Source organism: Microchirus variegatus (genome assembly GCF_963457635.1).
Source record: "Microchirus variegatus genome assembly, chromosome: 20".
Lineage (NCBI taxonomy): Eukaryota > Metazoa > Chordata > Actinopteri > Pleuronectiformes > Soleidae > Microchirus > Microchirus variegatus.
Window position 1 is genome coordinate 3,536,473 of NC_139821.1, and position 72,089 is coordinate 3,608,561.

The window sequence follows — 72,089 nt, forward strand, 5'->3', positions numbered from 1 at the left end:
TCTCAAAATAACGTGATAGTTTCTCGTTATAACAAAATACTTTCTCATTATAACGCGATAGTTTCTTGTTATAACTTAATAGTTTCTCTAAATAACGAGATTGTTTCTCAAATAACGTGATAGTTTCTCGTTATAACGTGATAGTTTCTTGTTGCAACGCAACAGTTTCTCCCGTGGGCAAGGTTTGTGCGTCAATAAAGAAAACAACCATGACGTAAGTTTCTGTATCAACAGGAAATAAAACATTTTTTTTGTATTTATTGATCATTTGTGTGTATATGAAGTTATATAACAACAGTCAGAAAACTCCACAGAGCGAATCACTACACAAAGTGAAAAACGGAAAGAACTGTCAAAACACCTCGTCGAAAAAAACAAAAGAAAAGAAAGAAGAAGAAGAAGAAGAAGAAAGGTATACACAGCAAATATAACTGTCAGCGCGGCTCGACCCCTCGGGCAAAACCCGGAGCGAGCGATATGGCGATAAGGAAAAAACACCCCAAACAGTTTCTACGAGAATTATCACAGAGAGAGAAAAAGTTTTCCACGCACAAAATACTCAAGCAGGCAGTTGATATACACAAAGGCAACTAGGATCTTTCTACAGCATCAGATTCTAATACTTTACACAGCTTTGTTTCTGTAAAGGTCAGTGTTGGCTTCGTTTGTGTTTGCCGGCGTCACTGCGGAGAGAATCGGTAAAGTTCCTCGTCACGCGGAGAGTTTTGATAGGAAATCGGGGGGATGATTTAAGGATTTTTTTTTCTTTAAAGGTTTGTTTTCTACGAACTCTGGTAGGAAATTGTAATAAAAAGGAGCATTGCTCTGCAGTGCAGGTCATGGCTTTTCGCTTCGTGGGTGAGTCCCACAAAACCTCCCAAACTGTTGGGTGATGCAATGCTGCCCGTTACTCAATTCCCCCGCATACAACCTGGTTTGATCAGTACAATAATGTTTATTTTTTTTTAGATCTGAAGCTGTACTGGAATTCATGAAAAACGTCAAAATAAAATGCTCCCTCTAGTGGAGAGGGAGTGGGAATGCAGCTGTATTGGAATGCTATCAGACGGCGGGGGGAGTTAGAGAAGTTATAAAAGTAATAATAATAATAATAATAATAATAATTTGAAAAAATACAAAACAAACAGAAACAGAAAGTGCAAAAGTACATCTAATCTCACGGTTAAAGTAATCTACACCAACACACAGTCCATACTGTACATTCAGAGTTTTCATCGCAAATATAAAACAGGGTTTGTTTGTTTTCGACAGGGCAGTTCATTTAAATCAAATTGGACAAGAAAAACAAAAAAAACATGAGGAGAGAATGATGGGAAATGACATTTAGGATATGACTGATACTTAGATATAGAGAGAGATAGATATGCGGCTGAATAATCCTATTCATGTCACTTCATATTTAATCTAGATATACATCTCTGACACGATTATGTAAATATGTACATGGCCTTTTTTCTTTGTAATAAGGTGGGGGGGGGGATTATTTGAGTGCAGAAGAATGTGGTTTGGTATTTTAAACGGATAACTCCCTGAAACGTCTGGTGCTGCAACTGTGAGCAAAAAGAAAACAACAACAACAACAACAAAAAACTGGGAGGGAAACGTACGCAGAGTTTCGACGGGCGTCAAGCTCCGAATTATAGACAAACCCGGCAAAGAAGCCGGAGTGAGTGAGTGAGACGCCATTGCTGCTGTGGCGACTTCGAGTTTTACCTGTTACACAGCGCCCTCCCATGGTCACTTTTGACCCAGAAAGCCGCTAGCAGCGCCCGCCTGCCTGCCACCGCAGTAACGATGCAGCTAGATGGCGATACACACACACACACACACACAAATCGCCCGTGGCCGGATTCGTCTACATGAGCTGAATCTACGTGTGCTGTGTCCTAACCATGTCTCTGGACGGTCCGCGGACTTGATGGCCAACGGGTTTTCTTTGTTTTTAAGAAACGGAGTCGTTTACCCGATTGCGATTTACAAATAGGGAAGCGAAAACGAAACCATCTTGTTCGTTAGCTTCTCTTATGTAATTACGGAAGCGTATTGCTGCCACACATACTGCAAAAAATGGAGTGCTAAGTATTACGTTATTTCGAGATGTTTTCTCGGTATAACGAGAAAAACTGTCAAATTATTTCGAGATAAGATGTTTTGACATTATGACGAGAAGATAGTTTTGAAATAACGTGATAGTTTCTAACAAAAAAAAATCTTATCTCGAAATAACGTGATATTTTCTTGTTGTAACGTAATAGTTTCTCGAAATAACGTGCTAGTTTCTCGAAAAAACGTGATAGTTTCTAACAAAAAAAATCTTATCTCGAAATAACGTGATATTTTCTTGTTGCAACGTAATATTTTCTCGAAATAACGTGATAGTTTCTAGTTATAACGAGAAAACAATATCTTGAAATAATGTGATAGTTTCTTGTTATAACAATAGTTTCTCGAAATAACGTGATAGTTTCTCGAAATAACGTGATAGTTTCTCGTTCTAATAAAAAACAATCTTATCTCGAAATAACGTGATAGTTTCTCTCTATAACGCAATAGTTTCGCGTTATAACGAGAAAACAATCTTATCTCTAAATAACGTGATAGTTTCTCGTTATATCGTAGTAGTTTCTCGAAATAACGAGATAGTTTCTCGTTCTAACAAAACACAATCTTATCTCGAAATAACGCGATAGTTTCCCGTTATAACGAGAAAACAACGTATTTTTTTGTATGTGTGGCAGCGATACGCTTCCATATGTAATACCTAACATCATAGAATTTTATATTCTATCTGTGGAAATAAAATAAAAACGTTAAACAAAATAAGCTATGCACGTTTTCGGTTTCTTCCATTGGCCGTCAAGTACACAGACCCTGGAAAGGAAAGGAATTCTTAAAAAGGAAACATCTCTTGGGACTGGAATGACCCTCTAACGGTCAGAATCTGGACAACGTCACCCATTTGAACACAACGGGATGAACACACAAATATTGCACAGTGCTCAACAAAACGCTGTGTGAAGCGAGCCGCTAACGCTCAGGATTAAAATATCGTTCCACCGCTTTCATTTTTTTTCCAAATTTTAACCGCATCTGCGCAGACGACGCATCGCTCTCTCTGGTCTCTCTGCGTGTAGAAGGGAAAATGGCGTTAAACGCTACGACATCACTACAGAACAAACCTACTGTAAAGTCTACATCTCTACGCACACACACACACACACACGCACGCACACAAACGCACACACACACGGCAGTCACAGTGATACACAAAGCAGTCCTCAGAGACTCCTATGGAATGACACGTAGCTTTTTTTTTTCTTCATAATAGTGCTATCAACTACACAAGAACATTGAAAAACATTTAGAAAGTCCTCCTGAAGCTTAGCATCGAGTATACGCAAGAGGTTCCTCCGAGATAAGAGACTTCAATGGTTTTTCATGGATTACAAACTTATTCCCGTTCCTGATTTGGACCCGTAGTAAAGGACACGATGGACTAAAATCGCCTACACAGACCATTAACTTTTACGGTTGGTTTTTTATTCCACGTTTCTCTTGGTGTCGCCGTGCAAAACTACAGGTAAAACAAACAACGGCTATTGTTGCTGGCTGATTTGTCGTCACTGGTTTTCCGCTTAATAATCAATCGATCGGTCGGTCACGCGGGAGGATTTCTGGCCCCGCCCCCCCCCCCTGTGGAATTAGGCTTTTGTCGATATTTTGACGTTTGTGGAAGCAACTCTTTACAAAAATGATTATTCTTTTGGGTTTTTTTTGCGCGATTCTGACCATGGGCGGGCCTTAGGAAGCTGCCTGCTGATTGGCCGCTGATGTTTGGAGCGACAGCTCAACGGTCCATAGTAGTAATGGATAATGTGGCGTTTTCTCACGTCGTTCAATCAAAAACGCATTGTGGCGCAAAATGCAGCGCACAACGCATTGCGGCACACAATGTGGCGCAAAATGCGGCGCACAACGCATTGCGGCGGAAAATGCGGCGCACAACTCATTGTGGTGCACAATGTGGCACACAACGCATTGCGGCACACAACGTGGCGCAAAATGCGGCGCACAACGCATTGCTGCGAAAAATGCGCCGCACAACGCATTGCGGCGAAAAATGCGGCGCACAACGCATTGCGGCGAAAGATGCGGCGCACAACGCAATGGGGGCGCACAATACATTGCGCCAAATTCTGTTTGTGGACACATTATGTTCGTCAGAGCAAACAAAATTCCGATCATTGCAAACAAAAAACAATTAAATCCAATATTATTGAACGATTAAATTCATATTTCGTTTGCAATTTGTATATTTAGATTCTGTGATTCATTTTTGTTTGCTTCTTAAAAAGTGTCGTTTGATAATATTGACACAAATCTAATTCCATAGCCCCCCCCTGCAGGTGTCCTGAAATATACCCAACCAACGATCGTCGAAAAAAATAAATAAATAAATAAATAAATAATTCTTACGAGGTTAACAAGCGAGTTCCTCGAAGACGTCCAGTGCAAAACAGCAGCCACATAGAAGGTTAAAACTGGCAGTGAAACATGGCTCGCTCTAATGTCACTGTGAGAAGGCAACACAAAAGCAAAGACTGCGATTGGACGGCACCACTGCAGCCAAAGACATTGTTCCCGATAAACCAAAGCTACGACCACGAGCTCGCGTGGGCGGGAGAGCGTCCGCGACGCCTCCCTGAAAATGGCAGTGTTTAAGAAAGTCGCTCCGTCAACTTAACGCAAAGTCTAAACGATTCGTCTTCCCTCTCCTCCACCTCTCCTCTGACTGAAGGCAAGGGGGTAGTGTCAGTAAAGAGCGCCCCCTGGTGTCAGTAAATTTCCCCACCACCCCCCCGTCCCCGTCCCCAGCCTTTAGGAAAGATCGTAAAAAAAATCATGCAGGTCACTAAAAATAGTCATTAGACGTTGAGATTTGCTCTAAAAAATAGTATTTTCTTTAAAAGTCTCCTTCTGGCCTGAACGCGATATTTCCCTACGACATTAACGTAAACAAAAATATCATTAAATTAGCTTAAGGACACAATGGCTACAACTTGGTGCTTGTTTTTTTGTTTGTTTGTTTTTTTTTTAAATCCACACGGGGGCCACAAGTTTGATTTTTTTTGGGAAAAAAGCTAAATAAATAAAAAAACACAAACCCGTCGTGAATGATTTAAAACGTGGGCGTGTTTTCAGCGGAGATCGTGTGCATCGAGCTGAACTTTTACCTAAGTACAAAAAGTCATAAGAAATCATGTGCTTGTATTATTTCCAGCAGCATAATTGTAGTTTTTTTTATCCCACAGAACCATAGTAGTTAATGGCCTCGTACGTACGTACGTATATATGCGTGAGTTGTGTATCATTAATTGTCGTTTTTCTGTCGTGATCCTCGACATCGTCCTTTTTTTCCTCACTAGCAGGTCAGAATTTTTTTTTATCTCGTCCCATCTGGAATGCAATAAGGTAATAAGGTAGAATTATTATTTTTTTTAAATCCTGGGATATATATATATATATATATATATAATATTGGCTTTCCTCTATATCTGCATTTACAGAATTTAAAATAGAACATCTTATTAAAAACATCGAGATATACACAGATTAAGAAACGGGTAACAACATACAAACACGTAAACTAGAAATCATTTTTGTCTGCATACGTGATATATATACAACTGTGTGGTACAATAAATTCTTTCAGTCATGCGCTATCTATACAGATCATATTGCTTAAAAGAAGGGGCGGGGCATTTGGTCGGGGGGGGGGGCGGGGTCGATGTGGTGACGGAGAACGGACGGCGGAATCAAACTGGAACAAGAAACGCGTTAAAAAACACAAAAGTCGGAGAGAGCGGGTGACAGTCACAGGGCGTTTCAACAGCTGTGCGAAATCAGGAGGCGGGGCTAAACAGGAGGAAGGGGGAGGGGCTTACGTGGATGGACCCATATATCACTGAGGTATTTACACGTAACTGGCTAAAGAGTACTACAAGGCAGGCGCTTGAAAGTGGCCCCCGCCCCCGCCGTCTATTTCTTGGTGGAGAGCTGAGCGTCCACCTCCTCCTCGGGCTTCAGCACGTGCCACTGGGCGATGGGTCTCCGCGGGTTAGCTAGCATGTCGGACCAGTGGCGCAGCTCCGTCCCCGAGCTGTTGAGGCCCACGAAGACTTTGCCGATGGCGTCGTTCTTGCCGATCTTGTCGTAGTCCAGGACGGTGATGACGATTTGCACTTTCTGTGGACGAAGGGAGGGGACGTGGAAGTTAAGCGATGTCGTAAAAGCAGCTAACTTTGACGCCATGATTTATTTTGATTTTATGGCTGAGGTGTTGTCAAAAAAATTCCCTTTTTTCCAACTTTCAATATCTGGCAGTTATTCAACCGTTGACGTCACAAACACGTGATTGTTAGCGGTTGTTCTGCGGAAGTTCCTGAGGGGCTAAAGACAAGGGTACGGGCGCAATTAAATCTATATTTCTCTGAATTGTCTAGTTATGGTAATGAGAACAAAGCCAAAGCTAAAGCCAATCAAATATCAATATAATTTGAAAAAAATTTCATATAGATCAGGGGTCTAAAAGCTTATAAATATATCAAAATATTCCATCATCAAATTTGCAATTTCAATATTGGTGACTAGTATTTCACAGTATTTAAAAATAAGTGTTTATAAGTGTTTTGACAGGAAATGAGGTAACTTCACAATAAATAAACATATGCACAATTAAATAAATCCTTCAGGATTATGTTGATTTTAAGTTAAGTTTAAGGTCTGAATCAAAACCTCTCAATTAAAACAATTATTTATTTGTTTTGCTTTAATCTTCAATCCTGGTTTTCTTATTATTTATTACCTTAGAAGTAAAATAAATCAATATCTATTGAATATATTCCAAATCCGGATTAAAACCAGTGAGATTGTGAAGCTCGACAATGAAAATGTAAAGATTATCGACAGAAATCGTGTCACGTTTGTGAATCTGCTGCAGATTTTAACAAAGTAAGGAGAAAAAAAAAGGTAAAATCAGCCTCAAAAATAGATTAATAAATCAAGTGTGTTTATTTTCCCATATAAAAGCAGAGCGAGGTGATATTGTGCGAGTAATTAATCTGTAATTGAAAAAGAAAAAGTCTTCTTCAGCCAGAGGCTTAACGACCTGAGTGTTTAAAGAGTCCATTAGTTTTAACATTGACAAAATAATAAATAAAACCTCTTGGAGGAGAATCATTTGTGTTTGACGTGACCTTTAAACGTGGTTTTTAAAGAGCGGCATTTTCTCAACGTCGTTCGATCACAGGTTCACGACTCGATCACTCTTCAAGTCTTCAGCTCTCGGTGATGAGATTAAAAGAAGAGAGAACGTGCTCTAATGTGCAGCTCTAAATAAACCTACGTTCGTCATGAGATCAACACACTTTGTGGACCCAAACCCGTAAAACCCACAGTTTGTGTATTTTTAAAAAAAATAATAATAATTCAAAGAATTATGATTTTAGCTACTGAATAAAAGACTCATCTTATAAAATATGCATCGACAACAGTCCACATCATCATGTTTAGAACATTTCTGACTGCAAACTAAATATTAAAACTCTCCTGCACCAAACCCCATAGAGAAAATCAGCGTTTTTAGCTCAAGGGGACACGGGATCTGTGTGATGTGACGTAAAAATCGCTGTTTTTCTCTATGGAGTTTGGTGCAGGGCAATAAAAGTGGTTTACGGAGAGACTTTTCCCAGTTGGAAAAGGTGGAGAATGCATCGTAAACATATTGTAGATTGAAGCAGGAGTAGATTTTTATGAAAAGGGCCTTTTGGTTAAACCTGATTTCTTTGTTTTATTGCACGGCCAAAAACTCACAAAAACCCTCAACTATCCTTGAAGATGTTTTACAGGACACAGGTAATAAACAAAGTGGATTGAATGACACGCATTTTCAAGCCCGAGTCTCATTTAAGCTCAAGTGCCTTTTTATTATTACACCGTTACGATGAAAAGCCTCTAAAATGATTATTTGGTCATCGAGCGCCCACTCATCAGTCGTTTTAAACAGTTTGTCTCCCGCGGTGAAAGCACCTGAAGAAAATCTAATTAATTACCCGGTAACAGTATTTGAGGGCGTTATAAATGAAAATGAAAATAAATAATAATAATAAGAAGAAAATCCTACCTGGATTTGTTCGAATGGGACCTCAAAGCTGAAGGACTCGTTGTAGTAAGGGTTCAGAGTGTTCTTCTTGATTGTCGTCTTCTTCTTCTTCAGCCTCTTGCCGTTCTGCATCAGGTGGATCTTTGCGTACGGATCTGCACACACGAGAATCAAGAAAAGGGTTTAAGAAAACCGGAAGAAAACACTTTTAGTAACAGCCAAAGTTTCTTTAAACTTCAGCTAACAGGTTATATTAAGACTTCTTATTTCAGTTTCAACATGATGACTTCATTCATTTCTAAAAAAATACACTTTATTTAAAGGTTTTTAGACCTTTGTTTCCACTTTTAAGGGTTTATAGAAGCTAAATGATTGTGGTCACTTGATGGCAGCATATACTTACACATATATAGTATATGTGTATAATACCTTTCTATTTGGATTGGAAAAAGAAAATGTTGAACCTAAAATGAGTTCAAATTAGCTTTAATTTAAGGTGTCACCAAAGTAATCTAGTACGTTTGTCAACCATTTTCTTTTTGAATACAGGAATTGTGATATATCTGCGATATCAGAGGGAATTTTTACATCACTATTCTCATTTTAATTCATAAAAACACATTTAAAAATGATGTCACTGTGTTATTTATGCAAGATCTGTGAGAAACAACAAGAATTAATTGTTCCCTATAGTCCAAAATGAAAGACAAACAATATAAATCTCTTTATTCTGTGACATAATCTACTGTGAATATGGAAAAATGTCGATTATAGCAGTTTTTAAACACTAAAGAAACAACCTCAGGGGTTAATTAATACCTTTAACTAAATAATTATGCCGTGGAGTTGTATATCTATCCATCACAGAGACGGAAAACAATCTTCACAGAATCCAGATGAAGCTTTATCTGGGTTTCTCAGTTGATCTCATGACACCAGGTGACATTTTTTAAATATAATTTACCTACATTGCGCGAGTAAAGCGAGAGCAGGTTAGCGTCCGACTAAAAACACAAAGAATGGTCCATGCAAATCTAAAAAAAAAAAAAAAAAAAGTCGATTTGCTTGTTTTCAGATGAAGGACGCACATGAAGAGGCAGAACGACAACAAAAGCGACAACAAGCTAACGCTGCCGTTTCACACGTACATTAAACGACCCGGGGGAAGCAAGCGTTTCCTCATTTGGGCCCAAACTGAAACGTATTCATCTTCGTTATAAAGTGACACAACACACACACACTCGTGTTTGGCGCCTCCTCTCAGCAGGAGAGTGATAATGGACACCCCCTCCATTAGCTGCCTGCTACCTTTTCACTCATCTCTCTGTCATTTACTTATTCTGCTGCTTTTTTCTCTCTGTATTCACGTCAGTCTGCACCCGCAAAAATAAAGATGACGAGTTTGTTCAGCGTTTGCCAGAAATCCTGTGATGTTTGTTTGTTTTTTTAATCATATAAGACTTAAAGGTCCAGTGTGTAACGCTGCGTTCACGCCGAAAAGCGATTTGTTGTGTCGCCACAAACGTGTGGTTGTGCGAGTTTCACCATTGTCACGCAAAAAGTAGCGCTGGAAGCGGCTCTCGTCCATACGGAGCTCCCGAATTTCAACTTCGAGTTAGCGTAATTATGCAACGGTTTGTGCTAAAGGACAAATTCCAATGGTTTCTGAAATTTGAGAACCTGCACTTCAAAGGCAAATTCGTAAAAGTTGCAAAATATGATGTGACATTGTAATTAAACGCGTCGCGAGATTGTAACAGTCCACTCCCGTTTGGCTGGTTTGTCCAAGATGGCCGCCTCCATAAAGCAAGGCCCTTGTCTGAAACACATATAAAAGATTAGTTTTTAAGGCTATGAAGAGCAAACTATTTTTTATTTTAAAGTAGGACATCACACACACTCTTAGTAATTGGGCTTCTACAAACACAAAGAACCACTGACAGCTCTTTTAACGTGTAAAATCACCACACTGAATGTTCAAATTGTGGCCCAATTTGTTTAAAAAGTCCAAATTCTCAAGCAGCTCATCTGTGATTTTAGACAGAAATATAAGAGAAACACATAAAAAAAAAACAGGCGTTTCCTTTCTCGCTGAAAGTGAAAATTGTCTCTGGAAGATTTGATGAAAAAAAAAAAAAACACTTTGGCATTTTCAACAAAACAGAATTAGAACAATCTTTTTTTTTTCACCTCCTGCCACTCTTTCAAACTGAACAAGAGTGCAATTCACGACATCTCACCAGAAACGAGGTGCAAATTAAGATTCACCACCAAATACCAGTAGGTATTTTGAGGAGTGGACTTGTGGAGTGGAGTACTTTCTCATCTTTGTTCACTCAAACTAAAATGGCTGGCATTCTGGTCAGCGAGTATCTATTGTCAAGTTCTTTTTTTTTTTTTTTTTTAAGTCTATAGATACAAACTCGAGTACGCAGTCAATTTTGTGGCCTTAAAGTAACACAAAAATAGTCCATTTAACACAAATTCTGATGAGGATCAAAGTTAATCAAATGGATAATTTCCTGAATTTCAAAAATTCATGAAAATTATTCCTAAAGAGGTTTGCAATTATTTTCAACTGATCCTAGTTCACGGCGATGCCGACTATTATGAAGGTAAATTTCAAGTCATTCCGAGATACTTTTTGTTTTTGAGAAGAAAGTCAGCTCACTGTCAAAGTGTATCAGGGAAAATGATCATTTCCTGATTTTCAAAAATTCATTAAAAATATTCCTTAAGAGGTTTGCAAATATTTTCAACTGATCCTAGTTCAGGGCGATGCCGACTATTACGATGGTAAATTTCAAGTCATTCTGAGATACTTTTTGTTTTTGAGAAGAAAGTCAGCTCACAGTCAAAGTGTATCAGGGCAAATGGATCATTTCCTGATTTTCAAAAATTCATGAAAAATATTCCTTAAGAGGTTTGCAAATATTTTCAACTGATCCTAGTTCAGGGCGATGCCGACTATTATGATGGTAAATTTCAAGTCATTCTGAGATACTTTTTGTTTTTGAGAAGAAAGTCAGCTCACAGTCAAAGTGTATCAGGGAAAATGATCATTTCCTGATTTTCAAAAATTCATGAAAAATATTCCTTAAGAGGTTTGCAAATATTTTCAACTGATCCTAGTTCAGGGCGATGCCGACTATTACGATGGTAAATTTCAAGTAATTCTGAGATACTTTTTGTTTTTGAGAAGAAAGTCAGCTCACTTTCAAAGTGCATCAGGGAAAATTGATCATTTTGTGATTTTGAAAAATTCATGAAAATTATTCCTTAAGCGGTTTGCAAATATTTTTAATGGATCCTTGTTCAGGGTAATGCCGACTATTATGATGGTAAATTTCAAGTCATTCCGAGATACTTTTTGTTTTTGAGAAGAAACTCAGGTCACTGTCAAAGTGAATCAGGGAAAATGATAATTTCCTGATTTTCAAAAATTCATTAAAAATATTCCTAAAGAGGTTTGCAATTATTTTTAACTGATTCTAGTTCAGGGTGATGCCGACTATTACGATGGTAAATTTCAAGTCATTCTGAGATACTTTTTGTTTTTGAGAAGAAAGTCAGCTCACTGTCAAAGTGTATCAGGGCAAATGGATCATTTCCTGATTTTCAAAAATTCATGAAAAATATTCCTTAAGAGGTTTGCAATTATTTTCAACTGATCCTAGTTCACGGCGATGCCGACTATTATGAAGGTAAATTTCAAGTCATTCCGAGATACTTTTTGTTTTTGAGAAGAAAGTCAGCTCACTGTCAAAGTGTATCAGTGAAAATGATCATTTCCTGATTTTCAAAAATTCATTAAAAATATTCCTTAAGAGGTTTGCAAATATTTTCAACTGATCCTAGTTCAGGGCGATGCCGACTATTACGATGGTAAATTTCAAGTCATTCTGAGATACTTTTTGTTTTTGAGAAGAAAGTCAGCTCACAGTCAAAGTGTATCAGGGCAAATGGATCATTTCCTGATTTTCAAAAATTCATGAAAAATATTCCTTAAGAGGTTTGCAAATATTTTCAACTGATCCTAGTTCAGGGCGATGCCGACTATTACGATGGTAAATTTCAAGTAATTCTGAGATACTTTTTGTTTTTGAGAAGAAAGTCAGCTCACTGTCAAAGTGTATCAGGGAAAATGATCATTTCCTGATTTTCAAAAATTCATGAAAAATATTCCTTAAGAGGTTTGCAAATATTTTCAACTGATCCTAGTTCAGGGCGATGCCGACTATTACGATGGTAAATTTCAAGTAATTCTGAGATACTTTTTGTTTTTGAGAAGAAAGTCAGCTCACTTTCAAAGTGCATCAGGGAAAATTGATCATTTTGTGATTTTGAAAAATTCATGAAAATTATTCCTTAAGCGGTTTGCAAATATTTTTAATGGATCCTTGTTCAGGGCAATGCCGACTATTATGATGGTAAATTTCAAGTCATTCCGAGATACTTTTTGTTTTTGAGAAGAAACTCAGGTCACTGTCAAAGTGAATCAGGGAAAATGATAATTTCCTGATTTTCAAAAATTCATTAAAAATATTCCTAAAGAGGTTTGCAATTATTTTTAACTGATTCTAGTTCAGGGCGATGCCGACTATTACGATGGTAAATTTCAAGTCATTCTGAGATACTTTTTGTTTTTGAGAAGAAAGTCAGCTCACAGTCAAAGTGTATCAGGGCAAATGGATCATTTCCTGATTTTCAAAAATTCATGAAAAATATTCCTTAAGAGGTTTGCAAATATTTTCAACTGATCCTAGTTCAGGGCGATGCCGACTATTACGATGGTAAATTTCAAGTCATTCTGAGATACTTTTTGTTTTTGAGAAGAAAGTCAGCTCACTTTCAAAGTGCATCAGGGAAAATTGATCATTTTGTGATTTTGAAAAATTCATGAAAATTATTCCTTAAGCGGTTTGCAAATATTTTCAACAGATCCTTGTTCAGGGCGATGCCGACTATTACGATGGTAAATTTCAAGTCATTCTGAGATACTTTTTGTTTTTGAGAAGAAAGTCAGCTCACAGTCAAAGTGTATCAGGGCAAATGGATCATTTCCTGATTTTCAAAAATTCATTAAAAATATTCCTTAAGAGGTTTGCAAATATTTTCAACAGATCCTTGTTCAGGGCGATGCCGACTATTACGATGGTAAATTTCAAGTCATTCTGAGATACTTTTTGTTTTTGAGAAGAAAGTCAGCTCACAGTCAAAGTGTATCAGGGCAAATGGATCATTTCCTGATTTTCAAAAATTCATGAAAAATATTCCTTAAGAGGTTTGCAAATATTTTCAACTGATCCGAGTTCAGGGCGATGCCGACTATTACGATGGTAAATTTCAAGTCATTCTGAGATACTTTTTGTTTTTGAGAAGAATGTCAGCTCACTGTCAAAGTGCATCAGGGCAAACGGACCATTTGCTGAATTTCAAAAATTCATTAAAATTATTCCTTAAGAGGTTTGCAAATATTTTAAACGGATCCTAGTTCAGGGCGATGCCGACTATTATGATGGTACATTTCAAGTAATTCCGAGATACTTTTTGTTTTTGAGAAGAAAGTCAGCTCACTGTCAAAGTGTATCAGGGCAAACGGACCATTTCGTGATTTTAAAAAATTCATTCAAATTATTCCTTAAGAGGATGTTTACAAAGCCTCATTTAGACTGGATTTATTTCACCTAACTTCTGTTATTAATGCGGTCAAAATCAATGCTAATAATGTTAGCCAGTGTACAGCCTGTTAAATGTCTGCTAATATTGTTAGCAAGTTACGCTTTAAATCAGAACATTTAATAATCACCAAAACTTTATGAAACAATATTAAAGCCTCTCACACTGTTAAACGCGCCTGAATAATCACAGCAGCTGAATGAGAATCTGTGAGATAACCTCTTTCTCTGGCTTTAAAAAAAAACAACAAAAAAAACACCTGTGGCGCCACATCACTGCCATCCAGACGCTCTTATCTTTCTGGGCAGCAGACGACAGTTGAGCATTATTGAGTTTCTGGAGGCTCGTTGTACCTCATATCCGGCCCATTTTACCGTCTCATCCCAGACGGATGTAATCTCTCCCTTTTTATGGATGAACGGCGAGCGGCGGGCGCTTCCTCACAAGGCCGTGTCCTCGCGTCTGAGTCCTGAATCCTGGTTCCGTGGTTTTTATGAGGCCACACTGTGTGGACGCACACGCTGGTGGATAAGTGATGAGCACTTCAATCAGCTGTGCAGTTAAGTGGAGCGACTAAAGCGCTCTAATTTTTTACAGTGGTTACTCAAGAGTTTGAGTGGTAACCTGGGAGGGAAAATGGCCATCAGTGACTCATTTTGAATTAATATAATATTTTATTATACTTTATGGACAGTGTATGGAGCTAAAAAAGCGGATTTTTCTTGACAAATGTCCGTTTCCTGCTTTACGAACAGTGAGATTAAGCGTTTTTGGCTGATTTTAGCCACCTAACAAAAAGCCTAACCTTCTAAAATGTACTTCTTCTACTTCTGGGGGACGTTACCGGCGGTTAACGGCCCAGTTTACATGCCGTGACACTGGAGTCCAGGCACCGTTTACCAGTTAGCTCCGTTAGCTCCTTTAGCGCCGGTTGGCGCGCCTACATACGAACTGTCGCGGTCTGTTTATTAAGCGAAAAGAGCGACGCTACAAATAACCAGCGTACCTGTGTACTGCGTATGTGTGCCTCTGTTTTTTGAAAGTTTAGCGTTACGTTAGAGCAGGGGTCACCAACCTTTTTGAGATGAGAGCTACCTTAAGGGTAAAAAATAATATGGAGGGCTACCACGTTAACATTTTTTTGTTTGTTTACCATTTAAATGATTAATATTATGCATTCAACTGCATACACATTCATTCCAGTGCTTACTCCTAGCGATTACCAGTTTTTATAAACAATATCAAAGATATTTTACTAAGCGATCATACGGATACATGCAAGTGAGGTGAAGTGAAGTGAGCCCGCGGGCACCGCATTGGCTGCCTGCGGGCTACCAGGTGCCCGCGGGCACCACGTTGGTGACCCCTGCGTTAGAGACTCATTTTAACAATCGGCTAACAGCCTAGCGCACGTCTTGTTTCCGGTCAATCGTCATGGAAACGGGTCATGCGTTAACGTGCGTTAGCGTCGACTGCCGTTAACGAGTTAACGTGCCTAGCGCTACTTATAAACCAACGTTTCGACAACCGCGCAGTCTCTCACACCAAAGTCCACGGGAAAATCAGCGATTTTAGCTGCTTAGGACACGGGACACTGCTCCTTTTTTAGCAAGTTTGAGTCACTGAGGTCCATCCAAACAAAAAGATTTTGGCACAGAAGTAATAAAATAACACTTACAAACTTACTGATATAGGTTTTAGTGGGTCAGATATTAGTGGGTCAACAGTGCGTTTCTGCGATGTAAAATCACTGATTTTCTCAATGGGGTTTGGCGCAGCAGTCGGAAAAAAAGGCTGTTTTTCAGTGAGAAAAAGTGGCAGAAGAGATTTTGAACTAAACGAGTCTCCGGTTGTGAGGGTGAAGGCAGAGTTGTGTCAAACCAGCGCCGATACAAGCCCGGGTTAAATATAGCCCGGTTGTCATTTCAGCTCCACTCGCGTCAATTTGGATTTGCCATGGTGGGTGCACCCAGTGGTGACTGTCGCTTTAGTTTTACACACTCGACTCTCACACACACACACACAAACGTGTTGACAGTGAAGTCTCACATTATCCCACGTGAACGTTAGATGATTGCGGTCTGAGAATGCTAATTATGTGGAAGGTTTCGGAAATCCTTCTTCCAATCCGTTCTTATTTGCTTTTAGCATTTATTATATAAAGCACAAATCGGGACAAACTAATCTAACCTGTTTATCATTTTAACGATTCCCTCAAAGCTCGTCGCTTTACAGACTCGGGGGGAAAGGAATAAAACAAATAACCCCCCGGCCCAGCAAACAGCAGCGAGCGAGGATTGATGGTGAGCTGGAGAATCAGGTCGAGTCAGTGTGGCTCCATTACGGCCGCCGACACACAGCCTGTGTGCTTTAATAACCTCCCTCAGTGTGGGTCATTACCTGGCTCTGTGCCGCAGCCTCGCAGCCTTCTGGGACTTCTTCGGCGGCACAAAGAGGGGCGGGACAACAACGACGACAAAAAAAAAAAAAAAACGCTACCTCGATAAGCCATTTAGCCTTTGACACACTTTAGAGTCTGACTCACATCATCACATACTGTACGGGGGGGAAAAAGCAGAGGATTCACTACGGTGGAAATACAGGAGACATGTTTAACCACCGCTGCACAACATTAAATGATTCATCTGTGGGGAGAGATGTTCACTGGAGGCTCTCAAACTGCAATGCATTAGCATAAATATCTCTTTTCGCACTTGATCATCAACGACAAAAAACATCAAATTTGGAAGATCGCTCTGTGTTTAAGATAAGGTAAGATATGATAAAATAAGCTAAATTAAGTTTAGCTAAGATGAGCTAAAATAAGCTAAGCTAAGATGAGTTAACAAAACCTAAAATAAGTTGGGCTAAACTGAGTAAAAAATAAGCTGTGATAAGTTAAGATGAGCTTAAATGAGCTAAATTAATTTTAGCTAAAATGAGCTAAAATAATCTAAGCTAAGATGAGTTAACACAAGCTCAGTTAAGTTGGGCTAAACTGAGTAAAAAATAAGCTGTGATAAGTCAAGATGAGCTTAAATGAGCCAAGACAAGCTAAAATAAAACAAGATATGCTAAGATAAGATGAGGTAAAATAAGCGAAGAGGAGCTAACATCGATAAGATAACAAAAAAAAGTTAAGTTAAGCTGAGATAAGATTAGATGAGCTAAGATACGATAAGATGGGGTAAAATAAGCTAAGCTGAGCAAACATAGGCTCAGTTAAGATGAGTGAAAATAAGCTGTGAAAAGTGAGATGATCTTAAATAAGATAAGATAAGGCAAGATGAGTTAAGATAAGATGAGCTAACAGACTTAGATAAGATAATATAAAAGGGCTACGTTAAACTAAATTAAGTTGAGCTAAATTAAGCTGAGAAAAGACAAGCTAAGTTAAGATGACGTATTAAATAAGCTAAGATGAGCTAAAATAAGCTAATATGACCTATAAAATAAGCAAAGATGAGCTAAAATAAGCTAAGATGAGCTAAAATAAGCTAAGATGAGCTATAAAATAAGCTAAGATGAGCTATAAAATAAGCTAAGATAAGCTAAAATAAGCTAAGATGAGCTAAAATGAGCTAAAATAAGCTAAGATAAGCTAAAATAAGATAAGATGAGCTAAAATAAGCTAAGATGACCTATAAAATAGGTTAAGATGAGCTATAAAATAAGCTAAGATAAGCTAAAATAAGCTAAGATGAGCTAAAATAAGCTAAGATAAGCTAAAATAAGATAAGATGAGCTAAAGTAAGCTAAGATGACCTATAAAATAAGCTAAGATGAGCTAAAATGAGCTAAAATAAGCTAAGATAAGCTAAAATAAGCTAAAATGACCTATAAAATAAGCTAAGATAAGCTAAAATAAGATAAGATAAGCTACGTTAGAGTAGCTAATTAATAAGCTCAGGTGAGCTAAGATAAGACAGGACATGATGAGGTGTGTCTGTGGATGAGAATTCGTTGTAAAGAACAGCAACCTCTGATGTTTGATTTTGCTTCGCTGAGAAAAAGCTCCATCAGTTTAGCTACGATTCACTCACGCAACATGAACACATGATAAACACAGTGAGTCTGACCCGGGGTCACACACACACATACAGAGGTGACACAAATCCAAGTTTGAAAACTTAAAGTCGATGAGATTACCGTGTCCACACAGTCGTGACGTGAGTCAGCGCGGACGTTTAACGGAACTATACGTTTACATTACCGAGGAGTTCTCCACGGTGGAAAGAGGAGTAACTTTGCCCGTAATGAGGCTGGGATTATTTTGAGACGACAGCTAAAGAGCATGGTGCTCATTACACCGCCCGAGTTCAGCCGCAGCTACACACACACACACACAAAAAACACGAAAAAAATGTACAAATATCGCATTAACGGCACGTTTTTGAACACCGAGGTCGATTTAGAGCGACGTTTCACGAGGAGCCAATCAAAAGAATTATTTCTGATTATACATTGGTTAATGATAATTCCACCATCTTCCTCCACTAGCCATAATTAGTCGCGGTAAACAGGATGACAATTGAGGAGAAGGCCGACGCCAAGGCCATCAATTACTTGTCCACCTCCTTAAGCTCCGGCTGAGCCGCCTTGTAGATGGAGGATAATGATTGTTATTAGAGACCTGCCCATTATTTCATCTGTCTGCACTTTTAGGTGCAGTTTGCGTCCCGAGTCTTCTCGGAGCAGGAGCGCTGAACACCAACGTCGCCGCCGCCACCGCCACAAATCAGAACTCCGGCTGTAATTTGGAGTATATTCTGGTTTGCGTGTAATTAGAAAACGTGCACCGTGTTATTACGCCGCGCTGATAATTCACCCTGGAAACCCCCGCGCGGATAAAACACACGCTTACATTAAAGGTGACGTTACAGGAACGCCGTGTCAAGCTGTCGCTGTTATTTCCCCCCCCCGTCCCTACCGTCCTCTTTCCTCGGTCGGAAAAAAACTTCGGTGAACGCAAACTTGTGAAAGCGATGAGGAATAAGCTGTGCGAGGTTTACCGTGCGACTGTGGATGTTTTTAAGGCTGAAGAGGAAGTAAGTGGACGCAGGTGTGAGCGGTGACTGCAGGAGAGAGAAGAGACGACGAGAGCGGTCAGATTATCAGCCGCCTGTGTTTGTCTGCAGGTTACCATGAAAAATTCAAATCAAAGATTTAAATAAACACTGTATAATAAAAGGTAACTCTTAAAAAATGCTTTTAAAACCACTCGGTATGAATAAAAATTGTGGATTGTAAACCAACTATTATGAGATTTTATTCATTTAGTCTCAAATACTACATAGTTAATGATTTATTTAAGTGGATTTTATTCTTAATCCTTAAATAAAGTTTGTGTTAAATACAGAACTCTGACAATCTGACACTTTTTAAACATTATTTAATACCTTTTCATTAAATTTAATACTTTCAGGGTCCAAACAAAACCTTTTAATTAAGATTTATGTGTAGATGTTCTAAATAACATGTACAAAATGAAGTAGTCATTCATTTACCAAACATTTCTGGGGCAAATGCATTTGTTTACCAGTTCAGAATGATATCAGGTGTTACAGATATGGCTTTAGAATTATATTTAGAAATATTTACTTTTAAAACTGTAGTAAAACCACAACAGTTTGGCTTTAAAGGACATAAAAAGTAATATTTTTTTTAGTTTTTTAAGTGATTATACACACTTTTCTTTATTTTTATGCAATTTCCTTAATGTTACAGACTTTTATTCATACGGGTAAATAAGTGTGTTGTTGATGCTACATCAGAGCATCTATATTTATCTCTTGAAAGACGTCACTGGCAAAATGCAAATGTCACATATGTGCGTTTCCTTCTCCCCGTCAAAGTAAAACGTCAACAATTCTGTTCGAATCCAATTTTCCCCCTCATTGTTTACATTTGATTTGCCGTATTTGTGCTCCTGCGAGCGCACAAGCGCACCAGTGGCTTCTCCAGTGATGTTTTTTGAAGCCGTTTGTGACGCGTTACAGTCGTTAGTGGCAGCGTGTGCATCTTTCACACAACATTAGCTCCGAACCCTGCGGTTTCTTTAGGATCTGACATTTGAAAAAGACTCAAACTGCCCTTTTTCTTCTTTGATAAATGGTATAATCCTCAACAGTGTCAGTGTTTGGAGGGGGGGTTGTAAGGAAAAACAAAATTCTCCTCACCTGACAGGCCTCCCACGTCCATTTTCTTCAGGTTCTTGGCCTCCAGGATGACCACGGTCAGTTTCCCAGCTGTGGGCACGTATCGCAGCGAGAAGCAGATGTCGCCCAGTTTCTCTTGCTGCCGGAGAAGAAACAGAACAGAAGAGAGAGGACGGACGGGTTTAAAACAGCACCTGCTAAAAAAAATCCACATTTACCGCCTCGCAGATGCTCGGTGCTCCATGAGAGGAGAAATACTAAAGTCCCCCTTCAAAGGACACTGGAAATTGTTCAGTCAACCAAATCTGAAAACCATGATTGCCTTTCAGTTCTTGACATATGTGTGTGTGTGTGTGTTTGTTTATTTGCTTCTGCTCCACACAACACAACAACAAAAAAACAGGGCAAGTGGAAATAGATGAGGTGAAGAAGTGAAGTGAAAAAGCACAGGAAGACGTTTTGAAACGACCGCACTGTGAGACGCATTATTTTAGCTGCCAGGCTTTTAACTCATTAAACTAATTAAAACTGTTTTAGCCTCTTTTACACTATTTTACAAAGGCAGATACTTTCAGCAAAATGTGCTTTTCTCGTGGTTTTTGGGGAAACTTCATCACTCTGAAAACAAGTGGTGACTCCAGATTCAGCAGTTAAATCAATAATAATATGATCTATAACAAGAATTTACAGAAAATATTAATCATTAAACCCATCTTTGAATGCAACATTCCTGGAATTTATATTTTAAAAGTACGCAACTTGCCCGTTTCCTTCCTTTCACCCCAACCGGCCTAGGCAGATGCTGCACATCTTTGAGTCTGGTTCTACAGGAGGTTTCTTCCAGTTAAAATGAACTATACATATACATTTTGATTTAAAGGTGCATTATGTAATAAATCTAAAGCAACTGGCCATAAAATCCTCCTAATATGTCACAGAGACTCAGGAATAATGTTCATATAACAAACTGAACTCACCAACAACAACAGTACAGACAAAATATTTGCAAAAAAAAAAATGTTTTTCAGACTGCAAATCATGTTTATGTTTTGAAATCATGTTTTGGCATGTGGCGCCACCTACCGCCGTCTACCAATCATTGCAGTCAGTAGAGTCTCAGCTGCTGAGCAACCACGGGTTGCCAGTTACGTCAGAAAACAAAACCTAAAAGACCGTACAATTTTTAAAGGTTTATCAGCCACAAAAAGTCATATCGAGCTAGTAGCTGAAAAGTAGCATGAAGTTACTTCTGTAGATTCAGTTAAGGTCGTCACAGCTAGTGTACGTTGACGCCACATTTGTATCGTCGTATCAAACCTAATTTGATTCATTAAGACAACGTCCACCTGCAGAGACAGAACATCTGCGTCGCCCAATTATAGATCTTTGACGACATGAACGTCCATGACATCTCTGCACTCAGGAAGTCGTAACCGGATTACCGTCGACGTACGTACAGGAATTAATAAAAACGGAGGGAGATCAGATTTGAGAGATTTTGCACACGCACACGCGTTTGTTTGTTTTTTTTTTTGCTCTAATTGTACACCCACGACTGTGTCTGTCCACAAGCTGTCGCCGGGCGCTCGTCATCGTGTCAGCCAGCTGTCCGCCGTCCTGTGGCTCTAATGGACAAATTAATTCAAAACACAGGAAAGCTAAATTATCAATCAGGTTTAATTGAATTTGGATTCAAGTGGCTGGAAATACGGCAAACGGGGAGCGCTAATGACGCAGCTGCTGCTACTTTAACCAACATTTACGCCGTATGCTACAAAAACATGGCTTTCTTACGGGAACTCGCAGCATATTGGACAATGATTTATGGATTTAGACTCAGAACAAGAGCACTCAGAGAGCATCGGAGGTTTGACGGGGGTTAAAACACAAGGCCTGGCTCTTTCCAATGTCTAAGAATACAACGGCCAACCAAAATGTTGAACTTTTCCTTTAACCCCAAGACTTAATTGCAATAAATAGTCATTTAATGCAGTCATTTACACAGAAATGACCCTAGATTTACATTTTCCATTCTTATATTAATTACAGAAATGCCATAAATATAAGCAATATAGTCAGAAATGTTATATTGCATGCAATTTCTTTCCATTGTGAGTGAGGTCGCATTAGTTTATCATCTTTTTAAAGTATGGACCCATTTAAAAAGTTTAGGAAACACTGGTTTAATAGATCCTGCATAAATGTTTCGTTCCTTTTAATCCTTTGAAATCTCACCTTTTTAATCCTGATGCTGTCAGATTGTACAACGCTGCTTTTACATTGGTAATTTGTCTTATTTTCTATTATTATACACTGTTCTGCCTCCTTTAAACCTTTTGTTTCTGCAAACTCTTGTTATTTTAAATGTTTGATATAAAAAAAACATGACTTGACCAAGAGGTAACCGGTCGTGACGTCCCCCCCGAACCCTCCAAAATCGCTATTTGACCCGTGGACAAATGGACTTTAAATGGCAAATTTGTCAGGTGTAATGTTAAGCTAATGGGGCAGAAACAACGGAGTTGTCACTTCCGTACATTCACATTTCCACATGCGTTGCCGCACACTGACTATAACATTTAAATAATAGCTTTATGTTAATTATAACATACCATAATTACACTCACAGAACGGCCCGCGCGATATTATTCGGCATACATTCAGCAGCCGTGTGAAGCATCGTGACGCCCTTCAACTCAAACAACAGCACTCGCCGTTCACCACTGTTATAATTAACCTTTAAATCAAACCAAAAAAAGGAAAAAGAAAAAACAAGGTTCCCCTGGCAACATGTGCTATATGCCATGACATTTACCATGAAAATTGAATCTCCTGAACTGCTGCCTGGAAAGTCACACTTGTGTTAATTGAAGGGGAAGTGTGGACATCTGATTAAGTGACATTTCCAGGAGAGATGGATTACATCGGCCACGGCCGGCGCCGCGTCTGCGTCAGACCAGCGACGCTTTGCTGAGCACAACAAAAATACATATAAATACAGTTTATTTGAAAACAGCAGCTGCTAGAGTTTCACAACGTCACACTCAGGTGTACAGTTTATACATTTCTCAAGATATTTACTATTTTTTATTTAGTTTTTTTGTTGTGCACCAAAAATGGCACAACAAATCCCCTATGTTTAAAATCTACTGTGCAATAAAACTGATTTTGAATCCAAATAACAGCAATATCTCTGAATGAAAATTGAGTTATAGCTCACTAAATGGTACTAATGAGTCATTATTTGTGTGTTGTTGACATGTGGAGGTCAAATCTGTCGATAACTTTACACTTTCAGTGTCTCGAAACCCAAATAATGTGAAGCTGCATTAAAGTAAACAAGTGGGTCAATAAAGTTCACTCATAAGAAGGAAATTAAAGCCCTTAGGCATCCTGTTGAAGTCGCAGTGTGTCATTTCTAGCTAGCTGCTAGCTTCTTCGCCTTCTTTGATCTAGCAGCTAGCTGCTTAGCATCTTAGCACATTGCTTGCTTATTAGAGATTCAGAAGAGTTTTTATGGGGCGGAACTTTGGCGGCAAACTATGAGACTAGCTTCATGTCACCTTGCTTCTTAGCCGAGAAGCTAGCTTCTTGGCTTTTCATCTAGCAACTAGCTGCTTAGCATCTCAGCACATCGCTTCTTAGAGTCTAAGAAGGGTGTTTATGGGGGGGAACTTTGGCGACAAACAATGAGACTAGCTTCGTATCACCTAGCTTCTTAGCACATCACTTGCTTATTAAAGTCAAAGAAGGTTTTTTTATGGGGGGAACTTTGGCGGCAAACAATGAGACTAGCTTGTTATCACCTAGCTTCTTAGCTGAGAAGCTAGCTTCTTGGCTTTTCATCTAGAAACTAGTGGCTTAGCATCTTAGCACGTCGCTTCCTAGAGTCTAAGAAGGATGTTTATGGGGGGAACTTTGGTGACAAACAATGAGACTAGCTTCATGTCACCTTGCCTCTTAGCCGAGAAGCTAGCTTCTTGGCTTTTCATCTAGCAGCTAGCTGCTTAGCTTGCTTGCTTGCTTCGCACATCGCTTCTTAGAGTCTAAGAAGGGTTTCTTTTAATGGGGGGGACTTGGCGGCAAACAATGAGTAATGACAAATACACACAACAAAATTTAAAAAAAATGTAAAAACGCACACCGGCTAACTTGAGGTAGTAGTGGTTTTGTCCTGGATGTTTCTCTTATAAAGAAAAATAACTTTATTTTAGTTGAATTTCTTTGTTTCTGTTGTCTTTAAACCTGCTAAGTTCCCTTAAGGTTTGATTAAGGTCTTACCTCCTCCTTCTCAGCACTCTGCAGGTCCCTCCACTCCTCCGTGATGTGGCTGAAGTCCACCTTGTTCATGGGCACCTTGATGTCACCGATGGCGTCGTGTTTGGAGAAGCGGTCAAAGTCGTACACGGTCATCACCAGCGTCTTCCCGCCGAGTTCTACGTAGGGAACCTGAAGAGAGAAAAAAAACAAAAACAAAAAAAGTCATAATGACACAGGACAGAAATAAACACTTTCAATGTGTCGGATCATGTGAGTGAAGACGGTGTCGTCTCACACGGGAAACATCAACAGAGAGAGAGTCGGTGTTTCTCTCGACAGAGCGAAGAAACAACAGAAAAGCAAGGTTACACTCGCTGAATGTGGAAGTGAAAAGTTGTCAGCTATGAAAATGAAAAAGTGGGGAGACGAACACTTCACGTATCAAAGCACAGAGTCTGACAAAAGGCAGACACTCTTGTGTGCTAAACAATTTAGCGAGCAAACAATGCTCTGCTGTTGTTCTTCTTCTTCTATGCGTCTTAATCTGCTTTTCTGCAGCTTTACCCTTCGCTCTGTTTGAAGACCACATGGACTTAACCTTAACTGTTCACTTATTAGTGACTTAACACCTTGTCACAGGCTCAAGTGGTAAATAAACCGCTAAGTGTGAGTTTGGTTTTCTCCCATTTATCCATATTTACTAGAAGAATAATGCTTCATAAATTTTTTGTGTATATATATATATTCTTTATTGTGATGTATTGTCTTTGAGGTCATGTAAATCCACTAAATCGGCATCAATGAACTAATTAGCAGAGCAGTTATATTATGATTTAGTATAAAAACAATAATATACACGTGTTTAAATAAGAGTAATCCTTTTTTGGGGGGGAAGCCGCAGTTTAGTTTTTGGCAATCTTTAATTCAGTTGTATATACATTTTATATATATATATATTATACATATAATGAGGGTTCGAGACTGTATTTCTGATCCTGTTTGTGTATCTAATAATAAAAAAGATTGCACATACGCAGATGATGTAACCATTTAAATGTATGTATACAGAATTTGACATGTTTATCTACAAGTATTTTAATCCAAGCTCTATGTAAAATATTAAAAGGTCATGCAAAACGTGATATAATTGGTGATAAACATGTATTTAATCTTTGAAAAAAAAACAAAAAAACATCATTATTTATTAATTATCTTGCACCTGTTTTTTTCCCCCATGATGCATCACACATTTGGAAATTAAACACACAGAAACCTTGCTATTGGGATGGACCTCACATCACATTATGCTTAACTTTCAGAGAAACACCTGCGCGCTTTCAAAAAAACAAACTTCCCCGTCTGCTGCTGAGCAACAGCCACGCGTCCATTACGGCCAAATGCAAGGCCGGGGGTCTCGCCGCGCGTCTGCCTGTGTTAATCCCAATCACATTGAGTTTGTGTGTGTGTGTGTGTCAGAGAGACATTTTGTCAGGAGCTTGCTAATGTGCCAGCTGGTTGCTGTCTCCACACCTTCCCAGCATTCATAGCTGCATGCAAATCAGACTGTCAGTGGAACTGGGAAAACTCGAGAAACGTGATTGAACTTCAGAGGCGACTCGTACCTTGAAGGTAAACTGCTCGTTGAAGACCGGGTTGAGGGTCTTCCTGTGGACCTTGGTCTCAAACTTCTTCTTCTTGTCCGGCAGCAGGTAGACCTTCACGTACGGGTCGGACGTGCCGCCCATGTCCATGGCGGGCAGTTCTGCCGCCTGGATGATCCCTACGATGAGCTACAACGTAAAAAAAAATATGAAGAAAAAGGAAAAGTGAGGGAAAGATTTGATGAGGAGATTATCCAGATTATCACAGTTCATCTCACCAACATCCTCAAAGAGAATCTGTATCGTGGATGATGAAATTAATGTCTACAGGGGCGGGTCAAAATATTGGTTTGGTGACATATCGACATCCTTCCTCGTGCAATACGATACAGATATGGTGGTGTATCGCAATATAATTGTCTCGCAATATACTGATTATCAGAAAATTGTTGTGTATCATATCTTCAGGTGTCCTGTGATTGACAGGTCCTAAACCGCTACGTTCTTAGCTCTTTAATAGCTAGCTAGCTAGCTTCGTACCAACTGCTTAGCCGAGATGCTCGCTTCTTGGCTTTTCATCTGGCAGCTAGCTGCTTAGCATCTTAGAAAAACTACAGTAAGACGCGATGTGAGAAGACTCAACTGAAAACATGTCCTTTGTTGGCTAATTTAAAAACATAGTGATCCAAAATGGCTGCTCGTGTTGAGCCGACCCAGCTCCCGATACGAATATAAAAGCTAGTTCAATGACACCAAACAGTAATTTTTTATTGCAAAGTTTATAAACTGCATTGCTAGACGAAAGAAGAGTTAAACATTAGTCTTTTTCATATTTTGCGACTGCCAAAGTGAGACACCAGGGAATTTACTTTTATTCATGTTCTTTTCTGTGTCTAATTAAACACAGTGAGAGGTCGATCGTTCTGAAATGATTTATTTGTCATAAAATCAATACAATAAATTAATTAATTAATACGGTTGCCTGATATTTTAAGAAATATCTGTGTAAAAATGTCAAGATCCAGAGATAAATTCATCTTTTTTATATAATATGTAATTAAAATCTTCCATCTTCCTGGACTCCTCTAAGGGACAGCTACACATCCCTCTGGTAGAATATTCTGGAATAATAACCTTGGCGAACTTGGTCGTGAATCTGTCAATCTCAATGACAATGAGATGATTCAGGGTCACTCCTGTGCGATGTACTTTCAGCATTAGAAGGTTACATCTGTTGAGTCTGACAGCGGCTGAAGCCATCGAAAAGGTCACCATGTGTCAGGCTCAGGCAGGAATGAGCGGGCTGGTTCTCCTCACACCAGGCTGATAATTGATAACCATGGTGGGGGGAGGGGGGGGGGCGCTGGGAGGCTGATTGACCTGCCAGTCACAGCCTCTACTCAAAGGGACTCTGAGGAGGCTGCAGCTATAGTCAGTCAATCAACTTCCTATCAGGTTGCTATCAAGCAGCAAATCTGGAGGCCGGCCAGCGCGCTCAGCCATGAGGTCGTACAGCTGTTTACTGTGTGGAGTTTACAGAGGAACAGCAGCGGGAAACAATGACCTCGTGTTGGATCATAAACATGAGGCATAAAACCCCCTCTACAGATTTGACAGTAGTTAAGATTTATTATTGATATTTTTATGAAGAATTTTAGATACTCTCAAACTAAAAACCCTATCTATCTATTAGCTTAAAGGTGACTGCACATGACCTTGTCGTTGCTATCTATCAGCTAGCTTAAAGTTAGCTTAGTTGGCTAAAACAATTCTATCTATCTATCTATCTATCTATCTATCTATCTATCTATCTATCTATCTATCTATCTATCTATCTATCTATCTATCTATCTATCTATCTATCTATCTATCTATCTATCTATCTATCTATCAGCTTAAAGTTGACTGCACATGACTATCTGTCGTTGCTATCTATCTATCAGCTAAAAGATAGCTTAAATTTAGCTTTCTTGGCTAAAACAATTCTATCTATCTATCTATCTATCTATCTATCTATCTATCTATCTATCTATCTATCAGCTAAAAGATAGCTTAAAGTTAGCTTATTTGGCTAAAACAATTCTATCTATCTATCTATCTATCTATCTATCTATCTATCTATCTATCTATCTATCAGCTAAAAGATAGCTTAAAGTTAGCTTATTTGGCTCAAACAATTCTATCTATCTATCTATCTATCTATCTATCTATCTATCTATCTATCTATCTATCTATCTATCTATCTATCTATCTATCTATCAGCTAAAAGATAGCTTAAAGTTAGCTTATTTGGCTAAAACAATTCTATCTATCTATCTATCTATCTATCTATCTATCTATCTATCTATCTATCTATCTATCTATCTATCTATCTATCTATCTATCTATCTATCTACTTAAAGTTAGCGTATTTGGCTAAAACAATTCTGTCAGTTTTGATACAGATTTTGCAAAGGGTTGTTGGTGAGATTCCCACTCGGCGAGGTCTTCATGTCATGAAGCGTTGGCAAATGTAAACATGAATGTAGCACAGATACACACTCATGACCACAAAGTCACCACACATCACGTACGTGACAGAAAGTATGGGATGTTCTACGTTACCCAGGTTTACGCACAACATTTTCCTGACATTATGTTATTATTAATATAAATACTACACGTCATCATGTTCACGTTATATCACACGACGGTTGCATGCTGTAAAAGGTCAAACCTTAAATGTAGCGCTACTGTAGCTGTGAATCTCACAGAAGACCATGTTTTGCAGTGAAGTGCCGTGAAGCAGCACTTGAGGATTTTGAGTGCAGCGACTCGTCCTAACACGCTGTCCTCCTGATTTTCACCCATCAATCATCGCAGCCTGAGGCCGACACAGCGTGTCACGGCGTCTTTGCTCAGAGACGCAGCGAGGCCTGAGTAAAGACGAGCGCCGATCGCAAGAAACGGGTCCGTGGCGGGGGAAAGGCGAGGACTCGTGGTTCGTTTATTCTGCTAATTTAATCGTTAGCGATGCCGCGTGTGTGACGAGCACTCACTGAAATGTTGTTTTTCATACAGTAACTCGTTATTTCTTGTCTCTTCAAATTTGACTCTCAGTCTCCAACTGTGAGTGTTTGCAACATCAACCTTTGATTTTCGGGGAGAAAAACACTGAATTTCTTTGCTTTTATTATGAATAAATTACAAATTCCGAGTGCCTCTCAGCTCCAAAATCACCATAATTTATCCTTTTATAATTGATTTTTTTTTTATTTTTACTTCACGTTTGAGTGAAAAGTAGTCTCTATTGAAAAGCGTTTCTATTGACTTTTGGTGATTTGTCTTTTTGTGGCGCTCGCCTTTATCTTTCACTTTTCCCGCAATTATTAAAAATATATAAAATAACACATTTTGACAGCCAAAATGTTTTAAATGGCCCATTTGTCAGACTAAGAGTGGAACTCAAGTTATTATTTGTTTTATGACTGTGAAAGCAACAAAAAAAAATCCTTAAAAGGTTGTTTTTTTGTGTGTCTTTGCTGAACTTTGCTGTGTCACCTAGCGTCACAGCTAACACGCTAAAGTAAAGTAGCAGGATTTAGCAACAGAAGTGTAATTTCACTGTAATTTCAGTACACGGTGAGGTTTTCACACATTTAACAAGTCCTTTTTAATGAATGAAAACATTTCTGAACATCTGTTTGTCTTCATTTTTTTAAATTCCGTCCATATTTTGAAACAAGAACACTCACAGAGACCAGACCTCCTCCCCCCCCCCGAGGCTAAAACACATAAGAAGAACTTTCTGGCATCTGTATAGAACTTTACCTGCTTATAGCTATTACCATCTGACATAAACACAAGAAAATTCATCCTGTTCTGTTGCGATAAACACATCTGAGCTTGTTAAAAGCGACTGGACCATGTTAAAGCTAAATTGGATCAGATCTGGATTAAATTTCTCTGATGGTCGAGTGACTCTCTGTTCAAATCTGCTTAGTTTTGACAGAGATATGATTGTTTTTTTCCCCCACATTTTTGCCCTTGATAAACGATAGATCATTCGATGTGACGCCATCATTGGGTGGATTTACGTAAATATAGTCTCTTATTTGACCGTCCGTCGAAGCGTTGGCGAGTGAATCCACAAACGGCCGCGGCGTGTTTGCACATCTGTGCGTTTGTCCGTGTTTAGCTGAGGCTTCGTGGACGATCACAGCGCAGAGCTGCCGGTGTTAAACCCTCTCTCCGTATGTGTTTGTGTGTTCAGTGGGTGCGTTATCACAGAAACAAAGACCTTTGATTCCCCTATTATCTGTGGCGGCTTTTTGCGTGTGATTAAAAAAAGGAAATAATACAAATGTTTTGAATGACATTCTTCCCTAATGACTTTGGAATTCACATGTTGGGGGTTTTTGCCTCTTGACCTGCGTGAGGAGCAACGACTATGGTAATGATGTTGAAAGCCGGGGTGACATTATTATAATTCTGAGCTGAAAAGGCCTCTCTGTGCTTCATTTGCTGCATATTTTGGCAGATGTTGGTTGTTCTCTCTCTTTTTGTTTTACATAAACCTTAAGTCTCATTAGTTTATGAAGCAGGTGTCGTCAACACCAGGGGGCTGCAGTCGTCTGTGGTGGTTAACAGACTGAGACAAAGCACACGGTGTTGCTGTTTTCTGTTTGTTTACCATCTTTGTCTTAGTCAAAATTACATTTGGTCACCTATATTAGATCTAAATAAATACTTTAAATTAATAAATGTGGTTAAACACTTTGGCAAAACCAAATTCTAGATGAATTTTGTCTAATCAGGGTTCCCACGCCTTGTCTGACGTCTAATTCAAGGACTTTTCAAGGACCAATTCCCCTCGAATTTAAGGACCGAAAGTTTCACTTTCAAGGGATTCAAGGACCCTTGGAAAATTAACGATGTTAATGTTGAATGAACTAATTGAAGTTTTATCCATTTCACTAATGTGACCCTTGTTGATTTTACTAATGTTGGTTATGTCTAATTTATTACAATTTCGTTGAACAAAGTAATTTTTCTAATTCTAATATACAAGTTTTGTCTATTTCACTAACTGTTTTTCATCCATTGTCCAATTTGTGTTATTTAATTTTAGAAGTTTAGAGGAGGACTTTAGGGGTGGGAATCATTGGTTATCCTACCATATAATACTGAATATGTGGGCCTGAAATTGTATTGCAATAGCTATGATATATTGTGAGACAATTATATAAATATACATTATGATATCTGTTTAACTAAAGGAAAAAAACAAACCTAAATCACATCAACAGCAACAGGAACAAATTGCACGAAATTGTGATTAATTTGGAGGTGAATTTCTCCATTTCTTTAAATTGTGTGAGGATGAAGTGGTGCTTAGTCATTTTACATACATATAAAAAAGACAATAATAGAAAAGCAGAATAAATATCTGCATACAGCCAACATTTTAAGAAGAATCTGTTTGGTGAGATTAAGTATGTGTGTGACACGGCAAAACGTTGAATAATACAACATGTTCCTTTAATATTCCTGCAGTGTTTCGTCTTATGTGACCGATTTTACAACTTTCCTACGGCATAAATGTGATGTTTTTCATCTCGGAAACATATTTTGTAGGAAACAAAATCATTGAATAACGAAGCGAACGCAGGGTTCCTGCTCAGCTGTGGCGTTCACGCTGATTTTCGTGCGCCTCGAGGACCGAAGATTAAAAAGAGAATTTCCCTGAGAGAACGTCGCGGCCACCGAGCTTGAAAGTGGGTCGGGGTGGATGACGACTTCCTCTGGGGTTTTTCTACGTCTATCTGCTGTGAGCTGTTCTTTAAGTTTGCAGCAGTGTGAGCTGAGCCCCGGTGTGTCTGCGGTCACTGTCACAAAGTGTGAAAACTGTCATCCTTTCATTACACTTTAGCTCCACTGTGGAGCTTATTACCGGTGTAATCAAGAAGCTCATACAGAGACCTGTCACTGCCTCCCACCGCATGACAGATCGACTCGCTGAAACCTAATATTGTCCGCATTATATATCCACTCTCATTATGTGACTCAATACTTTGAGATAAGGAATCAAGGTCTCATTGACTAATGGTGTCTGCACGTTTGAATTTTCTTCATTATCATTATTATACGGCTTAAAGGGATGACGTGGCTGTATTATGCATTGACACACAATGATATTAACAGTGACTTTACCAAAATATGGAGACTCTGAGACTCTACCACACATAACCCCATAGAGAAAATCATCAAATTTACACCGTGGCCCAAAAGTGTTGTTATTCCACCGCTGCTTCCTTTAGTACGTTAAAATGTGTTCTACACTCTTAGAAATAAAAGTGCTAAGTAGAACCATATAAGGTTCTTCGGCTCGTCCTCGTAGGAGAACCCTTTTTGGCTCCAGGTAGAACCTTTTTATAAAGGTTCCACCTGGAGCCCTTTTAAAACCCTTTATTCAGGAATTGGGTTTTAAAGGGTTCTCTGGATCAAAATGGTTCTTACTGGAACCATGAGTGTTACCAAGAACCCTTGAACCCCAGAAGCAAATGGTTCCAGGTAGAACCTCAGCCCTTGTAGAAGGACCCTTTTGGAACCCTTATTTCCAAGACTGTACTGTGACTTAAGTGATTCAAATCCTTTGTTGAGATCGACCTAAATGGCAAAAAACGTGGTGAAAACGTGGCGCTTTCTCTATGGACTTTGGCCACTTTACAAAGTGAGTGAGTTTCACAGTTAGACAAACTGCGTCTAACTGTGAAATAAAGTGGTAAATGTATTCTCAACACAATCACGGACCTCAGCAGGTGTAGGTTTTATAACCTGTTTTTCCCTCTGATAGTCGAGAGTCCAGCTCCTGGATGAGTCAGCGATCATACGTCCACATCACGTACAAGCACATAAATACGAACTAAATCATTGTCTTCTGACAAGTGCTTGTGATCAGTGTGTACTGTACAGGAGCGGTGAGTATTACTGTGTGATCTCAGGCTGTCACTTCTGCTTATAATGGTGGGTTACGTAGCCCAGAGAGGGACAGCGCTGTGTTCACGAACCGAGTCGATTATCTGTCTCGCAACATCTGTGCTCCCTCAATTTGCTTTTTAAAACTCAGCCACTGGAAAAAAAACAATAAAGCAGATGGGGGGAGGAAGTGGAGGGGTGGTCTGCGGGGGGCTGTTTTCAATCGAGTAGAAAGACAAGATAGACGGATTCGACAGACGAACCGATTCCCAGTAGTGCGCTGCTGTGTCGTTTAATAGGGGCTGAGTGGTAGACTCGCAAACTCGACCACCGTGATGATGTCCTCCGTGGGATTGGTGCCAAGCTTCAGCGATCAAACACTTTACAGTCGCACGGGTAATGAAACAAAAGGGAGAATGTTGTGCAAAAACCTGGGGCTGGGTCCAAAGATTGTAGGTAAGAAAAAGAAAATGGACGTAGCTTTCTGGTTTAAAAAGAGAAGCCTCGAGGAAGTAGCATTAGCTACAAGGGGGTGATACCATTGTTACAAAGAGGACTGTTATGATAGCTTGTACCATCCGAAAAACTGATACGCCCTTTGTCAAATCTCTCAAGGCTTCTCTGATTTGCGACGCAGAAACATCGTCCATTTTTGATATATATATATATACAGTCTATGGTATGGTTCTTGGAGAGATGAAAAGTTGGACCACCTCATAAGGTTCTCGGTGACCATACTTACGCGGAAGAACCTTTTCGCAAAAACAACACACACTGAGGGGCCGACTCGGCAGGAGAGCAGATCCTTACCGTGTTCTCCGTGAAATTGTAATCCAGGGAGTATTGCAATTTGCCCAGTTTCTCGTCCTCCTTGGGCGTGGCCTCTTTCTCCGTTTCCGTCAGCCCTGTCTCGGCGTCCTCCTCATCCTTCAAGGCCTGAAGGAGACACCCACCAAGAGTCAGTGTCGCCTGTTTGCCGCTGGCGCTAGCACCCAGCCAGCCGTTCCCCGCCCAGGTCCTGCCAGCGGACCTACTCCTGTAAAAGCTGCCACTTGTTTTATGGTATAAAGGGGGGGAACGGAGGGGGGGAGCAAGCACTAGAACACCATAGCAGTTAACACCAGGACATGCTCTGTGATGCACTAAAGCCCCGGGCCTGGTCCCCTGATGATGCTTTTTTCTATCAATCTTTGGGTGTTTCTGTCTGAGGGGAGAAAAGATCAAATGATGGCGCCAGAGATGAGGGCAATGGGCAGGCAGTAGAAGAAGATGGAGGACGAAGAAGAGGAAGAGGAGGAGGAGGGAGACAGAAAGAGGGAAAGAAGAGATGCTTCTGGAGAAGATCACAGTCAGACAGTTGCCTTGATGTTATTTCAGGCAGAACAAGTCTCTGGCAAATTGTGTGAAGTGGCAGAATGTGAAGGAGTGAAGCTGCCGTTTCGTTTAGCCTGGCACTGAGGTGAGGGGTAGCAGGTGGTGGAGGGTGGGGGAGAGAGGGTGGGGTTTGGTGGAGGAGTCTGTTAAAGGACAAACATGCGATTGACGAGGCAAAGTTTCTCAAGGTCAATCATTCAGCGTCAAAAGTTGCCTTCCAAGGTGTCCTCTGTTAGGCATGCAGAGCATTCTCTTGTCGTACAAACCAGTGCTCTCGTGGTGATTTTTAACCCCCATTCCCAAGTCTGCTCACGCCCCCCCCCCCTCATAACATACACTCCCATCGTCATCATAAACCCTAAAGCTTCCGCATTAACACCTACGCCGATGGTAGCTAGAAGCGTCATGCCAGCAGTGGGTGGGTTGGTGGTAAAAGGGGGTTGTAATGTACCATCAGGGCCTGCTCCGATTAGTTTCAAGTCAAGTTGCTCATGTGAAAGCAAAAAAAAGGCTGAACTGCACTGATTGGGGTTTGAAAATGTTCCGCCGAAGCCACTCGGTCGCTGCCTTTTGGGGCGCAAATCCGAATTTTGTTTGTTTTTATTAGAGCTGGGAACGTGGAAAGTGGAGCAAGTACAATGATTGAGGTGGTGATGTGGTTAAGGTAAAAACGTGTAAATGCAATGGTAGAGTCTGAAAACTTACTCCAGAACACCAAACCTTTACTGAGGACACAACGTTTGGCAACCTATAGACTGGTCACCAGGTGTGGTAGTCCACCAGAACATCTCAGTGTGTGTGTTCTTGTATAAGAACCTTTTTCCTGGCATAAAAACTGACCTTGTCAGGACCTGTAGTCCTCATGGAGACCAATGAGGTCCTAATAAGGCAGAACCTCATTTCTGAGGAACTGGTTAAGTTTAGGGCTAAGATTTTAATCATGGTTAGGGTTAGGGTTAGGCACAGACTGGTGTTAGTTAGGGTTAGAAGACATCACTGAACTTTGGGGTCAGGTTTAAAGGGTTTTAGGGTTAACCCTATCCCTAAAGTCCACAAGAGGTCTCAATAAAGTCTGTGAAATAAATGGATTTTGGACGTTCTTCATATTCCTATTATAAATATAAGATTTCTTTTTTTAAAGGTACCTTGGATTTACAGCCTGACGATTTTGTATGCACAATATTTTGTGTATAACTTTGATATAATACTGTTGTTTTGTAAACATGGCCGCCATAGTTGGAAATGTAATGATTTATCATTGTTGTTTCACAATTCTTTTGCTTAACTTTTAATAATTACACACACATCGTGTAAATGTACTTGATAACTGTACGTCGTGCCCTCAATAAAAGGTTTTGTACCTTCAGAAGACAGAGGCGATGTACGTAAAATGTCTCTTTTTAAGGTTAGTTTTAACCCAACCTTTATAACATCTGTTTCACATGTGTTGACGGTACATTAAAAGCTTCAGAAGCCTCTGAATCATTCTACGTTTGCTCACCGCCACGCGTTTGGAATGGAGATACATAAATTCAAAAAGGCAGGAGACGTAAAACGTGGCGCTGAAAAATCAGTGCGGTTCAACCTCCTCAATGCGCGCCCAGTGTTTCTCTCAGACATTATGTATATATGTGCATATGCAGGTTGTACACACATATATACAGTAGATATACATGTACTGTATGCATAGTTACATATATTTTTGCTTCTAAGGGGGGGGGGGGGAGTCAGTGGTTGTCAAGAGGCTATTCCCAAAAAAAAAAAACGTCAGAGCAGCAGGCTTAAGAAGATCCAACAGCAATTAGGAACCTACCGCCAGTGACCATCCCGAACAGTCATCAGACACAACACAGATAAGGAGGACATAGAAGGAAGAAACACAAATTAAAACAACCACACACAGGAGTTAACACACCAGAGTCTGGGCTCACCAGGAGAAATGACTGCCGATCCACTCATAAATCTGGTCTTTTTGTTCAGATAAAAAAGAAACTAAGCAACTGCAGAGCGGAGTATTCAAAGTCGACCGTGATTGCACCTGACTTGACTTTCGCTCGTTGCTAAGATTCCACTGCTCTCCGTCAGGAAAACATGAGTCTAATTTGAGAACAATAAAAAAAAAAAACACTGACACTGGTTAACGACTGCTATTCTCATCCGTCTACGACAGCAGTCGCGTTTCCGGCGAATTAGACATGCCGTGATCATGTTTCCACCAAGGACTGGAACAGTTAAGGTCCATTTACTCCACATATAGGTGTCAAGTGTTCAATATGTGGACATTTGGTATATTATATTTGTGTCATTGTTTGGTCATGTCATTTCTCTGGGTGGATACCACATCATTCATTTGGCAAAACCTTTCTCCTCAACAAGTGAGCAGGTCGTCAAAAAGGACCAAACTCATCAAAGAAGAGACAGAATAATACTGTTTGCATGTTTTTGGCAGCGATAAATGAATAATAAGACAGAATATGTAAAGACATTTTTCTAAAACTATAAGAAGAATGAGTTAAAACAACATAAAAACACTATAACATGAGTCAAAATCTTAGCAAAACATCCTGCAAAGAAGAAGAATCAGCAGAATCATGTGTTTAAATTAGCTAGCAGACGTGTATATTTTCTATACTTTAAACGACGATAGTTCAAAGTTGCTACCTCGGTTTTGGCTCCGTCCATCACGTCCTTCATGTTGATGGCATTCTTGCCCTTGTCTTTGCCCTTCTTTTTGTTTTTCTTCTTGAATATCCACTTTTTGCAGACGCAGAAGCAGCAGGCTAACACCAGGATGATCGCCACGAAGGCGATGGACACGATGGCCCACGACGGCACTGCAGACGGAAACATGGAGGGTTTGGTTAGACGTCTGAAAATGACCAGGAAATTGGGTCCAAATATGGTGTTATACCACTGACTGGATGTATGATACTGAGACTGACACCGTTACTAATACTGATAATAATGATACTGATAATAATACTAATACAGTATTGTTAGTATATGCATTATACAGGAAAATATCCCGACTTCAGTGCAGGTTTGAAAGCAAGATTTCAGTCAATGGCGTCTTTGAACTGAAGTCCCACAGAAGTTGTGAGATAAATGGGGCAAACTCGATGTGCGCGCGCGCGCAGAGTCGGGTTAAAGCCGGACGCTTGGGTCCATCAAGAAGTGGCAGACTTAACGATCGGTCCTGACCGGCGGGACAAGCCAATTTAGTGGAAGTAACAGATGTTGGCATTTTCCCACTTGCCATTTAAAGAAGGAAACTGCTGAGGCAGCGGACACCTTCGCGGAAGTCTGCGTGGAACGTCTCTGCCAGACGTTTGGTAGACTCAAGGGTCCAGAGGAATCACCAATTATATTTCTTACATAACAAAACATATCCATGCCTAAATCGTCCAGTGCCTACAATTGAGGAGGGTTGATTGGCAGAAATTGGGCATACTACCATTTAATATATCTAAAATCACCTCAAAATTTGGACACAAACAACAAAGAGCAACGTCCTTTCTGGTATGCGAAGGCCACTACAGTTCCCTGAAGAACCCTGAAGAAGAATCTTTAAAGGTCACATAGAGTGGTCCTGTTGCACATAAATGTTAGTTATGGAGGTCTACTCACATATATTAACTTGTTTTTATGGTCAAAAATCTCCTAGTTGCTGAAACCTAGCCGATAGAAATCCTCTTTTCTGACAGTGTTTTTCTGCTGCGAGATTTCAGAGTGAACTTTCACCCCCAGAAGACAGAGTCTTGTGATTGGCCAGTACTATCCAGCACATCCGTTCTCAGAAGCGCAGCGCCCCCCTCTGGAACGGCGGATGCACTGCTCCTCATTATCAAAACATTGTTTTAACAGTGTTTAAAAATAGCTTCGTCACGACTCCCCGCCGCAGTCCCTTTATGACTTTAAACCGGAGTCAGACCCAGAGTCAGAAGACACTGTTGCTCGTGAAACACCTCCACAATGGACGTTATTCTTCTTCTGCGGTTCAATGTACGTAACCGGATGTGCCCGGACTAGTGCCCGGAGCAGGACGATCGGTTGTTCAGGTGAACCGCTGCTTACGTAACTATTACGGGATTTTCAGTGATCTCGTTGAGCCCCGAGATTACAATAAAACACAATGTTCTCAGCAATGGCTGAACTGTTTGTTTCGAACCGTCAGGGCTTCTTAAACAAGGTAATGACGCAGATACACACCAAAAAAAACAGCGATAATAGGAACTTCCGGTCTAGTTCCGCTTTAAATCTATTTTTCCCTCTGGAAAACAGAAATCAATGTTTTATAACACCTGCAGATTCCTTCCTAGTCTCGGATGATGAATTAGAAAAGGCAATTCTGTCTGCAGCCTCGCCATAAGGACTATTGTATGGTTCTGACTGGATAAATTGGACAACCGTGTCACCTACAGACTCAGTCTCAGCTTGCAGGCAGCTGCAAACTCACTGACACCTTTCCTAACTGGAGCCAGCAGCCAGATAACGCTCCCTGGTGGATTCCCACAGATGCAGAGAACACACACACACAAAACAACAATGAAAGGATCTGCCACAGCAGAAACACGTGGGGAAAATCCAGATGGGCTGAAAAAATAATGAGGGAACTCGCAACGTACTTTGCCCTTCAGCAAGTTTATAATCGATGTTCCTTCCTTCTCCTCAGCAGACACCGGAATGTCTTAGGTGTTTGCCCAAGAGATGTGATAAATCCAACAAAGCAATAGCTAACACAAGCAGGTCAAACTCCAGACGTAAAAAAAAAAAAAAAAAAGACCAATCAAAGCCGGAAAGTATATTATAGTCTATCATTCTGGTATCTTTGGCTCACCAGCGTTCAGCTGAGGTTTTCTTCGCCAAAGGTGCAGAGGAAGAAAAATCAATACTCTGTTGACAAAATCAATAAGCGCTGTCCTCTGAGGGGGAAGACGGTGAGAGAGAAGCTCGAAAAATAACTTTAGAATCTACAGTTCTGGCCTCGGAGCGACGCTGTAATGGAGGTGATTCCGGATGAATCACACACACACGGATAGTGTTTCTGGTCTTTGCTCCATTTAAAACATAAAGAAAGAGATGGAATTACTGTTGGGATTATGTAAATATTCTTATGTGCCAGAAGGATTTGGTATACAAATGTCAAATTATTCCACTTAGGTATATATTATCAAGATTTATGGTTAACCACTTTTTTAATTAAGACACCGTTCCTGGAGGGTTTACAAAGCCGAGTACAGATTTGCAAGGGATAGCAGATGATCCGCTCTGGCGACCCCTAAAGGGGGAAGCCAAAAGAAGAAGAGACGAGGAGGAGACCTGACATTATTTCAAAGATGCAGCTTTTCCATTACACAGATGTAGCACGACTCGGCTCTTCTTTCCTTGACTCTACTCAGTTTGGTAACAGGCAGGTCGCCAGGTCGAGGCTAGGATAACTGTCCTTGGCGACTACTTCTTCTGTTGCCGAAATACCGGTGGGACGGGAGTTCAGTTCGTGCTTGCTCCGTCCACGGGCACCCAACTCAATCCCAAATATGGGCTGCACAACGCGAGCTGGGGAAATGTACCAGGGCCAATGCTCTTGCCGTTTTAAATAAAAAAATGTTGGATTTGATTCTTGTGTTGCCCGTCATGTTCATGACTCTTCTAGTGACGACACTCTCCGTCTGTCAAAGTCACGACCTAAAGCACCAGGTACCAGGAACTATCACTGATGGAAAAGCAAAAAATGAACTGTATGGTGGAAAAAACCCAACAAATATCCACAAAAGTCTCTTGAAACATATTCTAGAAATTTCCGGCCACCTCCCTCCAAATTCGCAGACCACGTCCGAGTGAGAGCCAATCTGAGAGCACGGCGAACAAAGTTCCAGATAACTCACAGCGAGCACGCTCTTTCCAGGCTCCACCCCCTTTCCCCCGGAATGTTCCATGGAACTAATGTTCCCCACAGTTTTCCTGCCTTCATTTCTTTTAAAACGACTTCAGACTTTTTCTAGGAGGGGGATCCTGCATCTCACAAACATCAACTCTTGCTCCATCAGGCTTTTTAAAAACCTTTGACCTTGAACCAAACCGGATCATTTGTCAGTGTATTAGTCCTCGGAGGACAGTGATGTAAGCACATCTCAGCACTGGAAGAGCTCATTTTATTTTACAAGTCACACAGTACGGTACGGTAAGGTAAGGGTAAGGAGACAGGTTTGCATTTCAAGCCAGCGAACCGCAACGATAAAGCAATCACCTCCCGAGAGGAAGTGTAATTATTATTATTTTTTGCTTATCAAATGGAAGCTCAGATAAACAAAAAATCAAAATCATTGGAGCGTAAAATGCCCGTGTCAGTCTATAGCTATAAAAGCACCTGATGGAATGTCATTTCCCCAGTTACAGTAGAAATCAATGCGTGAACCCAGGCCTTATCTTATCCATCAAGTGCACGTCTCGCAGTGAAAGGCACTTGTGTGTTCCTTAATTAACGGAACCTGAGTCCCAGAAAGCTATAAAAGCATCTTCTAATTAACTACACTATGTCTGAGTGTCTTTTTTTTTTTTTACCCTCTCAAGAGAGAGAGAGAAATAGAGCGAGGGACTGGCACCGCACTTCAACTCCCGGCTCTTATCTCACGTCGCACCATGCGACACGGCATGGGAAATGGATTTTCTCTTAATGGGGCAGGTTTGGGTTTCGATATATACTGCGATTCACGTTTTTTTGATGTTCCTTTAAGGCTCAAATCACACGCGCTGTCATAAAAGCGACACGGCATGGCGGGAAAAACAAAACAACGCCAAACCTTTATCTTGGATTCTGAAGCTCATCGTTCAAAGAGAGAGGGTTTAACAAAGGTACAAATAATGTGATGATATCATTTTCATATATGACACAATGAACGTTTACTTGGTGGAGGGTTAGGGTAGTTGGGGACAGTTATTTTGGTACGATTCCTAACGGAAACCCAAAGAAAATATGAATGGCACTTGGCGAAAACACGGCTAGAGTATTACTCGTTCACAAAGGTTTCTCGAAACATGTTCTAGAACAGCTACCTCCAAATTTGGAACCAATTTTCCACACAATTTTCTTGACTTCATGTCTAAAAAATTATTTCAGCTCCCAAGCAGATTTTTCAAACTGTACAAAAATGTATTTTATGAGAAGAGACAGATTTTTTTCTGTCGCCAAAGCAGCCGACTGTCGTGGGTGGAACTGACCGTACCCTACCGTTTTATATCCGTGCACCCTAAGGGGAAGGTTTGCCAAAGATTGGAGTGGTTGGAACTGGTTATTTTGGTACTATTTCAAAAGGAAATGCGGGGGGGGGGGGAAGCATTGTGCTGGACTAAACCATCCCGTTCCACTTGAAAACAAGGCTCTAGTCTTACCCATTTCATTCAACTCCAAAAGTGATTATTCACTGAAAACACTGTCAATGACCTTTATTTCCATTGAATAAAGCTCTCAATGGCACATATGCAGCCTTTTTTTTTTTACTGCAGACTGCTGAATAGGATCGCAGCGAAAGCTCAGCCTGAAGGATTTTGGCTCAAATTCTCAAACATAGTAATGTCTATTTTATTTATTTTTTTATTTTTTTTAGAGAGAAGAGATTATCAGGTATTGTTTGTTTTCCCCTGACCTGAGCGGTCAACGAAAAGCAGCCTTAAAAAATAAATAAAAAAATGTTTCACTGGCTGACATTTTGGTGTCCTTGAAGGTAAACACACTGTAGTTTCTTTTCTAAAAGTCACCTTCCGGTAAATATACAGTGAGAGAATAGATAAAGTACAACACATTTATAGAGGTACTGTGCTACAATCGCTATTCAATTCAGTCAATTCAATAAAAATTAATAACAATAATGTGGTTTCGACAATTAGAAAATTAGAAATTTACTATTAGCAGGTAAAGGTTTCTGTAAAAAACTTTCATCAAATCAAATGTTTTAACCAAATAATTATTCACTCCTTTTTGGCTATACCGGACGACATGAATTACTACCGGCCATGTTATTGTCACAGGACAAGTGTAGAGCAGAGAATTCAGAGAAAATCTTTCACAAGTGCCTCCAAAAAGAAAGTAAAGGCATGAGGTATGATGTAACTTTCCCCCCGTAATCGCAATCCATGTTGCAAACCAGAATAACCCTTGATGCAGAACACACCTCAGACCGTTTCAGCCAAATTAAAGTCATTTAAAACATGATAATTAGTTTCACTTTCCGCTGTTTTGACTCTTAATATTCTAATTAATGAGTCTGCATGTATTTATCCCATCCTATCCCCCCCATTGGTTAATAAGACCGGGTGAACTGAGGAAGAGCCTGATGGATGCGTTTTAAAGTGGAGCACGTGTATGTGTGCATGTGCGTAATATTACATCTGGGTAATATCCACTTCCAGCAGCCCACACTAATCCAATGTGACAGGACACTGTTGGTCAATTAACCTTGACATTATAACTTGTTATGCCTACGAGAGCAACACTCTGCCCGCGCCCTTTCAGCTCTGCCGCTTATTTAAGCAAACAATATGGCTGCTGCAGAGTGCGGTCTCCAAATACGTGGGACAATTAATCACGACGACGAGCCGACGACAAGGTGTGTATTCAGAAATGTCTCTTTTAGTTCCAGAAACAGTGTAACAGATAAAAGGTTTAAGGTCAACTTCGCTGTGATGTGGCTTTTTACGTTGACCCAAATCTCTTCTCAGCATGGGCACCACTCACATTTGAATAGATTTATTCTAATTTTATTTATTTAGAATAGGGCCATTGCATATTAATAAACGCCACTGGCTAATTTACATCTGTTGTCCTTCGTTAGTTTAATGCTATGGAGCAAAAAACAGTGGCAGTGCCTTGATCTGGCACCTATTTGTACCCTGTTTTTGGCACTTTATTCTATTTTTAAAAGCAAAAATGTAGTTGAAGTTGTCCTAAAATTTGGCACGTTTATTCAACATCAATGGGTACAAATGGTACATTTCAGTTTGCACCATAAAATTACAAATATATGGTAGCCTATGATAGGAATAGTAGATTAAAACAGAATTGGAACCCTTGAGGACCTGATAGAACCCAACAGGCACCATACAATTACAAAATATGGTACCCTACCATAGTAATAGTGGATTGAAACTCAATTAGAACCCAGTGGGACCTGATAGAACCCAACAGGCACCATAACATTACAAAAATATGGTACCCTACCATAGTAATAGTGGATTAAAACTCTATTAGAACCTTTGAGGACGTGATAGAACCCAACAGGCACCATAAGATTACAAAAATATGGTACCCTACCATAGTAATAGTGGATTGAAACTCAATTAGAACCATTTAGGAACTGATATAACCCAACAGGCACCATCAAATTACAAAAATATGGTACCCTACAATAGTAATAGTGGATTAAAACTCAATTAGAACCCATTGTGACCTGATAGAACCCAACAGGCGTGATACAATTACAAAAATATGGTTTTACATAAATAATGATACTTTTTTTCTGTTATTCTGAATACTATCTGAAGATGTAGACCCGTCAATGTAATGCATTGTTTAAGACGGAAGTGGTCGATCATTACCAGCGCAAGAAATGGATCTACAACAATAGACACGTGATATTGGCTGAGATTCAGAGAGGAGCATCGTTTATGGGAACAAAACAAAGTCTGGATCTGCATCCTATAAACATCTTTAAAGACGTCTACCCGTTTACAACATCAATTTAAAATTCTAGCACTCTTTGTTTAACTTGGACAAAACTTGATGCCATAAAAAAGCAGGATTTAACAGATTGTACTTTTGCTGTTTTTCCTTGTTGTTTTTTAAAAACTCAGACGTATTGCTTTATGTAAGACTTGTTAAACGAGTCTCCCGCGGCTTTTTACAAAATCCATTTTATTGCTAAAAGCATAAAAGTGCTTGATTAAAAAAAACAAAAACAAAAAAACAACAACTTGAGAACATTATTTCTTTTTTTCCCCCCTCCTGAAAATGTCACTTCCTCCGTGCTATTATGAGTAATGGCTGTCGGAGGCAGCAGTCACGGATCAAACAGCCTCTGTGTTCAGAGGTTAATTGTTATCGGAGAGTAAAGCCTTGGGTGTTTGGGAAAACTTGCAGAGAAATTCAATACAATGGTTTCCTTGGAGGCAAAACTGTGGTTGAGTGTGATTACGCAGTCACAGCACAATGTGTGTGTGTGTGTTTGAGGTAAGAAATTAACTTAATTATTCACAAATTGACTGCATTGTTTTCTTTACATATGTAATTTAAGAAGTTTTCCTCACGGTGAGGACGGTTTCCGCTTTTCCTGGGGGTTCGGTTTAAAACAACAATTCACGCTTTCCCGTATCTCCTGACAGTGCATAAATGAATCCATTGGCAGACGAACTGACACGTACTCATCAGAATAAATAATCATGATTTGTCGCAGCCCATCAGCTTGTCAAATGAAATGTGAAGACCATAAATTTTCAGTCACACCGCCGCAGTTTTCAGACCTATTTTAAGGACGTTGAGGAGTTCGGCAGCTCACGGCAAACGCAGTTAGACGGGTAAATATTTTCCACATCTGAAAGTACGCAGAAGATCAAATTGCTTGACCTAACGTGTCATCTTCCCACGTCTGCAACGACACATACGTGAGCACGCCAACGTTGTTTGTAAGAACGAAAGGACATGGGCTTAACTCCTAAAAAGTACAAGGGAGAACGAGATTGATTACTCATGCCTGGAAGTCTGAAGGGAACCAAGGCCATGAGTCTCTGAGGACATGGAACACAGGAAAACTTGAAGGGTCATTAGCGAGGCTTGAGTCTTTTACGCAGTTTAAATATTTGTCCATAAAAACATCTGAATGGGGGAAGAAAAAAAGTCGGAATGGAAAATACCGCTTTAAAGTTTTTATGCTCGAGGGAGGTGGAAAAGTTGCCGTAATCGATAAAAGATTAAAGCAAATGAGTGCAATGAAAAAGGAAATCTTTCAATGACCAGGAAAAACAACGGAATTGGAACATTCCAATGTTTTAATGTGAGAAGAAAATATTACGACAGTAAAAAAACCAAAGCAGCAACAAAACACCGTCAGCAGCTATTGGCGTTCTTAATTTACATCGCGATATCGCGACTATCTATCCCTCTGTAAAGACATTGACTTTGACTGTGGGCTCCCCCTGGTGGAAGATCGTGTCAACTGCAATCCAACAACGTTGTTAGTGCAGTTTAAACACAGCTTATAACTAATTCATGGAGCCAGATTCTCCACTTTCTTAGAAACATGTATCGAGTACATGAATCAAAAACACAACAAAGTCAAAGACTTTTTGTTTTTTTTCTGGACACTTGATCCACAGATCTCCAGAAATGATTCCCGAGGATGTTGACGGACGTACGCTGCAGCTGCAGGTTTGACCGCTGCGACAGCTCCGTCACTCAAAGCGGCGCCGGGCTTAAATTGAGGTCATAAGCCTGAGAGAAAATCTCATCGACGAGGAGCCGCAGAAGAAGAAGAAGAAGCTTCTCCTTCATCCTCACTCCTCGTTAGCTGCTACCTGCGACTTTTCTCCAGACAGTATCGATATTCCGCAGAGTAAACAAGTCTCGGGGGGGGCATTCATCATCAGCTTAGCAGCACCGGGGAGCACAGTCGCTGCTTTTGATTGAGGGGCTGGGCTAAGAAAACAGTAATTCAAGACTCTGAATAATAGTTTTTTTTCCCCGTTGATCTTGGAGAACTTTTTGTGCCTGAAGAAGACGAACACAAGTCTGAGGAGGACAATGGAAGCAATAATGGATTTCTAAAGACGTCAGACTCGGTCACGGATAACGACACGTCTCCAGGCTGTGCTTGATACTTGACGACAGAAGAGTCACGACCGTAGTAATAATAATCTCACAACGCTCCGATAAAACGTGTGGATGTGGAAGGTCGTAAAAATACAAATAACGTGTTGAATCATCTCAAATTAAAAGGGACGCTTTGACTCCAGCGAGGCAGATAAACAGCTTTATTTATTGCCGTCAGATGTTCATTTTCCACCTCGACTCCATCTGTGCATTAAATCCACAGATTTGTTTTTACTGCTTTGACTCAGAGACATAAAAACAAAAGGTGAAATAAGTCGTTCTTTGAGTGTTGATTCCATTTAGAGCCTTTTTTTTTTGTCCTTTTTTAAAGGTCACGTCTGACGCTGACATTTTTAGTTTTTTCTTTCTTTCTTTTTTTGTGCATCATCATCATCATCAACAACACATCAAGTTCACTTCACCAACCACTGCTGAATCAAGCCGAGTCGTGGTTTTAATGGTGACTATTTTTTACTGCCGTTTTATCGATTTCCTATGGTGGACATTTTTGACCGCAAGCACCAAATGTGTGATTAAAGTTAAATTCATGAGGTCATCAGACAGTAAATATGAAAAATATAGTATTTATGCTTGTGTATGTATATATGTATATGTATAGATATACGTATATGTGATATATACATATATATACCTACATACACATACATTTATGCATATATACTTATATATAATTCAGCATTTTCCACCATAAAAGATGAATAAAACCAACAAAAATTATATATATAACTGTTCACGAGGAGAAGAAACTCAAACTCACAGGGTATTTTGTTGAGCTCGTTCATGAACTTGTCCTTCAGCTTGGAAAAGGCCTCGTCCTTCTCGCCGGTGCCCGGTCCCGCCGTGTTGGTGCTGTTGGACCCGGCCGCCGAGGCGGAGGCGGTGGTGGGCGTGGGCGCCGCCGCCGCCAGCGCTTCCCTTCGACTCTCGTTCATCGCTGATGATGCTGAGCAGCCAAGGCAGAGACGCTGGAGAAAGACAGAAAAAGACAAGGACGGGGTTAGCTCTTTTTTTTTCCTTCTTTTGTCCGTGCCGTGACAGATTATCGAGTCGACGCAGCGCCGTGCGACGGCAGCTGCCGGCTCAGCCTGAGCAAACATCAGCTGGGCTCCACGATGAAATTGGCCAGTGCACTGAATTCAGAACAAAGCTACTCTCTCATGCTTAAACTCCTGATTAACATCACACAGACAAGCTAAAAATGATTATTTATTAGTCGTGTACAACACGGGGGGCGAGTCTCGGCGATGCCACCGGTTTATGATTGAATCTGTGCAAACAGTAAATAACACAGACTCTTATCATGTCCAGCTCTTCAAGTACAAACAGGTGTTTGCTTTAAATACAAGAACTCTGCGAGGAGGAACTATCTTTGATGACAAACCAGATGGTTCACTTATATGAACCTTTAATGAGGCAGATGTGTCAAAAGAAAACACGTCACAAAGGGAAGAAATATGGAAATATCTTAATTAACAATATTAAAATCATGATTTTTGGCTGCATGCTGGATGCATGCATCCTCCTCTCCTCTAACTCTGGTTGTGTGAGACCGCGTGTGTTTGTTCAATGAGCTGTAAAAGTGTAAAAATAAACTTTACTATTATTATTGGTATAATTATTAATAATAAGCAAAATTGTGTTTAGAATCAGGGTTCTAGTTCCACACATTCAAAAGCGTTGTCCTCAATTTCACAAGGTTGATTCGCAGTCTTGTAACAGTGCTTGTGCTACGTCATTTAACCTATAGGTGGCGCCGCTGTGCTGGTGCCCCAATGCCGGGTTTCAAAAATCAAGCACTGAGCAGTGTGAGCTTCAGAACAAGACGGGGTTACGGTTGTTGATGAACATGAATAATAGTGTTTCACCCATTCATTTCCTATGGGGGACATTTTTGACCCCAAGCACCAAATATGTGAGTAAATTCGGGATGCGCTAATACTACATTATTCCGACTGAGTACAAGTACGCAAAACTTGAGTACTTGCCGATACGGATTACTGCACCAACAATACAGGCGAATATTGTGCTCTAAATCCAGATTTATATACAAACGACTGTATTTTAGTTTGTATTTTACATCTTAAGTCCTATTTTAAGCCATTCCTTCCACCGTCTTTGTGCCCATTGTTATTGCTTTTACTCGTCTTGTCGTCGTCGTCGCCCTTGTGATATTGTTGGAAAAGGTTGTATGTGTGTGGGTAATTAATACGCCTTAATATTCAACCTTTAATTAAAAAAGAAGAAGAAGATAAATGCTCATTATAGCATATAATAGAACAACAATGGAGAGATTAAATGTTTTATTTCCATAAAAGAGCCTTTATAACATTTCTAGGCTCAAATAAACGGTTAAATAATTATCTTTAAACTTTATTTTTCAACTGAATTGTGTTTTTATTTACGACAAAGTCGCAGACGGTCACTTGGAAATCAGTCTTTGTGTCGCTCTACCGCACACGGGGAACTATTTATTGTCCACTCTGTGTGTGCAGGTTGTAATTTTGCTCCGTCACCATAGCGATCCAAGAGGATAATAATGGCACACTGTTGTTAAAGAGTTGTGGGTTGGCGGTTTTTTTTGTACAGTCAATTGAAGGTTATTGGTCGACCGTCTACTATTTTCTCCTGTTACAATAAATTCAGCTCTAGTCTTTATAATGGACAATAGACTCCATCATTTTCAATATCGAGCTGTTATTTACAATTGACTGCATGTTAAAATACTGTATTAACAATTAACGTTTTATATATTTAATTTTTTTATATATATAATTAATGTGATTATATCTATTGCTCTGAATGTGCTTGGTTTGGTTTGCAAATCCAAAATAAAAGTTTCACATTCAGCTCCTGGAGCAGAGGCAGAGTCTGCTGCAGGTCTGCACAGTGTGTGTGTGTGTGTGTGTGTGTGTGTGTGTGTGTGTGTGCGTGCAGCATCAGTGTGTGTTATATCCATTTAGCAACATAGTCATTTATTTTCACTGAGCTCTTTAGGGGGAGGGAACACGATTTTCCTCCTTCTCTGTCCTCTGTAGTGATTTCCCAGCTGATGCAGGGAATTCAATCTGGCAATTTTCCACCAACCACAACAACAACAACAACACACTTTGCCTCAAAATATAGGTTAGCACTGCTGCTGCCACTGAGCGGCAAGAGGGTTTTCTAAAACAAAGTATTCAAGTGAAGGAAAGTGACCATTCTGAACACACGAGTTAGCATGTTCTCTCTCAAGTGTACGTGGGTTTCCACCCACAGTCCAAAAAACATGCAGATTTGGGGATTAGGCAAAATTGGACGCTCTAAATTGCCTCTAAATTGGCCGTAGGTGTGAGAGTGAAGGGTTGTTTGTCCCTGTGATGGACTGACGACCTATCTCGGATTGGCACCAGCACACCCCCATGTTTCCGTCATTATACGGTTCGGATTCGGTTTGGTACAGTACTGTAAAGCGCTGGGGTCAGGCTCAGAGAACAGTACCTTTACTTGGTTGGAGGGGGCGTCGTGTGACGGACAACAAAGGAGGACATCCAGCAGCTCGGATCGTGGCCATTTGTCTAAACAAGACTTCAAGCTTTAAGAACTTTGAGAACAGACTGCGGGCGTTGAAGAAACACAAATCGGGAACTGACTGTTGAGGGTGGAGCTAAACCATACCGTACCCCAAGGGGAAGGGGGCCAAAGAATGGAACTGTTGGGGCTGTCGGTGAAGGTTCTCAGTCATCCAGGGTTCATAATCCTCTTCAGTGGTTCAGCTGTGCTGCGACTGGACTTGTCGAATGCGTTCTGGGAGGGGGGAATGAGCCGCATCGTCCAACTTAACGCCGCTCTCCACCGGTATCAGCCTCAGAGGTTAATAAATACCTGGTTCTTCCCACTATTTTAGTCAGAAGTGGAGAAGCTTCTTGGACGAGAGGTGAACGGTCTTCGACTCAACTCAAGCTAAACTACTGAAGTACAGTTGGGGCTGGTTATTTTGGTACTAATCCCAATGGAAACGCCACAAAAACGAACCGTTTAACTCAATGGAAACACGGCTTACGTGTAAGCATGATGGTCCTAAATGGTACGGTGTTTGTTTTCTTTCTTTTGTTCTCAGTCTCAGTTTATTTAGAGACAAAGAGACAGTGATGCGACACCGAGTGAGGCAAAACACAGCTGGACTGCACGCTCGCTAACGTTTGCCCAAGAAATGTGCAATCTGAAAGAATAACGTTTGTTTCTTCACGCCTACCCACTGTACGTGCACATCAACACGAGTGTTTTCATTACTCTTCAAGAGCTCAGAAACACTGGTGTATACACCAGGTTTATATAAAACCACGTCACTTTCCTTCCTCGCGTTCTTCGGGTTCTAATACTCGGCTGACTCACTGCACGTCTGCGTCTCCTAATTGAAAGAAAGCCAAGGTTTGTAAACAGAAAGACTGACAAGAAGCTCTGCAATTAGAAAGACTGTGATGACCTTTCATGTCTTAGTAGCAAGGTAAAAAACAACGAAATAGAACTGTAGAATTTCATTTTCTATTCAAATGTCACCGTTTCTGTCTGTTCTACCAATCTCAAATGTCTTGTTAGAGATGCCATGGAAGGACGTGCTGCGATGTCATGGACGTTTCAGAAGTTGTTGTCTTTTTTTCCCCCTCTGATTGTGTCGGAGCATGTGATTCAAGACAAAATCCTCTGTGGAATTGAAACAAAGACAGAGACGAGTTCAGGCTGCTACTGATGTGCCGTCGTCAGGTTAACAGCGAGCATGAACAGGGAGGTGAGAAGCCGAGAGCAGCAGCAGCGGCAGCAGAGACACGACCTGGGACAATTATCTACAAAGGTGCAAGAAAACGAGTCATCTCTGCTTCAGTGCAGTGACTCTGTGTCTGTGGTTGAGAGACAACAGCGTGCTTGAAACCTTCTTGAAAGAGTGAACACACTTACAGGACCAATTGGTTACACCACAATTGGTGGTGCTGAACCTAAGGAGCTCCAATAGCCGACGTTACACACACACACCCATAACTGTACCCAACTGTAGCTAGGTAATAGCACCAGCATGATGGTCATGATTCATTTTCTTTTAAAGGTATTTAGTGCATTATTTACTGGCGTATTTTAAACGTATTGCCGAAAAGATTGTTAAGTAGTTTTGAAATGTCCAAATAAGTTTGTGTGTTTACATTTAAATGTAGTTTAGGGCTAGGGCCTTGCTTTACAGAGGCCACCATTGTGTGTTGTGAAAACTATGAAAATGAAGAAGAACGGCATTCTTTTTAATGTGTGTAGGTCCTTGTAGAAAGAAAAATGTGAGTCTCGCCATCAGTTAGCGCTACATCGAACACGCTGGACCTTCAAACTAAGGTCAAATTGAAATTCTTGTTGTTTGGCGAGTATTATGGTGTTCACAGTCACCTCTTCACTGCCCCCCCTCCCCCCTCCGGCTGTGATTTTTTTAACACCACTGTCTGTCTGTCTCAAACAGATGTTTACAAGACATCATGTGGCAAACTGCCCGACAAACGAGCGCGAAACCTATAATCAAAGCAAGAACATGACTCAAAAACATGAAATCATTTAACTGCAGGCTTTTAGAGAAAGTGCCAACAAGCTTTTCTTCTCCTGTTCTGAACAAAGCCGTTATTGGCTACCTTGCCCCCCCCCCCGCCTCCCCTCGGTTACATGGATGCCCACGCACGTCCATGTTCGCTCAACCTCCCGTCGGCTTCCCTTTGAAACGCTGCGAGGTTAGAGTGTGGAGGCTGAGCCATTGAGAGGCACGCTTGGCAGTGACAGAGATACTTCAACACAGGCGAGGACTTTCAGGAGTCTGTGTGTGTGTGTGTGTGTGTGTGTGTGTGTGTGTGTGTGTGTGTGTGTGGGAGGCGTCTTCTATATGGGGAGAATTGATCGCGCCTCCAGTCGATGTTTCCAAGTGAGCGTACGTCTGATGTGAGGAGGAACAGAAGCGCAGATTTTCGTTAAAAAACCTCCCAGTAATCGGAGATAAAGACAGAATTTACTTAATTACAGCATTGTAAATGTAACGAAGCACAAATACTTTACTGTACTTAAGAACAAAATTCATATATTTGTATTTAACATTGTTATTTATATTTCAAGCAACTTTTAACTCAAGAAGAGTTGGTAAATGATCTGTATTTATTAGTGCTGGGCACGTTAACGGCGTGACGCGTTTCCATGCCGACTGGAAAAAACGATGCACGTGACGTCATGTTTATGTGCTGCACCGGAGTCCAGACACTGTTTACCAGTTAGCTGCATTAGCTCCTTTAGCTAATGCAGTTGGAGCGGTCTGTTTATTAAACGAAAAGAGCAGCGCTACAAATAACCAGCGCAACCTGTGTACTTTAGCGGCATTAGCGGCGTTAAAGTTTACGCGCGTTACTGCATGGCACGTTTCCGTGACGACTGACTGGAAAAAAGACGCGCGTGACGCCATGTTTACGCGACTCCCTATTGTTAAAATGAGTCTCTAAAGTAACGCTAAACTTTAAAAACAGAGGCACACATACGCAGTACACATGTACGCTGGTTATTTGTAGCGCTGCGCTCCAGTTCGACTGTAGGCGAGCTAGCGGTGCGCTGTAAAGGAGCTAACGCAGCTAATGGAACTAGCCGGCAAGCGGTGCCTGGACTAAACATGACGTCACATGCGTCTTTTTCTGGTCAGTCGTCATGGAAACACGTCACACGCTTACATTAACCCCGTTAATGTTCCCAGCAATAGTGTTTATATAGCGCTTTTCTTGAGAACCACCCAAAGCTACATTACACTACAGTTTTCACCCATTCACATCTTTCATATCCATTCACACAAGTGTTGATAAGTGAAGATTTGTTAGCATCAAACACGGAAAACAAAGAAAACTGGTTAAATTTATGGGCAAATAAAAATTCAGCGTCAATCCCTGGCCATCAGCCAAAGACAAAGTCACATGACTGGACCTCTTATACTGACATCTGCTCAGATCTTCACGCACATGACATCAATTCAGTGAATTAAAGAGCACGGCTCGAGTGCTCGCATCTGGACTCGTAACAAAAGCCTCTGACATCATCGTCATTTTCCCCCTCAGATCACTGTAAAGCTTTTTCCGCTTCCCTCCGTCTCCGAGCGGAGAAACCACCCGTGGCGTGCGTTGACGCCTGGCATCACTTTGCAAAAAAGAGACGTTAATTCAGCTCGTCTTTGCACCTTAATGACTGCTCGCTCGCAAACTGAAGCAGAAGTCCATGACTTCCACATCACCTGCACCTTCACAGCAGGCTCATCTGGAGTGGAACGGAGCTTATTTATGTTTATGGAAATATTAAAGCTGCATGGTTGACCTTTTTTTCTCTTGACAAGCCCTGTCATCACTTTGTAATAACCATGTAATCATATCCAATATCCACTGCAACACACAGTTAATATCCGCCGCCGTCACTACGGCGACCTATACATGGCAAAGACAGATTTGAGCTAATGCTTTGGCACAAAATGGCCGCTGCCGTCATTTCTACATTGGTTATTTTCCACTTCACTGATCAAGCGGAGTGAGAAGGAGTTGGATTTAAATTTGAAGGGACAAGTTAATGTAAATGTAGTCGATGTTAATTCTATGGTTTGGAAAAAAGACATTTTATGACATCCACATCTAAGAAAATGCTAGAATGGGATTAAAAATAATAAGTGTCAGTATCCTGATCCACAGAGGCGTATTTGTTATTACTAAACTAAATTATGTAAATTCTCAGTAAATAAAAGATGTTCACAACATCTATTTATTTAAATATTATATTAAAATTACTAAAACATAGACTAGTGTTTCACATTTTGCCAATTTGGAAATTATCTGAACCGACATCTTGTAAGAAATGCTGCTACACAAAATAGCAAAATTAAGAAGTTAACATTAAATACAGCGTTCAAGACTATTTTACTTGAAAAAATAAAATTAATAAAATTTGGAAGGTACCAATCAAATTATAAACTTTAAACAGTTAAACAATAACTATAATAAAACACTATGAAAACAATACAGAGCTCAAAAGGTAGGTGTAACATACTACTGTACATACGTGCATATCCACGTGTATACATTTGGTGTACAAATACCTTTAACCTGGGCGTAAAAACTTCAAAAACATGTGCAAGTTCAAAATATACAGCCTAGAAGCGCAGCAGACATTAGACATAGAGCCATTTTGACACTGATTTTACGTATTGCTGTGAAAATGGATATGGAAGATGATATATATATATATATATATATATGTTCTAGAAATACATAGTATTTGTATGAACAAAATTTTAGAAATATTTTCACTTATTGTCTTTTATCAACAGTTTTGCTTATATTTTTCTGATTTTTTTTGTATATATTTGATGTACAAATACCTTCAAAAACCTGTGCGAGTTCAAAATAAACAGCCTAGAAGCGCAGCAGACATTAGACATACAGGAGAGCCATTTTGACACTGATTTTATGTATTGCTGTGAAAATGGATATGGAAGATGATATATGTATATATATTTATATTCTAGAAATACGTAGTATTTGTATGAACAAAATTTTAGAAATATTTTGACTTATTGTCTTTTATCAACAGTTTCGCTTATATTTTGCTGATTTTTTTTGTATATATTTGATGTACAAATACCTTCAAAAACCTGTGCGAGTTCAAAATAAACAGCCAAGAAGCGCAGCAGACATTAGACATACAGTGGAGCCATTTTGACAATGATTGTGTGTCTTGCTGTGAAAATGGACGACGATATACCGTATACAACCCGACCATCAACTCTCACAGTCATTCCCACCTTCCTAATGCTACAGAATGCAATAAAGTGCTTGTTTTCTCCCTCTATTTTTCCCCCTTTTGTTGCAGCCATCTCTTTGGAGAATGTGCCGCTCAGGTGTAAAACCCCAACCCAATTACAGAGCTGCCAGATGGCCCAGCAGGTCCCCCGAACCACACTCCGCTCCCTCATATCACCTCCATCTTTCTCTCCTCCTCTAACTGGGTCAGCTCACTCCATCCCTACCTCCCTCTGTCCTCCATCATCTGAGAGTGGATTCCTGCTTCTTTTGACACAGACGGAATATTCCGCCGGCTAAAGCCAAAGACAAACGAGTCCGTATTGGGACAGCGTTCGCGGGTTCAGGTGGATTTCTGCGCTCCCCCGCTGCTCGCACTTTTTTTAGTCGTCGCTCACAGAATTTCCAGGTGTCGCGTCTCACGCTGCGCGAGGAAGCGACGCCGCTGCCGAAACCTCGTCCAACTGTCCTTTTTATTTATTTTGTCCACGGCAGACTCTCAAAAAAAAAAAGCATTTTGCCACCTCGTTATTTTTGTTGTGTTTCACAAGAGTTAATCACCCGGTAAATCAGCAATTAAAGCCGCTTTAAGAGGAATTATCTGCTTGTTATTTTGACAACATGACGTGTCAGTCGGTATGTGTCATCTTAATGTGAAAAACTAAACTGACAGACGACCTCACTGCAAAACAAAACTGATAGAAATGTGTTTAAATAAATTACAGATTAACGTTAAACACTAAAATCAAGAAATGTGGACCAACAGTTTGATTCAACAGTTTTCCTTATATTTTGTTGATTTGCTTTGCTTTTGTGGAACAGAATGGAACTAAATCCACTAATAAAGCTCTAAAAATATACATATAAATGTAGTGTATTTTACTGAGGTAGTAAAATCAATAAAATATCTATGAAAAATGACATATTTTTGTTTTTCTTCAACATAGTTTTGCGTTTCTTCTGTTGATTTTTTGGCTAATAATTCGGCAGCAACAACTTTATAAAGTAAAATCAATAGATATGTTTGTATTAATGTCCTCTTTAACGTAGCTTTACTTATATTTCGGGGATTTGTTGGCTTTTGAAGGAAGGACTGAAGCCAAAGCTACAGAAACACCTTCAAAATAAATCTTCAGTCCACCAAAGGACAACAACATCATTGAATATAAACAGAATACATGATTTCTTTTGATTTAATGTCTTTTTTCAACAACTTATTGCCTACATTTTAGTAACTGATTGGCTTCTACAGAACAGAACGAAGCTAAATCTACAGAAACAACTAGTAAAGCTCCAAAAATGAGAGAAATTACAGTGTATTTTTCAAGACTCGCATCAGAGGCAGTAAAATCGAGAAGTCAGAAGTTATAAAATAATTCAGATGTCAAATTTAATGACAACAGCAAAGTCGCCACTCTTTCGTGATTGCCGTCATTTAGATTCAGACGAGAGTAAATCCACATCATTTTGACTTTTTAAAAAAGGGGAAGGGACTAATTGCGAGCCCGTAAAGATGGTTAGTCGAAGTGAAATGGGACGCACAAACGCCGCCTCAGTGACGGGATCAATAGCGGGGGCGATCGATAAGGGTGTTAGACACACAGTCAAGTGGAAAACGGTTGATGTCTGTATGTTTTTTTTATGTCTTGCCTTCATCACGTCTCGCTGAGCGGCGGCTCAGAGAGTTTTTTTAAAGCACTCGCCGGTGTCGCAGCACGTGGATATAAACTCCTAATCATACCGAGGACACTCGCTCTGATCCAAAGGGAAAGAGCTAACTGTGTAATTACAATAACGGACTCGGGAGGCAATAACAACAACTCTAAGCTCAATTAAAGCTTGCGTTTGAGTGCATAATAAAACACCGCATCAAACGATTAACGTGGTTTAATTGAACCAGCGAGATATTGAGATGTATTGAGTCGTAGCTTGCTTGTTAGCGCATGTTGTTATTTCATAGTTATGACTCACACTGAAGGAGACTCATGCATTGAGTGAATTATCAATAAAACATGAAGGAGAACGAGTTCCATTCAGGGTCTGGTCTTAGTCACCAATGCCATCGAGTATAAAAGAACGTTTTTTTTTTATGATTATTTGTTCAGTGAAGCGCTCGGGTTTTACCTTGGTCTGTGAAGTGACCTTGTTCTGTGGTGAGACATGCTTAAAATATTAAAGTTCTGCATGCGAAACAACCTTCAGTCGTCCTTCCTCAGTGCTTTCACTGCTGGTTCGCCACGCACAACAATTATATTCTGTTTTTGTTTCTGTATTAAGGGAAAAAATTGGCAAAAAATATTGAACTTTCTATGTGGAATTGGATATATTTTACTTTTTTTGTTCCCAGAAACCTGATTTTCTAAATATCAGCAGTGGCAAACGCCAGAGAAAGCCTTATTTTGGTCAACCTCTATGTGGACGATGTTATTTTTTACTTCTATTAGAGGAAAACTACACATCAGCAGTGGCAAAAGCCTTAGAGCGTCTTATTTTGGTCAACCACTATGTAGATGATACATTATTTTACCTAGGAGGAAAAGTACATAAAAACAAGAGACTTTTCTCGACGGTAACCAGGCAATTTAAGCTGCATGAAAGGCAAAGAGGACCATAATTGAAGTAACTGGCTTCTAATGTGCATTTAAATGTAACTAATGAGTCACAGGGGTCATTCTAGTAGAAAATCAATCCATGCGTAAATCCTCAACCTGCACGGTGAATGAACTCCAGGTTCCTACTGTGCTCCATCCTTTTCCTCCCTCTGTCACTTTCCAGGCTTTTGTTCAGTCAAACGGCAGCGGCATAAGCAGCATAAACAGCAGCAAAATTTGTCTTAATTTACGACAAAAACACAAAAACTGGATGCTTTTAATGGAGCCAAGAAGTTTGAGGACGAGTACACACAAAACCAGCGCGGAACCAGTGCGTTTGGAAGCACTAAAGCGCTTTTTTTTTTTTTTTTTTAAATCCCAGAATGCTAACCTTGCGTTTCAGTGAATACAACCAATACCCAATTCCTTCTCTTGTTTTTGGTGTATTTATGTGGCAGTACAGCATGTAGAGCCGTTTTTTTGGGGAGTAGATACGGCTAAAAATGGGACCAGTGGTGTTTCTAAAAGCTGAGGTAGAGTGAACTGCAGGTGTATCCTGAACAAAAATGGATCAGTATGGATGCAAACTAATTACAGGCTGTCGGTCTTGGGTCTGCTGCGCTCTTACTGTACCTGGTCAGGTGCATCCACACACAAAAGGGGGGGGTGTATATATTAAGAGTGAGCCGGTGGGGGAGCAGAGATCAGACGAGGCTTAGAAAAGCGCCCGTGGCTACTTCCCCCCCTTGTCCAGCACTGCCTCTTTACTTACCTGGAGCCAATCTCAGGGGGGGGTAATGGAAGTGGGAAAAAGTTATTAACCCCGCTTTGCAGCGAGGGCAGGACAGCTCCATTAAGCCCGAGCACAAAGATTGCCCCATTTTCAATTACTGCTTCCATGCACTGAGGAAAGTTAGGAAAAAAAAACAAACAGCCTTGTTTTCTGCTGCAGAAAGACGGACTCTGAGATCCAAGCAGCTTATTCAGCTTGGATCTGACTTACTTCCTGAATGGATGGTGAATATATTAAGTCTCTTTATACGACGGCAACTAAAGCGGCACAAGCCCTTGGAAAATGGGTCTCGATTGCCTGGAGCTAAATGAGAGGCAGGGAGGTCGAGATTGGAATATAGTGTTGGGACACCAGAGACACCTTTAGCACCCCGGGTAAATGCAGCGATTTGTTCTTTGTTCTTGGTTTTATTTTAAGAAGTCTAGACACAGACGCTGTGACTGTACCAATGTTCAAGAAGCAAATCAAAAAACCACAGCTTACCTCACGATATGATACGATACGTGATACATGGTCCACGATACCAATAATATCAACGATTCTGATAATCAATATACTGCAAAACAATCCTATAGTGACACAATATCTGTACAACATAGAGAACAAAGGTCATAAAGTCTATGTATTGAACGTGGATGGAGCATGTCTTAATGTAGCTTTCTCCACCATTATCCTGCTCTTATTCGGTAACTTCCACCCTAGTTTCCCCTCATTCATTTGAGTGGCGCCACCGTGAGGAGACATCAAGTAGTGACACCCAGTGAGTGAAATTGGCTGGGACTGTTTAATTTAGAGTGCTTTTTTAATTTGTCAATCAAAACATCTTTATGAGTAATCGATTATCGTTTTGCACAAGGAAGGACGACGATATATCACCAAATCGAGATGCATTCAAGGACCCTGGTAAATATGAACCTAAAAATACCAGATATTGCTCAAACCTTTCAAAAGCCTGGCTCTCAGTGGCGCATGCCTTCAGTCAGGATCTATGAAAGTGAACGGATTTCTCAAACCCGTCTTGTTTGAGTTTGGCCATCAAAGCTCCGTTACTCTCAGATTACTCACACAGGAGCTGCTGTGGGGGATCTGTAATGGCTCCACTGTTTCTCTAGCCACTGCGTTTATTAACCAAACACTGGACGACCTGCTCTGTTTTTCCATCACCTCCCACATTTAACAACCTTTAGCCCTGGTTGCTTGCTCAGTTGGCCGTGAGGCTAATATAGCAGTGCCTGCGGAGTCGTGTCTGTTGGAATCAGTCAGATGTAGGAGGCCAGGCCAGGGGCCACGGCGTGACCATGGCTAGGTGAGTCATACAGATAAAGGGAGGGGGGGGTTATTTGCTCAACCGCTGTCCGCCTCCTGGATCAGCCGACAGGGAAATAGGGAAATAGTCCCCACGATGGCAGGCTGCGTGACAGGCATGGAGAGGAAGGAAGTGAAAGGGTATTTAATGGTCAAGGAGCGAGAATGAGCGTTAAAGCAAAGCGTTTACTGAGAGACCACACTACTAAAACGTGGAGCAAACGTGTACAAAACCGCAAACACAAGAAGAAGAATGACATCTAACAAGGTTAAAGGTTAGAGAGGTGGAGCTATGACATTCAAAAATATTGGTTGTATAGTCAAAATTGCAAGGTTGAAAAAAAAAATGCTGGTTCTTTGAGGATAAAAAGCCGATACGATACAAAAATTGGGCGGATTCTCCTAAACTTGTTCTTCAAACTTGCAACATAGAGTAGACGTATATGGAAAGATGGACTTTGAAGCATTTAAGCATTTGTTGAGGTCAAAAATGCTAGAGTGCAACAAAAAATGAGTGAACTTTTGAAGATTTGAACATGAAAGTTTGCTGTAAAAATGGAAAAGTTGAAAGAACTTTTGGCTAAAAAAATGGTCTCTGCCATTTTTTCAAAATGCCAGCAACTTGTGAACAGGAAACTTTCCACACTGAGAATACAACACGGCGATGAGGCTAAATATTTGACGCTAATCGGAAAATGAGAATTATTTTTAAAAAAGGCCTGATTAACGAGTTTTTCCTTAAACACGAGCACTAATAAACAAAAACAGAAAAAAACAACTAAATTACAGTTAAAACAGCCAAAAAAAACAAGCTACTGTAGTATTTTTTCAAAACAAAATGTTGAGTCACCTGCCTTCCTGCAGGGCTCGGCCACAATTAACTCAACTAACACATATTTTCAGGGCAAATAATCAGGAAAAATACATGCTGGGAAAAAAAAAGGCAGCCACTTCTAATTATGAATACAGAGACCGTTACAGTCGTAGTGAGTTTGTAAATCTTTCATTAGCGTCGCTCCTTTGCTTACAGATGACACAGCATCATTTCCTACAGCGTCCATGTCAAAAAGACACGCTCGTCCTCCCCAGAGCTGTGAATGTTGTGGTCAGACAGACGCTGCCTTCAAGTGCTCTTTCCACTCACTTGGCAGCTGACCTTTTTCATTCTGTTTAGAGAGCGTGAGAGTGTGGGAGGGTTTACTGACGATGATGATGCTGGAGAAGAAGACTCGGGAGATTAATATCTATGTTGTTTTTGTTTTGATTTAAATGACAAATCGGCGAAACGGTGCTTTCAAGAAACACGTGTCCAAAAACACTGACATTTACAGAAAAGGAAATATTCACTCGGGGTCAATAGTTAGTTTAGATTCAACTTCTGATCCGTGTTTGTGATGGATCGCGTCACCATATCACACAGTGTAAGTCAACTGTGGTGAATTACCCGATTAAAGATAGTCGTGGACGGGGAAAATCATTAGTATTTAGGTACTTTCCAGCCATTCCACAAGGGAAAAAGGACGAAAAAATACTTCCAACACTCAATTAATTTCATTCAAACTAAATTAAGCAAGTTTTCTTCACAACTGATAACTTTAGTTTGATTATACTGTGTTTAAAAGTGCTTATTTTATTGATGTAATTGATTAAAGACTGTTTAACTGTCTTTTTAACAAGAGTCACATACTATTACACTATTCAAAATATGATATAGAACGTACAACTAGCATTAAAAAGTGTTATCTTCACAGCAGTATGGAAGTAGCTAATGTAAGGGGTGATTTAAGGGCATTTTTAAGAGGGTTTGAGCTTGTTCTAGCTAGCTTGCGCATTTTAGCGTGGTGGCCCGTTGCGCTACGAATTGCGGTCAAATTGAGGACCGTTACGCTAACAAAAACCGGCCTCAATTTTGCGCGCCAGTGCAGTGCCGCGTTCGATCGAAGCATAGAAATAACAATCAACGCACGTGTAGCTTAGCATCGTAATAAAATACTGGCCTCTATTACACTATTGAAAATATGATATATAACATAAATGTAGCATTAAAAAGTGTGATCTTACCAGCAGTAATGAAACAGAACTAAAATGTAATATAATGGCTATCAAAGTAGCTAATGTAAGGGGGATTTAAGGGCATTTTTAAGATGCTTAACACGTCATTTTTATAACTTTCATAAACTCCCAACTATTCTAATGTGGATAATTGTCACACGCCCACGACTGTGCGGGTGAATTTCCAGGTCGCAGCGCATCAATATTCAGCCGAGCGATAGAATAAATCAGCTCGTCTTCATCATTAACTCCCCTGCCTTGAATCTAATTGACACCTGCGACAGACTGGTGGTCTGGACCGGATTTCTGAAACCACCCCTCTTGTTTGTGATACCCACGCGTTCACACAGACACACACACACAGACACACAAAGAACTGAGGTGTCGTTGAACGATGTGACAGAATTATTTAAAGGTGAGGAAGTTTGGTAAAAAAAGAAAAAAGTGTCACATTTCAAGCAGATGTGCGATAGCGGCAGCGTGAGGAGGGAGAATGAGATGATTAAGACGTGATACTTTCATTTTTATTTTCTTCTTTCAGTTCATACACAGTCAGAGGCCACTTTAATAGGTACATCTCCTTCAACTACGAAGTAAAATCCCTTCAAATGTCTTCGTTTAAACTGGGTCAAACACCTAAAACGATGCTACATACAAAATCACCAAACAGAAAATGGATTAAAATAACACACTAAATTAAATGAGGAGGTAAAGAGTGAAATCACAGCATTACTGGAAAATATAAGCAGTCTTTTTTAAGTTGTAGTAGTTTAAAAATGGAAAAACAGAACATTATGCTAACTGGGAGCAGAGACACACACAAAAAACACTTCACTTTTAGTACTGTAGCAGTTAGCCGTTAGCCGGCGTTAGCTCATGCTACACAGGAAAACAAACACGCACACACCAAATAATATTCAAGGATTAACGATTCCATTCCAAACAGGAAAAACGCGGTCACTTTATTAGGGTACACCTAATCAAACTGCTGTTTTACGCAAATGTCTGAATTAGCTAATAGCATGTCGGCAACTCAATGTGTGTGGAAATGTAGACATGGTGAAAACCAGCATTAACATGAGGAAGAGACTTTTGTTGAATCCGACCAAGTTTTTTTTTTTAAACGTATCTATGCCCAGAGCGATAAAGTCTCAAAACGTCATGCTAGCATTTCTGTGTAAACAACAACTATGCTACTTTCCCGCTAGAATTCACTGTCGCTCATCTACAGGTTATTTTGGGAGGGTTGTGTTTGATGACAACAGTTTCTATAATGCCGTGGTTTTGTTAACGTATCAGGACATTTCTGTTTCCAAGACCTGCATTTTTTACGCACAACCGTCTCAATGTCACAAAAAACAAGAAACTCTCCAGTTAATGGGATAAAACGTCAGTGGAGAATGACCAGACTGGCTTTGAGAGTAAAACAACCACTTGTTACAACCAGGTTACGTTGCAGACGACCGTCTCCGACTGCACAGCGCGGCGAACCTTGAAGATCCCAGCAGGGCGCCACTTTGCAAGGTGCCCCGCGTTTTTTTCCAATGAAGTGGGTGTAAAGTGAGTGTATCTGCTTCCTCGCACACACGTGTCCATGAGAAATCTTTCCTCACCCCACCTACCGAGCATCCTTTCACACGCCTACACCGTCTCCAACGTTTCCACCTACGCTCGCCGTTTGGAGAAAAAAATAAATAAATAAAAAAAAAGCATGTGAGCCGATGTCCAATCACCCATAGAACTGTCACAAAAGCATAAATTGGCTCTCTCATGAGAAAATAATGATGTTGATAAATATCTCCTGATGAATATCAAGAGAAGCGAATTCAACCTTTTTAAAAGCGGAGAGCAGGGAGAAAATAAATGCCGCTATCATTTTCTTTCTCCTCTTGAACCGGCGAACAAGAATGAGCTGTCAGATCGGATCATACTGGCACTATCATTTAACACAACAGCGTCTCTAAATCATACTCCGGGGGCTTGAAGAGTGAGACTGGATTCGCCGGAGTGTGGCGGCAGCGCGACAGATAACATTGTGAGGCTGTACGCTGAAATAAACAGGCATTGTGAGCGGCAATCTTTTTAGCTTATCGTTCGCCGCCGGGCGCCCGCGACGCCGCATTAGCACGACTTTTGATTTCCTCATTTTGGGGCAGAAGATCGCGAGCTCCGGCCGGCTATCGCCCGTGACCCCAGGTGGTGAGAAGCTCCTGCAGGAAGTGGACGAGGGACCGAGGGCTTTGATAGATCTCGTCCTCGCAGCTCAGATGTTTGTGGTTATATTGGATTTTTTTTTTTTTTTAAGTACACACGGCAAACAGGACGCCGTCAAAGAGATCCCTGTTCCTCCGAGCATCAGGTCTATAGATTAGGATCAGATGCAGCCGTTATCAAGACCGCCCATGAAATTGGGTTGAAATTGCTCTTGAATAATACAGTCTGTCGCCCCGTAAACAGTGTGATACAGAGACGAAGCCCTCAGATGGATGTTTGATGGTATACAGCAGGGGTGAAAATGGCACAAATATACTCGCCTTGCCTTGATGCTATCCAGACTATGAATGGTGCCTTCATCTCCTGTCTGGTATTAATGATTATTTTGGCTTTCGATCAATATTTTTCTGAAATGTTTTGGTTAGCGGTGCTTCTTGGGACTCGCATAAGGTTCGCAAGATGTGCTTTTCGGACGGAAAAGACATAGACGTCGAAGAAAAGCCATTTATTTGATCCCAGAGGACGACGGCTTGAAACTGAAACTACCTTAAAGGCATTTTAACAGCTTAAAAGAAAGTACCCTGGAGTTTTTCTCTGTCTTTAATGACATTTCTGATTGTTTTGTTACTGAAAAATGTTGACTGCCACTTCCCAGAGTCTGAAATTCTATAATTAAATTCATATTTGGTAGCAGAGTGTGAAGGTGTTCAATTTACCGCAACATAAAGCACCAAACAAGAGACTTAAACATTAAAAAACTGCTTAAATGTGTGGCAGTTTTGCATCACAAAGTCCTTAAAGCACTATAGTCTTACCCATTCATTTCCCATGGTGGACATTTTTGACCCTGACGCGATCGGTGTAACAAAAATTCTGTGAAAGTGGTGATCGGCTGTTTTTGTTTGTGCAGCTGAATTGCTGAAGCAATACGATGTAGAAAATTGGTCAGATTATACTGGAGGAAGTTTTAAGAGTGATTTATTGCTGAATTCTCTCAGCTCTTACTACATAAAAACACATTTTCCGGAAGCCTGATTCTTGTTTTTACAAGAGAATAAGCGCTCCCTCCTCTGCCTCCGCTCTCTAACTGACAAACAGAATATGAATCATGAAGTAAAAAACACAAAAAAGGGTTAATTGTGTACCTCCCTGAACATCCAGCACTCACTAACCTCCGAATCCCACTCCTCCAGAAGCACAATCATAAACACGAGGATCCTCGGCGTTTGGCAGATGAGGCTCCGCAAACCAAAACATCTGCTCTTGCAGTTTCCTCCAGGCAAAAAACACGCCGGAGAAGAAACCCTCCACCTCCCACAGCCCACACCATAATTATCACTGCTGGCCGCGGCCGAGCCAGGAGAGCGGCATCGGCGCTGCCATGTCCAAGAAACGCTCCAGTGCACTTTGGGCACTCCATGGTTCTGTGATTAAAATAAATGAGGTCTACGGGGCGTTTGTTATTAGAAATTAGGCACGGCAGTTATTCTATCTGGCGAGCTTGTTTTGATTGTGTTCAAACTAAAGGGGGCACTACACAAAATGAGGGTTCCCCGTTGAACTGAACTGAGGATTTGATCTGTTTTCTTCTGGATCTGAATATTCACCACATCCATCACATGTTCTGTGGTTTAAAAAAAAAGGTGCAAGCGACACTCGTCTGTGCTACGTTCACGGTTTTTAAGCGACGTTTCGTGTTTCAGAAACTGTTAACAGTTGGTGTTGTTTGCCTGTGTGTTGCGAGGTCACTGTCAATCAAATGTGATCAAAACGCTCCTGATGAATCACATTTTTGAAACTCTCTTACAGATTATTCTTTACATTTTAACTCTCTGTTTTCTGTTACCAGTCCAGGATTTGGAATTTTAACAAGAGTCAAACACTAATACACAATTCAAAGTAAGATATAGAACATCAATCTAGCGTTCAAAAGTGTTATCTTACCAGCAGGGTTTCATTGGGGTTAGCTAACGCATTTTAGCGCGGTGGCTCGCTACGCTATGATTTGCGGCAGACAAGCTAAATTGAGGACCGTTATGCTAAAAGAAAATATAGCAGAAGATACCGGAAAGTAGAGATAGTTTCCATAGTTTTTTGGCCTGTTTTGGACATTGAGACAAACAAATGTTATTCTAAATGTGTTTTATACTGTGCAGGCAAAATATGGTGTTTGTGTACAACTACAGTGATCTTCTTCATTTTAAACTGTTAATAAACTATTTTAACATGCAGTAAATTGTAAATATCTGCCAGATATTGAAAGTTATTCTGGAAAAATCCCTTTTAAGGTTAAAATAGGCCAAAAAAATCCAGGGTTTCATCGGGGTTAGCTAGCGCATTTTAGCGCGGTGGCCCGTTACGCTACGATTTGCGGGCAGACACGCTAAATTGAGGACCGTTATGCTTAAAGAAAATATAGCGATACCGGAAAGCAGAGATAGCTTCCATAGTTTTTTGGCCTGTTTTTGGACATTGAGACAAAAACTCAAACAAATGTTATTTTAAATGTGTTTCATACTGTGCAAATTTCAAATTTAATAGGCAATATATGGTGTTTGTGTACAACTACAGTGATTTTCTTCATTTTAAATTAATAATAAACGATTTTAACATGCAGGAAAAATCCCTTTTATGGTTAAAATATGCAAAAAAAAAAGTCCAGACGGACATTTTGAGGATAGGTGTTAAAGGGTTAAAGCAAAGTTGTCAATCTTTGCGCCCAATTGCACCACACTTGAGATTATTTCTGCCGTCAGAGTCGCTCCACAGCAGAATTCCTCTAAGTAAACTCCAATCTGTGGAGCTTTTGCAGGGAATTGCCTGTGACGCAGCGGCCTGTCAGAGTGGATCAGGCCTGCGGGGCCCCGAACCCTCCATCCACATCCAATTTCACTGCACGTCTTAACTCCAGAGTAGGCCGCGGAAAATCTCCTCGCCTAAGTAAAACCTGTCGGTGACTCACGAGACTTTGCTCATTCAGATTCGGCACAAAAGCTCCGACAGACGACTGAAGTGAACGAGATGACGAACAGATGCTGCCGACACTCCAGTCTTTTTGTCCACGTCTTTAAACACTGTAAAAAAAAAAAAAAAAAAAAGCTAAATGGCTGTCAAGTACCAGATTTTTACTGCCACCTGCACCATTACAGGAGCATGTGGAGCTTTACAGGACCGTCGGTGAATATCAATGACTGCAGTGACGCATATGCAGATGTTGGAACTAAAACTAATCTCCCTTTTGTGGGAGCTATTTCTGGAACTCTTAGCAAATTAGAAGTGAACAGTTAATCTTGTACACTTGCTAACTATAAAACTCAAGGGAGGAGCTGAAAAAAACTGATATTTAGCATCGATACTGAGCTTTTATTTTGAAATGGCCGACTACAGTTATCATATTGTCTGTTATTCACAGCCAAGTTGTTGTCAAAGAGTCAAAATACTCTTTCAGACTGATTAGATCAGAATAGAATCGATCATTGTATACTTAACCCAACATATCGCAGCGTATCGCAGACAGCGCGTTTGCGTATTTTTAAGTTGCTCGTCAAACAACGCAACGTGTGGTTATTACGGTAATTTCACTCGCGCCGTTGCAGGAAGCCATTAAGACAAAAAAACCTCAACAAATGTTGTTTAAAACATGTTTTACACAGTAATATTTCAAATTGTGCGTAAAACAGGTGTATTTTCTGCATAAAACCTTATGTTTTTCATCATTTTAAATTCTTAATACACTATTGAACATTTATTAAATTGTAAATAACTGCCAGATATTGAAATTTATTCTGGAAAAAAGGACAAAAGCACTTAATTAAAGGATATTTTCTGGCCCTTTTATTGATAAAATAAGCAAAAAACAAAGGATATTTTGAGGCTCAGGTGTTAAAGGCTTAATACAACAACCTTGCTATAATCACCGAATATCTGCCGATACTAAATTAAAGGCTGAAATAATGCGTAAACACTAAAAAAGTGACTTATTTCAGTGTCTGAAATTCAACAGAAACTTGGCTATAGAGAGCGAGGAACAACGCGATTCCACTGAATCCGTCTGATTTAACAGTTCACCGACCTCGGAGAGGAGCGCCCCCTGAGGGAGATAAACAGAGCTGCGGATTGATCGGGGCTTGGCTGGTGGAGTATAATAGTAATAATAATAATAATAATAATAAAAATAAAAATAATAAAGAAAACGAAGCCAGAGGCAGAAGCTGTTGTTGTGTTTCCAGGTCAGATCACACAGGAGCAACACTGTACTTCCACTGTTCGCTGAAAACCAATTAATTTCATGTCAGGACTTGGAATCCTCTTCTCTCTTTCGACATCTGTGTGCAGAATTTATACGAAATGTGTTTCATTTTCATTAGGGTAAAAAAAACAAAAAAACTCCCTGACGTGACAAAGAAGAGCTCAAGTGCGACTGAAAATCATCAACAAATGTTTTGTTTAGTCGTTTCTGTGATGTAAAAGTCGGACATTTTTAATGAGCTCTTTAACTAACCTAAGCATGAGCGGAATTTGGTAATTTGAATCGCGAGTCGTGACAGTGAGAGTCGCGGAGATGGACCGCTGTGATAATTCATATTTAAGCAAACAGCGGGGAGGATCTGAGAGGTGACGGAGACGTTTTACCCCCGCAGCGAGAGACGTCTCAGCGGAGAGGAAAGTCGGCGTCATTCAAACCCGCCGCCCGATATCCGATCGGACAAGAAAAGAACGGGGACGGCCGGCGTGAGGCCAAACTGCAGAGCCCCCGTGGAGGTCAAAGGTCAGCGCGCGCAGACGCAAGCTGTCCAAAATCCTCAACAACAAAAACATATTTAATCCGTCTTGTTTTTCCTTTTCTCTGCACACGAGTGAGCGTCCTACAGTCAAACAGAGCCGTTTAATAAAGACAGTTTGTTAATAACCAGAGTCTGTGCAGTCTAATGTGAACTTTTGAATATTAAAACACCCCGAGCAAAGAAGAAGAAGAAGAGTTCATTAGGACAAAAGCTGCCATTGTGTTTGAAATTGCATTAAAAACATCCTTTGTAGCGATTATAAATGAATTGTACGACGTTCATTTCATGCTATTGTGCTTCGCTTCAATTGGCTTCTGCTCGTGTGTGAGCCGCCGTATCATTCAAGACACACGTTTTCTTCTTCACAGCAGAAATAATAATAATAATAATAATAATGAATAGGTCCTACATGTGTAGTAGTTGTGATTAAACCTGACAGAGCTGCACTGAAGTCGCTGCAATAAAAGGCAAGATTTACAGCGCTGTTACGTCAAGCAGAATAAAGCCTAGCAACAGCAGCACACCACAAACGCCCGCTAATGTCGCTAACCCTCCCTTTAATTTACTAATCTTTTCCACAAGATTAATTCATATTTGAATATTTGGATCGGGATCTACAACCTAAGAAAATGTAATCAAAAATCTCTTAACCTTTCCGCTCGTCTCGGTCACGTGATATGGTACGTCAACAATTTAGCTTACAAGCTAGCAAACAAACATCTTTGGAAAGACCCAAGTAGGATACAGATGAAGAAGAGCCTTAAACTTCCAAGAAAAAGAAAGCTGCATTTAAAAGAAAATATCAGGATTCCTACTTAAAATACGGGTTTATCGCTGCAGGTGATACTCACGCACCGAGTCTGCGCTACATAATATGTGGCTACAGGCTAGCAAATGACGCTAAGAAGCCTCGTGCAACAAACTCAGGACTCCCACTGATTCAGCGAAATGGTGAGTTGTATTCTTACACACTAGCTCAGCTTGAACCATGCCTATTAGAGCTGCAGGTAACGATTACTTTCACAATCGAGTATTTTTCTGGATTCATCAAGTTATCGTTTGGTCCATGAAACGTCAGAAAATATTGATCAGTGTTTGTCGAACCTGGAAATGACGATGTTCTTGAACGTCAAACATCTGATCTAATGGGATTTCCATGTTCCACTAAGTCCTGGCTTTAGCTCAGTGAGCGTTCTCCGGAACAAAAATGCTTTATTTTCCTGGACAGTGGAACTCAACTTAACCACTCAGTACATCCACGGTGATGTGAGCAGCGAACACCGTCTGTGAATCTGTGATTTCTGAATCTCTACAGCAGCAGAAGACGTTTCACTAAACTCATTTCAGAGGTAAATCTCGGACATCGCTCTGGAAACACGGCCTCCACTATGCTCCCGATTGCAGGTTACAGTCCTCTTTTCTTCCATCTCTCATTCTTCCCAGCATGCAGCTGAACCCGAGCACCGCACTTATTACCTCAGAGCACACTGTGATACCTTGCTCCTCCAGAGGGGGATCCAGATACTGTACGTGCAGACCTGGCCTCTCCAGCTAAGCCCCAGCGACCTTGGAATAAGTTGTCGTGCCTGGGGGAATGAATATGCGGGGGGGGGGGGGCGAGGAAGGAGCCGGGCATACTAACAGTCCATTACCATCCGTAATACTCCAGAAACCGCACGGCTCGACCATCTTCTTTCATTTTCCTGCTGCCAGGGAGGAGGAATTTCTGCTTCTGTGCCCGAGCAATCTGGCCCAAAAAAAGGAAAAAAGGAGGCTGCAGGAGGACATGAATAAAGAGGCTGCTCTGCTCTCCGGGCAGAGCTGAAATTGGTCTATTATGAGGCTCCATTTGAGGTCAGCATGGGAGGGAGTGGCACGGCCAAGCACTAAGAAGGGTTTTCCCTTTTTTTTTAATGCTTTTCTTCTGTGTCTGTGTCCCTTTTTTTGTCGTCTGGGCATGAAAATAATATACGTGACCTCCAGGAATCGACGTGAAAAGTGGTGCTGGGCACGCTAACGCGGTCACAACGGTTAACGGCGTTAAAGGCATCAACGCTAACGCACATTAATGACGCATGACGCGCTTCCATGACGACTGACCGGAAAAAAGACGCCAGTGACGTCATGTTGCACCGAAGTCCAGGCACCGTTTACCAGTTAGCTCCGTTAGCACGCCTTTCAACGAAAAGAGAAGCGCTACAAATAACCGGCGTACCTGCGTACTGCGTATGTGTTAGCGTTACTTTAGAGACTCATTTTAACAATCGGGAGTCACGTAAACATGACGCCGTTGACGCTTTAACGTGCCCAGCACTAGTGAAAAGACTTTAAATCGAGTCGAATTCCTTCTGTTGGGGCGATGACGACTTGACTGGCAAGTGATGAAGTCCACAGTGATTGATGACGGCCTGCAGGAGGGGGTTTCACCGGCGCTAATAATCATTAGTGCGCAGTGTTGAACGCCTCAGCTGCAGGAGACACGTCACCGTGTAACGAGTGTTTCTAGCCAAACTCTCCCAAAAACAAACTTTCAAATCATCGTTGAATTTATAAATCGAGTTAAACTCAATTATTCTCATCATCAATTAGCGTGCTGATGATTATTTACCTGAGTTGTTTGTGTCCCGTCAAATGTCAGCAGATGTAAATCAGTGTTTTCCCAAAAAAACCATCGCAGACGACAACATCTTTGAATGTCAGAGACGTTCAGTCAGGGAGAGGAAAACATGAGGAAATATTCATATTTAAGACGCTCAAATGTGAGGAAAACAAATTAGCCTGGGATCACAATTGTGGGGATTGATGATATTTTAAATAGTAATTGTGTTTTTTTTCATTATTAAAACAAGATTTCTGATTGTTTTAGCTTCTTAAATATGAATATTTTCTTTGTTTCTTTGCTCCCTAAAACAAAGAAATCATTAAAACTGAATCATTTTGGTTTGTGGACAAAACAAAGACGTTGAAGAACGTCGTCATTTCCAGGTTTGACAAACACTGATCAACGACATTTTATGGACGATTCTTCGATTACGAAAATAATCGTTAGTTGCAGCTCGAATTATGTGTAATATATACAGGAGTACAGCAGGAAGAGATTATCAAGTACTATCTATAAGTATATTCCTAATATATCACTGTTAAATGTGTTTCACCTGTGTGCGGGTCAGGAAATAGAAACTGGACTCGCTCAAATTGAAGCAATGAAATTGCGTTTATGCTTTGACTCGCCGTGAGAGAAATCTGTGTTTTGTTATCACGGCAACATAATGTGCCATAATGCCTAATCTGAACGCGTCAGAGGACCTTTATCTCGTCGCGCTAAAACAGCACATAAGTGGCCTGATTTTTTTACCATCTGCGATGATGAAGTGAACGAGCGAGTTTAGCGGCGTTTGAGTGATTATATAAGAATAAATGCTCTCTTTAAGGCTATAATCTGTGGACA

The 72,089-nt window shown here is 40.4% G+C and overlaps 1 protein-coding gene across 1 annotated transcript; it reads right to left on the bottom strand.

The window, feature by feature from the left end:
• Nucleotides 1-6,060: 6,060 nt before the first annotated feature.
• LOC310942012 (synaptotagmin-1-like) lies at nt 6,061-47,021 on the bottom strand (the record flags this gene model as incomplete). Its single annotated transcript, XM_083907281.1, has 8 exons — nt 6,061-6,267; nt 8,204-8,337; nt 20,041-20,158; nt 24,301-24,468; nt 25,902-26,069; nt 33,648-33,773; nt 36,873-37,045; nt 46,847-47,021. 8 exons carry the CDS (start codon nt 47,019-47,021, stop codon nt 6,061-6,063), a joined length of 1,269 nt encoding a protein of 422 aa, XP_083763407.1.
• Nucleotides 47,022-72,089: the final 25,068 nt, after the last annotated feature.